General features: G+C 44.1%; 1 long non-coding RNA gene and 5 pseudogenes across 1 annotated transcript, besides 1 other annotated feature; 2 read left to right on the top strand and 4 right to left on the bottom strand.

The window, feature by feature from the left end:
- On the bottom strand, positions 1,107-1,300 carry BCYRN1P3 (brain cytoplasmic RNA 1, pseudogene 3; annotated as a pseudogene).
- Positions 13,334-13,534: a silencer, noted in NCBI's record as "peak2059 fragment used in MPRA reporter construct". NCBI's record gives its function as "represses an SCP1 promoter by STARR-seq MPRAs in K562 erythroleukemia cells {active_cell/tissue: K562}" and the evidence as "EXISTENCE:reporter gene assay evidence [ECO:0000049][PMID:32103011]".
- GXYLT1P1 (GXYLT1 pseudogene 1) lies at positions 14,918-16,286 on the bottom strand (annotated as a pseudogene).
- On the top strand, positions 18,054-18,839 carry CNN2P12 (calponin 2 pseudogene 12; annotated as a pseudogene).
- Positions 25,117-25,826, top strand: ZNF965P (zinc finger protein 965, pseudogene; annotated as a pseudogene).
- Positions 29,498-31,497, bottom strand: LINC00417 (long intergenic non-protein coding RNA 417). The gene is made up of 3 exons (NR_047508.1): positions 31,371-31,497; positions 30,391-30,501; positions 29,498-29,801 (listed from the first exon to the last, which is right to left on the bottom strand). It is a non-coding gene; the product is annotated as a long intergenic non-protein coding RNA 417 (long non-coding RNA).
- CYP4F34P (cytochrome P450 family 4 subfamily F member 34, pseudogene) lies at positions 33,310-34,099 on the bottom strand (annotated as a pseudogene).

The raw sequence follows: 50,507 nt of genomic DNA on the forward strand, positions 1-50,507 counted from the left end.
GAAGGTACATTTTGTCCTGAAAAGAGAGGGTAGAGTTGGTGTTAGAAGACTTTCATTCATTTACCAGATCCACCATTGAGTATTTTTGTGATCTTGATCTTTCTGACTTCAGTTTCCTCATCTGTGGAAGGGGAGAATATCACCCTTCTTCCAGAATCCTTGGGAGGATTCAAGAAGCCCCTGCTTGAGAAGGCTCTGGGCACAGTGCCTGGCATGTCATCTGCCGATGTTCTTGTGGGTTGTGTTTGAGTCTTAATCTATTTGAATTTCCCTGAGATATCTATGTAGGAGCAAGTAAAATCTGAAATCAGATCCTGATCTCTTTACATGTTCTTCCTTAGGCTTCATTAGTTAATAAAATGTTACATTTATCAGCATTCTTTTCACCCCTACGTCTGTATTACATGCATATCACAAAGTTTGTGGAAAAAAAAGTGTTTCCCTTCCTTATCCTTTGGGTCTTCTCCTTGAATTAACCTCTGTTTCAAAATACTGGGAGCTCAATGTGAATAAAAGACACAAAGTTTGCCAAACTAGAACTCAGGTCAGTGTTCAGGAACCAAAATCTTGCTTTATTGATACCTACAGAAAATTCCCGGGATATTCACAGCTATTCTCAGTGCTTGCTACATCACAGAAATGCCTGTGATCCTCTGACCTTTTGATCAATTGCTCGCCTATCGTCTAACATCTTCTGCTAAGTGAAGAGCAGGGTATCCCTAAGAGTAGGTGTTACTTATTATTATTATAATATTTTTTTTGAGACAGAGTCTGGCTCTGTCGCCCAGGCTGGAGTGCAGTGGTGCGATCTCGGCTCACTGCAAGCTCGGCCTCCCAGGTTCACGCCATTCTCCTGCCTCAGCCTCCCGAGTAGCTAGGACTACAGGCGCCTGCCACCATGCCCGGCTAATTTTTTGTATTTTTAGTAGAGACGGGGTTTCACCATGTTAGCCAGGATGGTCTCGACCTCCTGACCTTGTGATCCACCCGCCTTGGCCTCCCAAAGTGCTGGGATTACTGGCATGAGCCACCGCACCCGGCCAGGGTGTTAATTATTAATATGTATTAATACATTGCATTACCCTTTCATTGGAGTGTTTAAAAGTGGCGGGGGGGAGTTGTTGCTTTAAGGGGAGTTATGCTTATTTTTTTTTTTTTGTATTTTTTTTTTTCCTTTTTCTGGAGAACGAGGTCTCCCTATATTGCCCAGGCAGGTCTCGAACTCCTGGGCTCAAGCTATCCTCCCGCCTCTTGCCTCCCTGAGAGCTGGGATTACAGGCGTGAGCCACCGCGCCTGGCCAGGCTTTTGGATCTAGTCAAGTTTTATGAATTGTTGTCCATTTGAATAAGCATGGCATTTTTCAATAAATCATTGCAGCCTGGATGAGTTTGCCCCATGCACCCTCCAGTCAATTGTCCAGGAAAGAGAAATGCCTGAGTGGAGATATAATGTTTTTCTTCATTTCAAATATATTCCATTTAATTTTTCTAAAAACAGCACTCAAGTTTTGCTGGAAGTTCTGCCTGAGCTCAGCCCATCCATGTGGATTAAACAAGTTGATTCTTCCTCTGTCCTCAGTGGTGGGCATTTGACCCAGAACTAGCCAATTAGCATGCAGCATTCCACTGGTTCAGTGATGGGCATGTGACCCAATCAGAACCAATCAGAACTAATCCCAAGACCTCCCCCTGAGCTTGTTCCTCATCTGAGAGACAGAGAGAGAGATGGAGAGAGAGGGAGAGAGAGAGAGAGAGAGAGTGTGTGTGTGTGTGTGTGTGTGTGTGTGTGTGTGTGTGTGTGTGTGTGTTTGTGTGAAGGGATGTTGGCGGAGGGGGACACGTTTTATGTGGGCCCATGTTAGAAAGATTGGGAGGGAAGAAAATAATGAGCATGATCCTTTCCTTAAAATCATGAAGAATGGGTGTTTTAAAGAGACAAATATGCAGATCAAGGCCTGTGTTCTTTCTCCTCGCCAAACTGGCTTCAGACCTGTGTGGAATTTAGGCAATGGTGCCCTTCCAATGGCAACAACAGGAAATTTAGTGTTAGCAGGTGCACTTCCCTTCATTGATAAAAATCCTATGGAATTAGGTAATTCAAAATTACCTTGAGATGTAACTTTGAATTTAGAAAGATAGAATTGAAAGAAAAAGTGATGGATAATTTCTGGTGAAATGAATGGGCCTATGAAATATGTATTTCTCTTCCCATCTTGCATCAACTCATTTGGTATTTCAGTTTGTGTAATAGTTAAAACTCCTGGCAGAGCAGAGGCAGTAATTGCAAACAGCTGTAAAGTATTACTCATCTTGCTGATCAAAATGACTTCCCACTAAATAAACCATGAAAAAAGCTTTTCCAACCACAGAGAAGTGAAGTGTAAATGATATACAGACTACCATGAAGAGATCAACAGATTGCATTTTCCTATAACTATGGTTTTCTATAGCTACAGTTACTTTCAAAAATGGCTTATAAACTCAGCTAGTTCAGGAAAAAGAACTTGGATAATAACATTAAGATGGCAGTGGGGATCCTGGGAAGTGTTTGAAGTTACAAAGCTTTTGGAGAGCCATCTTGGTTCCCTTCTTAGGCTTTCCAATGGATGAAAACAACTTGCAATGTGGTCTTATTCTTGCTTATTTTGGATATCACTCCAGGTCTCTTGCCCTTCGTATCTGAGAACCATTAGCTGGACATCCATGTCTTGGTCTTTCTATCATGGTTTTGAAGGGTGATGGACCCATGGTGGTGGCAGCGTCAATATGTTGATGCTACTGCCATGGGCATCTGACTGTGAGCTTCAGGTCCTGATAAAAGAATAGTCCAGTGCTGGAGTCACAGAGCTGACCTCTGATGTCACTCCAGCTACTTGCCCACACTACATTGCCAGCTCCTTGTGATTCTTCTAAACTAGGAAATTCACTGGACAGTATTCACCAAAAACCAATAAAAATTTCTCTTCACACTCAGACATAAATCTCTCTCCTCTACCTATCTCCTTTCCCTAAATCAAGACTCATCTATAAATTGATACTAAGCCTATCATTTCAGTCTTACTGCTTTTTTCATTTTTAGTTGAAATGTAATTGTACATATTTATGGGATACAGAGTGACATTTCAATATATGTGTACAATATATGTATTTCTATATATGTAATGATCAAATCAGGGGAACTAACGTATCCATCACATCAAACACTTATCATTTCTTTGTGTTGTAAACATTCAAAATACTCTTTCTTAGCTTTTTCAAAATATCCAATAAATTACTGCTAACCATATTTACCCTACAGTGCTGTAGACACTAGAACTCATTCCTCCTATCTAGCTGTAAGTTCGTATTTGTTAACCAACCTCTCCCTGTCCTCTCCTCCCTGTTGCTTGCCCCAGCCTGTAATAACCAGAATTCTACTCTCCACTTCCATGAGCTCAGTTTGTTTTTTTTTAGCTCCCACATATGAGTGAGAACGTGCAAGATTTACAATTCTGTACCTAGCTTATTTCACTTAACATAGTCTTCCAGGCTCACCCATGTTTCAGCCAAGGACAGGATTTCATTATTTTTATGGCTAAATAGTACTCCACTGTGAATATATACTACATTTTAAATCTATTTATCTGTTTTTGGACATTTAGGGTGATTCTAATCTTGGCTACCATGAATAGTGCTGCTATAAACATGAGGGTGCTCGTATCTCCTAAATATGCTGATTTCCTTTCCTGTAGATAAATGCCCCATAGTGGGAGTGCTGGAAAAAAAAATTCTTTTTCTTTAAACCTGATCATGTCTGTCCTCATAAATGCATGTTAAACCCATCTCTCACCATCAATGCCACCCCACCCCGAGCAGTTGTTCACTCTTCTCTTCCCTCGTTCTCTGCACACCGTGTGCTTCCATACCCCAGCCTCAGGCCTTTCTATACCATTTCCTATTTGGGGCACACAGTTTTTATTCAACTTGCGTGCTGTCCTTTGAGAATCTACAATGTGGTTTGGATATGGCACTTTTTATCAGGATGTCACATCAGAGTTGATAAATTCAAAGTAATATCATTCTTTTTCCTGCCAAAGTCAGCTCCTCCTTTCCACTGCACTTTCCTGCCAGTGCCACCACTTTCTCCTGTTGTGTAGGGAGAACACAGGTCACCTCCCTAGCATGAAAAGGTGCTCAATAAAGATTTGTTGAATATATGAATGAATGTTCTTAGAAGACACCCTTGTACCTGGACTGGTCATTACATAGGTGTAAGCTTTATTCTCTAAAAGGGGTGAGAGTTTATGCTAAGATTGTAAGCAACCCTCAGGGCAGACTCTGGATGCATATTACAGAACTGCTGAACTTGTGGAATGTGCATATTTATACTGAAAATATTTAATGCCATATGTGTAAGACTTTTGCCAACTGGAATCTGAACATCAACAGCTTTGAAGGGCTTATTCTACCTTCTCAGCACAAAAATACTTTTTATGAATGCACATATTTATGTGCAAAAGTATAGAAAATGGACTTTAAAATATACAACAAATTCATTTTAGCAATTGGCCCTGGGGACCTAGAAGGAGAATGAGATTGGGGTGATAGGGGTGGAATATTAGCTAATAATGCTTTATGTTATTGAAAATAATTACTGAAAACCAATACAATAAAATATTAACATGTTAATTGAGTATAGTGCTTACATTATTCTTTACATGTTTTAATATCTTTACAATTCCTTTTTTTGCTTTTGTTAAGGAAGTCACAGTTTAATTGGCAGCATATCTATAACGGTACATGAAATAATGTCTGATTTCTAAACATTGACATCCTACATTAGATGAAATACATTAACCATTAAGCTTTGATATTACACTATAAAATTAATTGAAGAAAGCCACCCCTTTTTCTTTCTTTTTTTTATGGTTATTATGTGGCCCATATGATGTGCAGGAGTTTTTTTTCTAGGCTTTGATTGTTTTAAATAAAATCAGAATTTGTTAAAGTTCAGTTAACACTCAGCTGTGAACCCTAAGCTACTGGGGTCTTTTTCAATGGGGGATCTTTAAGCATTATTCCAAACTATTCTATGCTAATTGATCTATTGATAATTTATAATTTATTATTAAATACATTCAATTTCTTAAAAAGAAAAAGCAAAGAAACAAAGGGAAACATGTATTACAATTTAAATAAAGGAATTAGCAGTTGAAAACAAGAAAACCTATTCTGAGCATCCATACTTCTTGGCAACCAAAACAATCAATGAAATCAATGCATTGGGTTAAAGAGTTCCCAATTTTCCACTATGTTACCTGGAGGAAAAAAAACCTGTATCATAGGGTTAAACTTTGGGAAGGATTTTCCATAAGAATCTTAATATAAAGGTTCTTGAATGACATAATGTACAAGGTCTTTGATAGCAATGCGACCCACAGTGCAAAGATGTTTTACTAGTCCTGTTGGTGTCTCAAATTGGCTCTCAGTAAGTAATCTGGACATACTGTGAAATTATAATTCTGTGTAGACAATTCAACTTAAAGGGTTAGAGTGATGCAATCCAAATAGATGGCTTTCTTCTGATCTGGCTTAACAGAAATCTTGAAAAATCTGGGAGTAAATGTTTAATATATCCTCAGTTCTCGACCACTCTTCTTCCCTGATAGACAACATCACAGGCAGGACATCCTCCCAAGGGTACACACAATATTATGTACAGTTCCCACACAAGAAAGCACATCATAATCTTAGTGAGAATGATGTTCTCATAAGGTCAGTTATACTCAGTGTGCATAGTTGTCCAAGTGTGAGTATGAAACCAAGTTATTCGCAAGTACCACTACTCTGATTATTAGTAATAACAATCCACTTGTGACATAGCTTTTCTTTGCTGAAACAAAATATTGTTTTGACATCATGGTCAAAACATTGGTCTTAGGCCAATGCTCTCTATTATCTATTGTTGTTGCCAAGCCTTTGAGAAGTGTTTTATGTGGGGCAAAAGGTCCCTTCCTGTCTCTTTGGTCAAAGCAAAGGAGGAGTACAGATGACTGAGAGAGTGATCACGCTGCTGTGCCCACCTATGAGGTAGACCTTGTTCCTGGATTGGGAGATGTTTTATGCTGAGGGTGCAGTAGAAAGAGCACACAGCTAGCAGTAAAGAGAGGTGGCCCTGACTGCAGCTCTGCCTCTGACTTCCTGAGTAACCTCAGACTAGTCATGCAGTGCCTGCTCCCACATTTCTTTTTGTAAGCTGCAAGGATTGAATCAGACAATAGCCTCTAAGTTTCTTCTGAACTCTCATACTCAGGGATGCCAATGATGTTGGCAGGATGAGCTACATAGATTGTAGGGCCCAGTGAAAAATGAAAGTACAGGGCTCCTTGTTCAAAAATTAAGCATTTCAAGATGCAACAGCAGAGCATTGTAAACCATGTGCACAACGCTTCTGAGACCAGGGCTCTCTGCAACTGCCCAGTTATAGCCCTTGAAGATAGGATGGTGTCAGCTTCCCGTTACGAAGCTGATTTATCACTCAGGGCTCAGAAGTTGGATCTTCCAGGCTGAAAGTGGGAGGAGAACACATGTTGTGCTAGTCACAGCCAGAGATAACACAAAGACGGCCTAACAAGGGCCCAGGCACAACACACATTGTTATAAAGAAGAGAAGAGGGTCACCTAGTGACTCAACACAAAAATGATCCTCTGTCTACATCTCCTCTCCAGGTTTCAGTCATGGTAAGGACTGTCCCAGGTTTCAGAGCCTTCAAAGAAGATCTTAACTCTGAAACCGGTGCAAAGTCTGGGGATAGCAGGTTGTGTACCACCTCACTCTCCTGTCTCTTTCTCTCTGAATAAACATCTTTTATCAGGAAGCCCAGCAGAACACAGTCAAGAAGCTGATAGGTGACTGCTATTCCCCTCTCGCTGAAAACGCAGCCACTTGGAGTCAGCTTGATGGCAGTGGTGGCTCAGGCCTTGAACACGTGAGAATAGACTATGTTGTCAAGATGCTGATGAACCGCACTTCTGCCTGACTTGATGCATTGTCTCAGGTCTCAGCACTCAAAATGGATGCTCATAATCCTACACACAATCCCCAAATGTCAATGAGGATCATTGGCCAACCATACCTCAGTGCATGGGGGGTAGTAAGGTTATCCATTAAGGCCCCACCTTCCACCTCACAAATACTTCTGATCAGAGGGATGAGCTTGGGTAATTTTGGGATGCATGACAGGATGGTGTCAGCAGACTGGCCAAATCCACATTCAGTATTTCCCATCATGAGGTCTTTGGTGTCAGGTGACATTAAAGAATGAGAGTGGTGAAGAAACACCTCTGGTGAACCACTTTCCAAAAGGCTGAGAATGCAGCTTTCAAATCACTTCCATTACTTGGCATAAAGAAACTGGAAAGCTAAGTGAAAGAGAGAACACAGGGCTGAAGGTCAGAGGACCTGAGATCCTGCTCTCAATTCCTGCTTACAGACTGAATGACCAAAGGTAAGTCATTTGCCCTCCTGTATTTCTGCTTTCCTATTGCAAAATGGCAATAAACTACTTCCTTCATGGGGACCCTATGACCAGAAAATGAGGCAACCTATAAAACACACATTTAAATATAAAATCACTGCTGGGCATGGTGGCTCACGCCTGTAATCCCAGCACTTTAGGAGGCTGAGGCGAGTGGATCACCTGAGGTCAAGAATTTGAGACCTGCCTGGCCAACATGATGAAACCCCGTCTCTACTAATAACACAAAAAATTAGCTGGGCATGGTGGTGGATGCCTGTAATCCCAGGTACTCAGGAGGCTGAGGCAGGAGAATCACTTGAACCTGGGAGGCAGAGGTTGCAGTGAGCCAAGATCCTGCCACTCCACTCCAGCCTGGGTGACAGAGCAAGATTCCATCTCAAAATAAATAAATAAAAATAAAATCACTCTGCAACTAGTGGGTACAACTTGAGTTTCTTTTTTTTTTTTTTTTCTCTGTCTGTTGCCCAGGCCATCATGCACACTGGTGCAATCTCGGCTCACTGCAACCTCCACCTCCCAGGTTCAAGTGATTCTCCTGCCTCAGCCTCCTGAGTAGATAGGATTACAGGGGCCCACCACCACGCCTGGCTAATTTTTGTATTTGTTGTAGAGACAGGGTTTCACCATGTTGGCCAGGCTGATCTTGAATTCCTGACCTCAAGTGTTCCGCCCACCTCAGCTTCCCAAAGGGCTGGGATTACAGGCGTGAGCCACCATACCCGGCCCAACCTGAGTTTCTTAAAACCTCATAAGCTTCATGGATTCAACAAAATAAGTCATGATTATGATAATAATTTTTAGAGGTTCCCGTAAGGTAGAAACTGCTGTTATTTCAACTTCCCAAAATGCCTTGTGGGGCTCTAAGGCTATCTGTAGAATCTAGAAAGAGACATATATTCAAATTAGCTATGTCACATCAAAATTTGGAGAAGAAGTAAAAATAAAGAAATTTAAGAGATTTACTCCACCAATCTCTTGGTAATTTTTGTGTTCATTATCAATAAGCTGTGTGCATCCTTTTAGAGTGCTACTGTTTGAGAAAAGCAACATTGAAGTTGCTGCTGATCTTGGTCATGCATTTTCAGAGCGTGCTTATCAGCAGACTTGGATGCTGTTGGGGTTCTCTTTCTCATTTGCAATTTTTCCAAGACAGGCTTTCTGTTGCCCAGGCTGGAGTGTGTAGCTGCTGTTTCTCAATAGACAAGTCCTAGAAGTAGAAATAATTCAATTTTCATTCACTCTTAGCTCTTCTGCCACTGGTGTTCCTCTTTGACCCTGACAGGGCTGCACCTGTCTTCCAGGCCTGATGTAGCACTTGTATGGTTTGCCACTTGCCAGAAGATCCACAAGACATTCTAAAAGCCTTTTGCCCAGTAGAGACCACTCCAGTGAGCACAAATTGTCTAATGGGTTTTTTAGGTGGTCTTCCTCCTTAGCTCGTTTTTCTCCCAGAACAAAGATATCAAGGTGTTGATTTAGCGGCAGCTCCGGAAGGACAATCCAGCTTGGTTGAAATCTTTTCATTATAATAGAAAATATAATAGCAACAGTAGCATCCCCTGTTACACTGAAATTAAATGACTACTCTTTCACTGTTGGGGTGGCAAGTATAATTTCTATCACTTCTTTGGAAAGCAATACAACTTAACTAAAGATCACCAAAATGTTTATACTTTTTGGAACCAAAAACCTCACTGAAAATAATTATTCCAAGAGTATACTTCAACAGAAAAAAAAAACAAGTAATATACATGTGCATGTTTCTCCCTGTGAAAACAACAACACAGAATTTATTAAACAAGTTTTGAAACACTTGGCTATGTGGTAACATGGAACAATGTTCTCCTATAACATTAAAGGATAAAAGCTTAGAGAATAGAATATATTCTATGACTGCAACTATGAAATAAAACATAGATCTACATAGGGACAAAGGTGATAAACATGCAAAAACAGGTGTTTGGTTCATGGATTATGTGTATTTTTCCTGCATTCAAATTTATCTTTATTGTTGCTTTTTTATGTTCCCCCCTCCTCCCCCCAAAAAATCCTAAAGATCTTGAATATGCCCCTATCAGTATTTAACATTTCATCTGAAACTGGGTCTAGATGACTCAATCTGCTCCAGTTTTTTGAACAAGATAAATAGCAAGGTTATTCTTTCCATTGTTTTTTTTTCTTTCCTTAACAGCCAGACACAGGTCTTTAATTACACAGCTGGCTTCTTTGTTTGGGATACGTTACTTTCAATCATTTTCCTGATCCTCTGCATGATTTACAGAAGCTGAGTGGGAGGCTTTAGCATTTCCATGGTCCTCCTTCTCCACTACCATGAGATTCTTATGTGAATTTTTTTTAGAGCCATTATTCTCCATTTACAAAGGCAGAATGCAGTGGCAGGAGCTGGGACTCTGGGAAACCAACGGCCAAGAATTCAAACTACAGCATACTATGAAATACTCAGATAAGATGTCCCCATCATATTCTATCACTGGGCAAAGTAAAATGTAAACCACTTACTCAAAACAGAAAATATTGTGGGTGACAGTGACACTGGTATTCAGAAAGATGAAGAAATGCAATTAAGAAACCAGGCAAAGAAGTAAACATGCCATGTAGCTTACGAAAGACCAGCCACATTGTGTGTATTTTAATATTATTTAATGGTAACACCTAATAGAGCATCATGATTGTGTGAACTAAATTTTCAGTCATAATGAATGCTACAAACTTCACCTCCCAAGTTTAAATACGCTACAACGTCTTGGGAAAAATGCAAGAAGAATTATTTGATAAATGTTTTTCTTCCAGCCTATCTTGATCAACAGCCAGCAGCAACACATTGCAGATATAATCTCAAGACCTTGTGGCATGCATTTGTCACTACATGCGTAACTTACTATGGACAGAGGATCACAGAAATTTTGAATATAATTTCCCACAAGACAGGAGATTAAATAGACCACACTGGAAGAAGGCAAGAAGCAGCTAGGTCTCTGGAGTACCAAAAAGTAAACTTCAGCCAGTTCTGGAAGCAGAAAACTAGCAGGAAATATACTTTCAGATGGGCTACTTTCTCAATAGTTCTTGCTTGCAAGAGCTCTAGGGAAAGTATGAGTTACTGGGTAACAATGTAATAGAAAAGGGGCCAGCCTTGGGAAAAATTGCAGTGGAAGAATACCAGTGTCTCCTCATTTACATCTTTCTTTCTCCTCTTCCTTTGTAATGCTACCTTTCTTGGGGTATTCTTTCCCCTAGAATACCCTGCCTGTCACCCCACAAGAACCTGCTCTTGAGACTGCATTTCTAATACCTATAATGAGATGTTATGTCAATGCCTTATCTCTCAGTGTGTGTATAGACACATTAAGCTTTCTCTCTATGCTGTGTTTTCTCATGCAGGAATATCAGACATTAATGAACCAGTAAAGAGGATGCTGGGGTGCAGAAGAGCTTTCCCAGTGTCCCATGAGCCATTCTACACAGCATCCTACAGCATGACTATGGATCTGCTGTGCTTAGTTTCTTTACTTGTGAAAACAGAGTAATAGTAGCACCTACCTCACAGGATTGTTCTGAAGATTAGAGGGGCTTTTTCATGGAAAGCTCTAGAGCAGTGCTGGAGACATGGTAAGTGCTCAACATGTGTTCATTATTATTATCTTTATCAATATTTGATGCAAAAGCCTTTCTGAAAGAAATCACACAAGAACATGATCAGTTAAAAAATACATATGAATGAAAGTATGTTTGGTGCTGTCACAACACAGAGTGGCATAATGGTTAGGAACATAGAGTTTGGAAGTCAACCATCTGTGCTCAAAGCCTAGTGTCACCACATGGCCATTGTGGGACACTGGGCCTCAGATTTCTGTGGGGAAAAGAAAGAGAGATCAGATTGTTACTGTGTCTGTGTAGAAAGAAGTAGACATAGGAGAATCCATTTTGTTCTGTACTAAGAAAAACTCTTCTGCCTTGAGATGCTGTTAATCTGTAACCTTACCCCAACCCCATGCTCTCTGAAACATGTGCTGTCAACTCAGGGTTAAATGGATTAAGGGCGGTGCAAGATGTGCTTTGTTAAACAGATGCTTGAAGGCAGCATGCTCCTTAAGAGTCATCACCACTCCCTAATCTCAAGTACCCAGGGACACAAACACTGCGGAAGGCCACAGGGACCTCTGCCTAGGAAAGCCAGGTATTGTCCAAGGTTTCTCCCATGTGATAGTCTGAAATATGGCCTCGTGGGAAGGGAAAGACCCGACTGTCCCCCAGCCCGACACCCATAAAGGGTGCCTCTTTGCAGTTGAGACAAGAGGAAGGCATCTGTCTCCTGCCCGTCCCTGGGCAATGGAATATCTTGGTATAAAACCTGATTGTATGTTCCATCTACTGAGATAGGGGAAAACCGCCTTAGGGCTGGAGGTGGGACATGCGGGCAACAATACTGCTCTGTAAGGCATTGAGATGTTTATGTGTATGCATATCTAAAGCACAGCACTTAATTCTTTACCTTTTCTATGATGCAGAGACCTTTGTTCACGTGTTTATCTGCTGACCTTCTCTCCACTATTATCCTGTGACCCTGCCACAACCCCCTCTCTGAGAAACACCCAAGAATGATCAATAAATACTAAGAGAGCTCAGAGGCTGGCAGGATCCTCCCTATGCTGAACGCTGGTCCCCTGGGCCCCCTTATTTCTTTCTCTATACATTGTGTCTTTTTCTTTTCCAAGTCTCTCATTCCACCTAACAAGAAACACCCACAGGTGTGGAGGGGCAACCCACCCCTTCAGATTTCTAGCCTGAAAAATGGAGGAACAATGTCTGTCATATAAAGTTGCTGTAAAGATAAAACCAGCTAAGAAATGTAAAATACTCAACAGTGCCTGACACAAAATAAACACCCAATTAATGGTAGCAGCAAGAAAAGAGCTCTCTTCAACCAACATCTTACCTTCAGAAATTGGTTAAGAAGAAATGAGTGCTTGGGAACCTTCCTGTTAGAGCTGGGAACACAAATAACCCCAAGATATGACCCAACTGGGAAATGAAGCACCAGAGTCAGCAGGTCTCAGGACTCGAGAACATGTCATAGATCTGGGGCCAAAGGGACTTCCCAATACCCCAGTCCTGAATTAGCCAGATGTGCCTTTCAGTCCTTGGCTGAGCTGGACTGAGGCCTCCTCCAAAGGGAGAAATAAATGTGCATCCTGAAGAGAGCTGACTCTGAAAGACAGAGAAACCCACAGAGGCTGAGTTTCACCAGCACTACTTCCAAGCACATTTCTCAGGTAAGTCATTTCTCTTCCCAAGGGGAGGATTGAATGAGTTTATGGTGAGAGGCTGAAAGCTTTTCTCCTTTATTTTCCCTCATGGGAGAGGAGTGGAAGTGCTATGTTCTCTGTGGGAACCTGCAGACTATGGATGTTTCCTCCAACAGTTGGCATTGACTGATTTATCTGCATGTCTCTCTATCCACATCTTCCATATGAAGAATCTAAGTGGGAATAGCCTCCAAAGTAATCTGATAGTACCAAAGCACTATTTTAGTTTTGTATAATTTTTAAGTCTCTTCTTTAAATTTTTTTTGGCAGACTCCATCCCAGACACAGCATACCAGAGTCTCCAAAGGGCTAAGCTCAGGAATCTATTCTGAAGCTCCCAACAGGAGTCTTATATAGCCAGGCAGGCAATGATCATATTTGGGGACCATTAGAAATAACCTAATGCATATCCTCTGAACTTCAAATTTTTAGTATTCTCGTTTTCTGCTCAGTAAGCTCAATTTCAATGCAGTTCACAGTTTCTCATATCCACCATGGCATTCTGCCAAGGAACTACAACTTGTATTCTCTAAACCCATCTGTTCTAAGAATGCTGGGCTGCTTATCAACTTCTAATGTACCTTGCTTAAACTTTCCTCTCTCGATGTGTCCCTGACTGAACTTCAGAAGACAGAACAACTGTACTAACCATCTCTTTCTGAATATCCCATGTCTCCACAGAGGCCACGGTGTCTTCACAAAGCTAACTGCCATGATTTTCGCAGGTGATATTGTCCCTTCATGATTTTCCATTTTCTACTTGAGCATTAAAATATCAGGAAGAAAAAGAAGATAACCATATAGCAGTTGGTAAAATAAGATATCTGCCCCAGCACAGTCCATACTAAGTATTCAGAATTTACAGTTATATTAGATAACTTTAAATTAGATAACTATTAACATAGTTATATTAGATAAGTAATATTTTTCTCATCTTCAAGAACTAAAAAATTAACTGTTTTAAGTGATATTTGAAAAAGGAAGATACATCAACCCAATTAAAACCACATTTTCTATAGCTGGATGTAACAATCTTAATCCAAATCATTCACCAAAGTTGTTTAACTTTCTTTTTTTTTTATTATACTTTAACTTTTAGGGTACATGTGCACAATGTGCAGGTTTGTTACATATATATACATGTGCCATGCTGGTGTGCTGCACCCATTAACTCGTCATTTACATTAGGTATATCTCCTAATGCTAACCCTCCCCCCTCACCCCACCCCACAACAGTCCCCAGAGTCTGATGTTCCCCTTCCTGTGTCCATGTGTTCTCATTGTTCAATTCCCATCTATGAGTGAGAACATGCAGTGTTTGGTTTTTTGTCCTTGCGATAGTTTACTGAGAATGATGATTTCCAATTTCATCCATGTCCCTACAAAGGACATGAACTCATCATTTTTTATGGCTGCATAGTATTCCATGGTGTATTTGTGCCACATTTTCTTAATCCAGTCTATCATTGTTGGACATTTGGGTTGGTTCCAAGTCTTTGCTATTGTGAATAGTGCCGCAATAAACATACGTGTGCATGTGTCTTTATAGCAGCATGATTTATAGTCCTTTGGGTATATACCCAGTAATGGGATGGCTGTGTCAAATGGTATTTCTAGTTCTAGATCCCTGAGGAATCGCCACACTGACTTCCACAATGGTTGAACTAGTTTACAGTCCTACCAACAGTGTAAAAGTGTTCCTATTTCTCCACATCCTCTCCAGCACCTGTTGTTTCCTGACTTTTTAATGATTGCCATTCTAACTGGTGTGAGATGGTATCTCATTGTGGTTTTGATTTGCATTTCTCTGATGGCCAGTGATGGTGAGCATTTTTTCATGTGTTTTTTGGCTGCATAAATGTCTTCTTTTAAGACGTGTCTGTTCATATCCTTTGCCCACTTTTTGATGGGGTTGTTTGTTTTTTTCTTGTAAATTTGTTTGAGTTCATTAACTGTCTTAAAGTAAGGCTCTAGACATTTGCTTCTTTACAAGTATCTTGCAAAGCCATTATGAGGTAGAAGAAAAGTTTAAATGCACCACATTTTTCTACTCCATCGTAACTAAAATTACTACTCACAGGATGTGTATAGCTTCTGAATTTTGGTCCATCACATTTTCCACCATCAAATGAGTATACTCTTAAGGTTCTCACTTTATCATCAGCATAATATATTTTGCTTCCAGAATGCCCAGTAAAGCTGAAATTTTTCATTTAAAGTGATAAAAAAATTCCCCAAATATCTACTTAACAATCTTAGATCTGAGTTTTGGCAAGACAGTTTAATGCATACACAATGAAAACACTACATTTGTCACTCTCTCTCACACATGCACAGATTAAAACCCCAAAGTTTTCACTGTATTTCCTCTTTCTTATACAGCTCAATTTTTAACATGCAGCTTACTTATAATCTAAAAACAATTTTAAACATGATTGTGATAAAATATTTTAAAACAGAGATGAAATGTATAAAGGCAGACATAGATCATCCATGGTTACATCCGTTACATTTCTTTAGAAACAGAACTGTTTCTTCTCCTGTAAACAGACTTTTTTTTCACACATTTAAAGCGAGGTCAGTGCTGACTTTAAGAAAGTTAAAGTTTGCACTGTGCTTGAGATACATTTTCTTCATCTGCACAGCCCCAGCACTCTTACTTGAGAGTATGAGTCAGCAGAAGTTTGCGGGCTAAAACCATTCAATAATATTTTCACCAATACTGGAATGGTAGTAAGTAACATTACAAAACATCAGAGGCCAAAAATGTTTCTTTGTTGGAGCCCAAGATTTTAATTTATTCTTCATTACCTGAAAATACTGCTCATTTAACCTCTTTGGGAAAAAAATATTCTGGAGATGAATAATTCCTTCATTAATGCTTCACCCAAGATGATTCCTTCACACTTATCCTCCAATGCTTTGTTGTTTTCATCCATTTGATGTAGCAGGCACCAAGAATCACCTTTCCTTTGGTGATCCAGCATAATGATCTCTTATGCTTTTTGTTAGTTGTTTGACAAATATTTTGTAAATTTTTCCACGGTATGTATGCACTGCTTTTTGTAGTTCCAGTTCTAAAGGTTTTATTAGGGAATGAATGTTGTCATCTTAAAAGAACAATTTCTCAGTGCTTCATAAACAACTCTAAATGCTGGTTGCTTATCATCATGGTAAACACCTCTGTTCCCTGAAGAATCAAGATTCCTTCTTCTGCTTCTTGGCAACTGCTTCCATATAGACAATGATCTGGATGATAATTCCATTGACACGGAAAGGCAAAAAGACTTTCTGGATTATGAAAAAACATGATATCCAACAAATCTTGATTGCCCATGTAAATCTTGATTGTCCATGTAATGTTTAGTTTGTATTCTTTAAGCCATGTCATAAGTATATCTCCTCATTGTAGTCACACAGTTTGTCATATCATTCTTGAAATACTTCCTTCTCATTTGAGTCATATTCGTCAACATAACTCCAGGGTTTACTCCAGTTTTTCCACAGTATGGTTGCCTAGCAAAGCGACTATACCATCTTATTTGAGGTTCCTTGTGTTCTGAGGCCACTGGAGCAATTTATGTGGAATTAAATTTCTTTAGTAAAGAACAAATATGATCAACTGGTCGTAAAAAAGGCTATTAGTGTGGGAGTCAACTTCTTTCAGGAATAACGGCAAGAACAATCTCTGTGGACCACATGGTTTAAAGAGTTTTTCCATGCTGATGCATTCTCACTTGGAAAGGTTATGGGGTATATTGTATAATTAAATATTTGCAGAAATGACCCCTGTCACGTCTTCCTTTACAGCTATGATGTAGCTGATCTTCAGCAAAAACCTGGCATTGAAGAGCTTTGATCCTGAAAATGATAGCTGACTTCAACATGGTCATAGTTTCTTCCAGTCTTTCACCACAGGCAACTACAGCTAGATGCATTTTCTCAACAGGCTGTATTTTCAGACGACACCTGTCCCACCCACCAGGATGCACAGCGGGACCAGCGCTGCCCGCGCCTCTCACGGCACCGCATCCGCCTCCTGCCAGCCAGGAAGCCACTGAGGCCTGCTGCTTCCCGCCACCACCGCCTGCTGCTTCCTCCAGGGACATGGGGAGCTGGCTGAAGGCGTAAAGGAGCGAGCAGAAGCCGCAGGCCAGACACAGCGCCACCACGTGCGGGTAGCGCCGCATCGCCCCAGCCGTGTTCCTTGGTCTCCGTCTCCGCCGCGCCCGCCTGGTGAACTGGAGCACAGGGACCATAGTTCTGGAAATTTATCCTTTTTCTCTCCATGGATTCAGCAGCAGTGTCTAAAAGAAAAAAATTCATCAATCAATCATTTATGTATATTTTAATATAAAGATAAAACAACTGCGAACCAGTGGAACTGGATAGAAAGTAATTCAATTTTACAGAACACATCTGTTTTTCAGGCTCTTTTATTAAATATAAAAGAGCCATATATATTTCTGTGGAACTCCCCCTTTTACTTAAGAATTCATTATCAGCGAATTAGTTTAAGGAGGCTGTTTTGTTAGAGGCTGTGGTTGCATTCAAAAATTAGAATAGGAACAATGACTTGTAAAAATTCAACATTTTATTTTATTTTTGAGATGGAGTCTCGCTCTGTCGCCCAGGCTGTAGTGCAGTGGCGCGATCTCGGCTCACTGCAACCTCAGCCTCCCGGGTTTAAGGAATTCTCTGCTTCAGCCTCCTGAATAGCTGGGATTACAGGCGCATGCCACCAAGCCCAGCTAATTTTTTTGTAATTTTAGTAGAGACGAAGTTTCACCACCTTGGCCAGGCTGGTCTTGAGCTCCTGACCTCGTGATCAGCCCACCTCCGCCTTCAAAAGTGCTGGGATTATAGGCGTGAGCCGCCGCGCCCGGCCGGAAGTTCTTTCTTCTTAAAAGGATTATAAATGTAATTCCCACTGGCATGACACTTTTACTAATATAGGTTGACTTTTTGCTTCAAATAACCCATTCGTACATCTAAATTAATTTCGCTCAGTATGTGTGTGTGCATGTGTGTGTGTGGATGTGTGTGTGTGTGGATGTGTGGATGTAAATCACAGTAAAGGGTAAAGGGAAGGTGGAAAAAAGGGGGATGGTCTAACATTTTTCACACATTTTTTAAATACACAAAAGATATGTAGTAAAAACAATGGTGTGGTGAAAACAAAATCTTGCAAACTAGAAAAAAGACAGTCCCCGGTCCCGTGTGGTCCCGTCCCGCCGCGGGGCCAGCCAGCTGTAAGCTCCACGCAGTTCAACAAGGGCCCCTCCTACAGGCTCTTGGCGGACGTCCAGAACCGGCTCCTGTCCATATATGACTCGCAGAAGGAGGTAGAGCTCCGCAGCTGGATCTAGGGACTCACCGGCCTCTCCATCGGCCCAGTGAGTCCCGACTTCCAGAAGGGCCTGAAGGACGGGATTATCTTATGCACACTCATGAACAAACTGCAGCCGGGCTCAGTCCCCAAAATCAACCGCTTCAGCAGAACTGGTACCAGCTAGAAACCCTCTCCAACCTCCTCAAGTCCATGGTCAGCTACAGCATGAACCCCGTGGACCTATTTGAGACTAACGACCTGTTTTAGAGTGGGAACGTGAGGCAGGTGCAGGTGTCTCTTCTCGCCCTGGCAGGGAAGGCCAAGACTAAGGGGCTGCAGAGCGAGGTGGACATCCGTGAGGAGTACTCAGAGAAGCAGGAGGGGAACTTCGACGACGCCACCATGAAGGCTGGCCAGTGCGTCATCGGGCTGCAGATTACCAACAAACGCGCCAGCCAGTCAGGCACGACTGTGTACGGCAGAGCACGAGGAGGCATCTCTACGATCCCAAGAACAACATCCTGCCCCCCATGGACCACTCGACCATCAGCCTCCAGATGGGTACAAGCAAGTGCGCCAGCCAGGTGGGCATGGCGGCTCCCAGGACCCGGTGGCACATCTACGACACGAAGCTGGGAATCACAAGTATGACAACTCTTCAGATATATTCAGATATATTTTTTCTTGCCTTCTGGACTTTGGTCTTCTTATTCATATGCTTTTCCCACTACCATCCCAGATTTGTATAATTAGCTCTTACTTTTATTTTAGTTTGCTCTTCATCTTCCCCACCAAGGGAAGCCTTACCTGATATCCCTAAATATGAAAGGCTTTCATAGCAGTGCATAGCTTTTCTCTGTTACTTATAATATTGTTTTTAAATTTTTATATTTTTATTACTATTAATAATAAATCTGAGCATGCTCTTTGATAAGAAGTCTAATAAAGTTTTGATGCAATTTGTAATTCAGTACATAATTGTTTTCTATAAGCCATGATTCTAGAGATTGAGGGGAAAATGCAGCAGTAATCTCTCCCAAGTGGAAGGACAAATAGCCAAGCAATATTGACCTACCCATTCATCTCTCAAAAACAGGGTTAAGTAATATTGATTCTCCTGTTTTCAGGATGAAGAAGGGACAGGGAGTTTCTTGCTTGTTATTTTCTCAACTCACTCTTTTTATGGAAAAAGTAATTAATCTGATAAATGACACAGAAGATTTTGATGTTTATTAGCAAGGTGGTGATTCCAAGAAGTTGAATTAAAAAGGCTTCAGAGCCTGTCTCTCTCAATCACTATCTTTGGGCTCTTGAGGCTGCTTGTGCACAAAATAGGAAGCACTTGTGTAAGAGCTGCATAGGCAGGCTCAGTCCAGCTACTGGTTTCATAAATCCAACTTTTCCAAGCATGACAGAATGTCAGAATCCCATGAGCCAAAAGTTTTATGATGAGAGAGAAAGAATGATATTTTGCTCCCCAATCTAATTTTCAAATTAAATTTTAAACAAAGTTAATAAAGTTAAATAAATTTAACAAAGCTGAATATACACACACATGCATACACCCATGCACATGCACACAAGCTTCTTGCATTCATTTTTTTAATTGTTTAATCATTCATGAGAAACGGTTTGATTTTGTATTTTCTATCTACCAATACTTGCACAAGCTCTGGTTGCAAAACTTCTGTTGGTCAAACATTAGCATTTGGGGAACAGGTCCCTGCTGAGAGATAGATCTTGATACAGCCTTAACTACATCATCAGTAGACATGGGACTGTTTTTAACTAGAGGGAGGCAAATGGCTTTCAGATGGTTGTGTAGCTGGTTTTAACAGTAGCCTGCAGTGGCTTTTTGACAGACATGAACCTTACTAGTTATTATTAGGCTTCAGAGCATTAGTATGAGGTTTTAATTTGCTTATGTTAGGCATGAGAAGGTAGCACTATCCTAGATGCCCTAAAAATTGTTCCTTGTCACTTTTTTCCGACTGAATTCAGAGGTAATTTGGGGACTGTGTCTAAAATGGTCTTATATTCATGTGCCATAGGTTTCTGAAGCTTCCATTCTGAACATGGTCTCAAGTTGGCTCTTGAGGGCTAATTTCATTACACATGATCATAGGCATAAATTTAAATGTATGGGGGATTGTTTTGTACATCCCACAGAATCTGGATTTACTATGAAGAGACTGTAGAGTTTATCAAAAAGAAGATAAACAGGAATAAAAGTTCTTGCTGTCTAGGGAATATATCATCTTCTTTGGGTAATGCCTATTAATGCTCCTCAAAATAGCTAGAGCATTCAAGGTTTGTAACCAGTTCACAATGACAGAAGTAGCTTCTACTAGAAATTAAATATATTAGTTCTTTCATTGAGTAACTATTGCTACAAGAATATATTTGCTGAATGAACTAGCATGCTTATTGACATAATTGATTTGCATACCATGGCAACACTTCATGGACCAAACCCTAAGTCCCATGAAAAATTGAATAGAATTATTTGACAGTTAAGTATCATTGGAAAAGCCTGGCTCTAGCAATTGCTCCTGCCATACTGAGAAGACATCGGATGAACTTAAACATTTTTATTTTTGTTTAAAGCCATCAAAACACTATGGGCCTAAAGTTACAATGAACTAAATTTCAGAGAAAAATAAGCCTTTCCTAGGTGATCACAGATTAGCAGCAGAGCCCATCTCTGAGGACATTTGCTGGATGTGGGGCCTTGAGTAGGTAGAAGGACTAGCCTACAATGTAGAAACACCTGGAACATTGGGAATAAGCAAAATAATCTACAGGGAACTGCAATAAGGGCTGAAAACTAGAAAGATCATGTAGTCTCCTAGCTCTTACTTATTTTCACTTAAGAGACAGGGTCTCATTCTGTCACCCAGGCTATGGTGCAGTAGACTGATCATGGCTCACTGCAGCCTCAAACTCCTCCCTCAGGTGATCCTCCTGCCTCAGCCTCTCCAGTAGATAGAACTACAGGTGCACAGCATCATGCCTGGCTAATTTTTATTTTTTGTGTGTGGACACAAAAACCCACTACGTTGCCCAGGCTGGCCTAGAACTCTTGGCCTCAAGTGTTCTTCCTGCCTTGCCCCCCACCCTCAAGCACTGCTGTTACAGGTGTGAGTCACCACATCTGGCCTCCCCTAGCATTTAGATACTAAACTGTTGGAAAAATGAGTAAACAATAAATATAAGTAGCATTTTGAGTGAGTATTTTCTTCCCATACACCCATGGGATGGTTTCGTGTATCTTACTACTTCACATAGGAGACCATTCCTCCATCCAACTATGCAAACTAAGTCTTTAAAATTTGATTTTTGCCCTACAATAAGCTCTATGCTAAAGCTCATTACATGTGATTTTGACAATTTCTGTTTTTATACCACAATTGCAGAAAATTAATCATATTCTTTACTTCATGAGACATTATTATTATTGTTTCCTAAAAGTTTCTTTCTGGTTTTACTTATTCAATTTTTTTATTCTTTATCCCTTGTCACAGACAGGCATGCTAATGTGTTTGATATAAGTTATTTACTCTTAAAGAATTCTTACAAGATAAGAAGGTTGTTTTCTGAGTGTGTGTATGTGTATATACAAAAGTGTATACGTTTTTCTTAAAGAGTATCATGCTATAAATCTAATTTTATTTCTATTTTTTTCACAGAGCATCACATCCTCCATATATTCTCACACTGCTGTAGGTTATTTTTGGTTGTTTATTCCCCTGTAGCTGCTGCATAGTTTTGGACAAAATGAATCAACCGCATTTTCCCTATCCAGTCTTGCAGTAGAATTCACACTGATATCCTGCTACTGAAATATTCACTTCCTTGTGGTATTCTTATGAAAACACTTTTTGGTCACGTGTCACAATTTGTCAGGGTCTACATTAGTCTGTTACTATTGCTATGAAGACACACGCGATGCTGGGTAATTTATTTATTTATTTTTTAAAAAAGGAGGTTTATCTTGGTTCAGGGTTCTGCAGGCTGCACAGGAAGCAATGGCATCTGCTCTGGGTGAGGCCTCAAGAAGCTTACAATCATGGCAGAAGGTGAAGGGGAGCCAGTGTGTCACATGGTCAGAGAGGGAGTAAGAGAGAGAAGGGGGCAGTCCCAGGCTGTTTTTAACAATCAGATCTCTCATGACCTCACTGAGAAGAAGTCACTCACAAGGGGATGGTTCTAAACCAAGCTTGTCTAACCTGCAGCTTGCAGGCTGAATGCAGGTCAAACAGCTTCGAATGTGGCCCAAAACAAATTTGTCAACTTTGTTAAAACATAAGAGATTCCGTGTGTGTGTGTGTGTGTGTGTGTGTGTGTGTGTGTGTGCGCGTGTGTGTGTGTGTGTTTAGCTCAGCAGCTATTTTTAGTGTATTTTATGTGTGGCCCAAGAAAATTATTCTTCCAATGTGGTCCAGGGAAGCCAAAAGGTTGGACATTCCTGTGCTAAACTATTCATAAGGGATCCACCCCACGATCCAATACCTCTCACTGGGCCCCACCTCCAGAACATGGGGGATCACATTTCAGCATGAGATTTGGAGGGGACACACATACAAACTATATCAGGTATATGTGACCGTCATTGAGACAGGTTGTAGAGTATGCATACTTTCAAAGGGGTCCTGTCATGTTATTTTCTGAAATGTTTAAAACCATTGAATTTCCCATCCATTGCCCATAAAGGTTGTTATCCTCATATCCTCATCACACAACGTTATCTAGGATTCTTATATTTTCTAAGCGAGTGGTGAAAATACAGATCTCATTTTATTGTGCACATTTGCATCTGTCATGTTGTTAATAATGTATTGGAATTTTTTGGCCCATCTTTCTGTTGAGTTGACTATCTTCTTTGTTCATTTGAAAATCAATCATATTCACTGTGCCCTAAGCATTGTCAACACTTTCTACTACTCTGTCACATGTCTGATAACCTTGCATACCAGCCTTTATTGAAATGAATCTTTATGATTTTTATACTCCTTCCAGAGTTTATGTATTTAAGTAAATTTTTTGGTTTAGTAAATCCTTTATTAAATTGTAACAACAGGCCCAAATCTCTGTTTTATTGGGTTCATTCAGATTTAGAATTCAGAAAACTTTTTGGTGGATAAATTTTTTATCATAATAAAGAATGGCTATGATAATGCAATATGATTATTTCTGCTAATGCTTATTGTTTTATAGCCTACTTTGTTTATGTGGTCAGGAGGACAAGACCTGAATGGCCTTGACAAACTCAGCTTTCTGTACCTCCTGGTTCTCAGAATAATTTTAGAATGTTCCGAGAAGACAATATCCTGAGATAAGGAGAAATTGTCTGGGAATGTCTGGGCTCTGCCCTTGTTGTTCCTAGAACAGGATATTCCTGCAACTCTTAAACTCAGAGAGCCAAGTAGCACATGGGGTGTGAAACCTAGGGCGGAGCACTCAGGGGTTCCTCAGCTGCAGTACACAGTGGAGCATGTGCAGAGGAGACTCCATCAACCCTGGGCAACTTTTCTGACCTCAAGGGTCAGGCTTGCCATAGAACTTAGGCTTTTGCTGATTCTTCCTGCTCCTCTGTGAGTAATAAATTTGGTTTATCTGACTTACTGTGTGAGCATTCTTCTGTTTCTGGCAGCTTGGTTTATATAAAAAAACCTCTTGCTAGACCTATGAATCTATGCAATGTGGAAGTGTCATAGAGGTAAATAGGAAGCAACTTAACTGAGTTGAAAACTAACATACACAACATGGGGCCACTGCACCAAGGGGCAAAATGAGCCGGCCAAAAAGGCCACATGTGACAATGCCAGCCACACTGTGGAAGAAGAAGGATGCTGAAACTCAGAGAGATCTGAAGATCTTATCCAAGCCAACAGGAGGCAGGGAATTCCACTGTACTCTGATTCAAGAGTACAAGCTTCATCTCAGAGAAAAGCAATGCAATGGCCTCAGCGATCAGACCAGAGAGATCCTCTGCCACAGAGAAAGCAGAGATCCAGAGAACAGCATGAAGACAATAAGAGGCTTGAGACTCACTTTCACTTTGCCTTGAGGCCACAGAAAGCCCAAAGCATCTGAATATCTTCTTGGAGGCATTTTCCTAAAATAGAGCTATTGAAACTTGAAGAAAAATGTGAATCAAGAAGCTAAATTTAAAGATATGTTATTTTCTCCTGCCCTCCTCCACAAATTAACCACAGGATAAGTCTAGTGAGATAAAGCATATCATTTATACAAAATACAGAAGTTACTTATTCTTTATGTGAGCAGAAATATGTTCAAATTTACTCAATAAATGTATTTTGTTTTACTACTAGAAATAGTAATTTTCACTTGGTGATTACTTTATTTTATAATTATCTCTATTTAAATTTGTGTTGGCCCACTCCTGGGTATCTACCTAGAGGAAAATAAGTCATATGAAAAAGACATTTGTACACACATTTATAGCAGCACAATTTGCAGTTGCAAAAATGTGGAACCAGGTTAAATGTCTATCAGCCAATGAGTGGACAAAGAAAATGTGTTATAGATACACCATGGAATACTGCTCAGCCCTAAAAAGGAATGAAATAATGGCATTTGCAGCAATCTGGATGGAGTTAGAGATGATTATTCTAAGTGAAGTAACTCAGGAATAAAAAAACAAATATTGTATGCTCTCACTTATAAGTGGGAGATAAGCTATGAGGGTGTAAAGACATAAGAATGATATAAGGGACTCTGGGGACTCGGAGGGAAGGTTGGGGGATGAGGGATGAAAGACTACACGTTGGGTACAGTGTACACGACTCGAGTAGTGCATACACCAAAATCTCAGAAAATCACCACCAAATAACTTTTCCATGTAACCAGAAACCACTTGTTTCCCAAAAACTATTGAAATAAAGTGATATGTATGGAAACAATGAATATGATAGTCTTGAGGTGCAACACTCACTGGGTTTCATATGGGAGAAAAACAGCTAAAATCAAACACATGGATAGACAGTCAGAACAATGTCCATCATATACATAGTAAAATTAATACAACTGCAAACATGCATGAGTGGAGTCCATTTGGAATAGCCTGCAGTGAAGATGTATGCCTTAGGGCCCACATAACTCATGTTAGGGAGAAAATGTATAACTTTATTCGATATGAAAATGTCTTCAGAAATAACTCAGTCCATGCTGTGCAGATGCAGTCCTGTACTGTAGAGACAAAGAATAAGAATCATCAAAGTGGAAAAACCGCTGCCCCTCCTCCAAATTCTGGTTCACACAGCAGTAGTACTACTGGAGAGAAAAGCCATACATGTCCCAAATGTGGGAAAGCCTTTACTTATCAGTCATTTCTTGTAAGACATATGAAAATTCACACTAGAAAGAAATCTTATGAATATGTCAAAAGTGGCAAAGGCTTTAGATATTCCCTACACCTTAATAAACATTTAAGAAAGAACATTCTGGACAAGCCCTATGAATGTAAGGAATGTGGGAAAACCTTCAGCAAGCCTCAAAACATGCACATATAAGGAGTCATGCTGGAAAGAAACCCTATAAATGTGACAAATGTGGAAAAGACTTTGCAAAGACATCAGAATTAAAAGCCACCTTAAGAGATACAATAGTGAGAAGCCCTGTGAGTGAAAGGTGGAAAATCATCATTAATTTTTCACCATACTGAACATGTGAGGAGGACACACTGGAAGGGAGCTCAATGAGTTAACATGCATGAGAACATCTTTCCTGAACTCTCATATCTTACGGAAGTGTGAAAAGAAACCCTGTGAAGGTAAACTCTATGGAAAGCCTTTCATTCATCTTCATTCATCTTGAGTAGCTATTTGTTCTCACACTGGAGAGAAGCTATGAAAGTAAGGAACATGAAAAAAGCCTCAGTGTTGCCTCAGACTCATAGTTCATACAAGAACGCACACTGCAGAGACTGCTTATGGAAGTAAAAAATGTAGAAAAGACCTCTTTAAACACTTAACCCTCCTGTTACACATGATTCCGCACTCTGGAGGGAGACTACAATGGGAATAAATATAATAAAGCTTTCAGTTCCAGCTCTTCACTTATTGGGCATGAATGAGCACATAGCAGGACTGAAGCACTGTAAATGTTAACAGTTGTTGCAATTATCGTTGTCTTATCTCTCAATTAGAACCCAAATTCATAATTTTATAGTTTTTCTTTTCTTAAAAAATGGTATAAAATGACAGATATCTGTCTTAGCCCCCTTTCTGCTCTGCCACCTTAATGTTGCTATGTAGTAGCTTTGTTACAATTCACTTACATACCCATGGTTTTATTTTCAATGTGAAGCCCTCTTTGAGATCCATTCAATTTAGATTTAGAATTCGTATGCTCCAGGATACCCTTTTTTTGTCAGTTTGTTTTAATTGGTCACAATTTGCCTGCATTATGGTCACATTATGTGGCTTTACTGGTACCGATTTGGGGTGCCTATTATGACTTTCATTATGGTCTAATGTGGCCAATTCTGTCCATTTCCCTGCTATATCCATTATTCTCATCTTCTTCACTAAGGGAGCATAGATTTATCTTTTACAAGGAGCACAGTTTATATGTCTTTATTTATTTATCCTTATTTTATTATTTAATTTATAATTTGTTTTTGAAAAATGCTGTCTCCCAGGCTGGAGTGCAGTGGCATGAGCATAGCTCACTGCAGCCTCCTGGGTTCCTGTGACCTCCCAGCTCAGACTCCTGAGTAGGTAGAACTGCAGGCATAACAGGTGTGCACCACCACACCCAGATTTTGTTTTGTTTTGTTTTTGTAGAGACTGGGTTTCGTTATGCTGCCAGGACTGGTTTCAAGTTCCTGTGCTCAGGTGATTCTCCCACCTTGGCCTCCCAAATTGCCAGAATTACAGGCATGAGCCACCATGCCTGGCCCTGATTAATGTCTTTAAATGAGTTTCCCAGTTTTTCTCATAACTGCAGTGAGCAGAGCTTATAGTCTTGGTCAATGTGAAATGCAGAATTCACTGGTTTGGATTTCTGAAAATCTGTTTGGAAAGGGAAGAGTTATTGTTCCTCTTTTCCCTTAATCATGTTCCCTTTGCTCTCGCTGCTTGCTGCTCTCTGGAAATAGGATGAAATGCCCTGAGTCCAGTTTAGCACCTTGAAGACCATTGGAATGATGGTCCCAACAACACAATCTTCAATATACAAGATTTCTCACTCCCCAGTGGCATGCTGGGTATCCATGGCTGCCCTGGACTATTTCTGGACTTGTTTCATAAAACTAACCCTTAGCAGAACTAAGAAACAATTTTAGGAGAGATACTTATAATAAATTAAATGATAAACCTAAAAATGAATAAAACATATTATAAAAATAAAGAGAATAGACAAAATGGGCTTGCAGATGCTGACTGGCCACACATCCTTGGTGCTCACCCCCGTGGATGCCTCACCAACTGTGACACTTGGAGAGCTGGCAGCCATCACTCAAGAAATCAGAACACAGTGGCCTCTACTGCACCATCAGCGAACAAAAACTAAGCCTGTCGGCTCTCAAGAAACATACTTATGTGTATGTATATATATATGAAATAAATTTATTCAGTTACTTTGAGATATCTCATTGCTAAACAGATAAAATGAATTAAAACTAGTGCAAATTTCTGGCAACAGTACTTCATCTCCCCATTATGTATCCAGGGCATTGAAAATTGGCACACATCACAGATCCTTAAGTCATTCTCTGAATCAGGAGGAGAAAAGAGGAGAACAGAGAGAGCTTACCATATGTGCCAGTCACTGGGCTGAGTGCTGTGACTAAAGGACCCCACTTGATGCTTGAAATAACCCTACAAGATCAAACTAAAAACTCATACACACTCACACACACACACTCACACACACACACATGCTCAAGCACACGCTAGAAACTACAGAACAAAGAAAACATTGACAACTAATAGAAGTATAGTGCTGGCTAAGCACAGTGGCTCATGCTTGTAATCTCAGCACTTTAGGCCAGGAGTTCAAGACAAGCCTGGGCAACATAGCAAGACACCATCTCTACAAAACATTTTCTTAGATAAAAATCATTTTTAAAAAGTGGTATAATGCCTAAGGGCTCAGGGAAACAGTACCCCTATGGCTGTATGGTAAGCAGCAGGCAAGGCTACTTGTCAGACCAAAGTGGTAGTGATTCCAGGGTTCCTTTGCACACTTATCCAGGAGCCTGGCTAGCTCAGCACTGCCTGGGTTTACTTTATACCTTCTACAGCTCTAAAGCTCTGGCAGGTGGGACCTAACCATAAGAGAAATTGCTATTACGCAGGAATCTCTTAACTGCAAGTGACTGAAACCTACTCGATCCAGGAGAACATTGAATTACTTGACTCTAATTACTAAAAATATCCTTAAGTATATGGGCTTCTGGCTCAGTGAGATCAGGGGTGAACTAATATCAGCCAAGACTCATTCTGTCCCTTCATTTCCTGTGTCAGCTCTGCTTTTCATGCAAGCTATTTTGAGAGAACAGCAAAAATGGCCCCATAAATTCCACATCATTTACTTCCTTGCAAATAGCTATGCCAATAAAAAGAAAGCACCCCATTCCCAGCAGTTTCATCAAAAGTGCAGGGATGACTTCCATCAGCCCAGCTTGGATCACATGCCCATCCCTGAGTTAATTACCCTGCGGATTGCCCAGGGTGGCCAGCCTCTCCCCAATCACATGGACTAGTATTGAAAGAGTGGTCCTCACATGAAAAAAAAATGGAAGAATAGTGGCAGAGAAATATGGGAGGGAGGGCCTCATCTCTATATAAAAAGTATGAGCATATTTGTGTTCTTTTGTACACTCATTGATGTAGTCACTGGGAAAATAATTGAGAAAAACCCACACACGACTTTCTACATGCCTCTGTGCTCTGTATTCAACACTGAGCTGTGAGAACTGTAATTATTAAAACAAAACTTTGAAGAGAAGTAACAATTTGGGACAATGGGGACCCTTAGCTGACATGACACCAGTGAGCAGTTCTTCTTTTGTGTGCATGAAGATGCAATTCCCAGGAGCCCACCTGGGGTCTTCTAGGACAAGCATGTGGGCACCTACTGGCTGCAGTTCCACCTTTCCTTCCCTGGACTCTCAGGGAGAAATAAGTTCTGGATTCAGCTGAACTGAGTTCAAGTTCAGGCTCTGTGACTCACTGGGTAAGTCTCTTGCTCTCCTTGAGTCCCATATCCTCATTGGTAAAATGGAGAGGTAGAGTTATTGTTAGGTTTGGAAGGCAAGGCGAGGGTTAAAGAAAGACAGAAAGAGATAGTTGGTGGCTTCAACAGCAACATCTTTATTGCCAGCAAAACCCTGGGGAGGAGGAAACCAGCTTAGTGCCAGCACCAATTGCCGCTCACAGGCTGGGGTAATCATGGGACTGGGAGGGAGGGATCTGGGTGGTAGAGCTTGCTGCCCAGCAGGATATGGCAAGGATGTCCCTGCAGTCAGGCTGTTGGGCCTTTGCCCAGGAAGATGCGATAAGGATGTTTCTGCAGTCACGTGGTTAGGAAGGATGTTTCTCATGGCCCAAGTTCCCATGGAACGTTTCACTGTGATCAGAGTCTGCAAAATGGCTGGAGGTTTACAAAATGGTACAGGTTAGACTAACAGTAACATCTCCCAGGTAAACAGTTCTACAAAGTAAACTTCCCTTGAGCATCTACACTGTACCAGACATGGTGCTACGACCCAGGCCACAGGAGGAACAGGACAGATGAGGCCCCTGCCATCCTGGTGCTCACGTCTGACGAAGGAAGCTAACAGGTCATAAGACCAGGTCAGATGGTGGTGATAATCAAAGACATTACCAGAGTGAGATGAGCTAGAAAGAAACCGAAGGAGCTCTTACAAACACAGTGACAGGTGGAGACCCCTCCGAAAGGTGACTTTTGAGCAGAAACCTGAGAAATGTGGAGGGGGCTATGGAGAACGACCAGCCCCTGAAGCAACCCCAGGATTGGGAGGGCAAACCCAGCACCAGGAGGGCAATGGAATGGCCTGACCTGTGCGTCCTTCGTGCTTCCTTCTTCAGTGATGCACAAACAGAAACATGGGGCAATTTCGTGAAGGGTCCATGGATGAATCAAGAAGCAGCCGCACTGCAGAGCTGGAGTGCAGATAAAATCTGACCCAACAGTAAAGCTAGAAGCAGGTGCTGCTTACCACTGACCACAGTGCAGGTCATGAAGCATAACCAGACCATGAAGGCACGTCCAGGGCCAGACCAGCTGGCTGGGCTGCCAACATCTTAGTAGAGATCCCAGATCAGTTGAGCTGGTTAGGGGGAGAAAAAAAAAAACAGGAAAGCTTCAGAAAATTCCAGAGGACCCATGACACTTAACATCAACTCCCCCCAAGTGGGATCTGTTTGTCATTGCTGGTTCTAAAGAGTTGGTCCCACCACCCCCACCTGCCCATTGCCTAACCAGGGGAAAACTCAGGGTGGGGTCCACAGAAACAATCCCTGTGGAAGGGGAAAGGGTGTTTCTCATCCAAAACCAAGGGAAAACACCACTCATAAGGAGCAGAGGAGCCTGAAGGGAGAGACAGGATTCTGCTGCTCATTTGGATATCTGTTTCCCAGCAGGAAAGGGGACCACGCAGGATACAAGGGCTAAGTGGACCCTGTGCTGTGGGGCTAGGAGGGATGGTGCTGACTCATTGTTGGAGGTGAGTCACTATAGGAGGCTTAGAACCCCTCCCTGCAGCCTCTCCAGTCTAATAAGGGAATGGTAGTGTGGTCAGTGGGGGCATCCAGAGGCAGTCAAAGGGCACAGTGAGTGATGTCTCCTCTGGCCTCCTCTTTCAGCTGCAGATTCTCCGAGTTACTGGAACAGCTTCTTCATGGCCCCACCAGCCTGGAGGGTGGTGACAGCTCCCAGATGACGCTAACCCCAGGGCCCTGCGCCATCCCCCCTGGTTCCCCTTGGCCCTGCCCACACCTTTGTAAACAGCTTTTTCTTAATGACCCTTCAGCCACTTCGAGGTCCCTGCCAGTACCTGACTGCCACATTCCCCAAAGGGAACAGGTTCCTCAGCACAGGAGCTGAGGTTTCTACAGGCACAGAGAAAACACTGTCCCAACTGTTGGAATGGAGTAGGGAGTGGAAAAAAGAACGTTTTTTCTCAATGCTTAGACTCACCAATTGTTTCATTTTATCACATGAAGGCTGTGTGGCATTTTGAAGTAGAATTAATAATCTACATAATTACAAATTATATTCTTAAAAGAAGGTGCTCAGTGCCATGCCTGACACATGGTGGAACTCCACGATGAGAGGTGTGAGAAGCCAGGGTGCCATGGTTACAGACAAGGACTGCAGGTACAGACTGCTTGCTTCAAACCTGGACCAGCGGTGTGAATTTTGGCAACTCTCTGTATTGCTCTTTGCCACAGTTTTTTAATCTAACAACTAGAAGCAAAAACAAGGTTATTGTAAAAATTAAATGAATTAAAGTAAGCAGAGTGCCTACAACACCCCCAGGCACACGGTCAGCACTGAGCATGTTTTTCATTATACTCTTAATGAGGTAAGAGTGAGAACACAGGTTCCAGCCATGAGCCTGGGGTTTCTCTGGCAGAAGCATCAGACACTCTACTTTTAACATCCTCCATTCATTCATTTGACCCTGATAAGGGAGGAGTCTCATGAGATAGGAACAAGCATCCACCTTGGGGCCAGACTTCCCATGGTCAAAGTTGAACTCCACCACTGTTCAGCTGGGTGACTTTGGGCAAGTGACTTCCCCTCTCTGATCCTCATATTCCCTTTTGATAAAAACAGCACAATGGCAGGCCTACGGGGATTGAAGGAGCTGACAGAAAAATGTGTGCCTTAGTATAAATTTCCTGGAAGTAGATCCTGAGGCAAATATTCAAATACAAAAATTCTATTTGGAGATAACTCTAGGATAGTAATTCGACTGCCAGTTCTTCCTTAGGATGCAAATCCCAGGAAACACCAGTAGAGGAGTGGGGAACTGAGACAGGAAAGGAATGCAGCAGTTAAAGGGACCTTCATCAAGAAAGTTTCCCCTGTGTCAGCCAGGACTCAGCCCTGCCAGGTACATCTGCAGAGACAGCACAGAACATGTGCCTCAGAGTCATCCCACCCAAAGCAAGGGAGCTGGGGTATTTATCCACCAATACCCACCAGTCACTCCTCAGGGATCCTTCCAAGGGCATGATTCCTCCAGAATGTCCTGCCTGAGCTGCAAGGGTCAGACCCAGGGTTGAGGACAGGGCCCCTGACAGTGCCTCCAGCAATAAGCAGGAACACAGCCTGGTGTGGAGAGTTTCAGTCAGTGATTCCAACTCATACACATACCCACACACCACACTCCAACCCCAACAATGTGTGTATGTACACACATATACATGCATACATGACTGTTAGCCACTTTGATCCTGGTGACTCCATGGGATATACAGTAAGGCAGAAATCAGAGGGAAAAGCAGAATTAAGGGGAGTGAAAATCTTAAGAACAAAATGCAAATTTAGGCAGAAAATCAAGCGGGAAGAGGAGTGGTCTGGACACCAAATGCCGGCTGGGGGGCACCTGCTCTACACACACTGTCACTAATTATCCAAGAAGCCTAGTGGGGTAGAAGAAATTCCTCTCAATTTACAGACGACAGAAATGTAGTTCAGAAAACTGACTTTACTAATGTCTCAGCAAGCTAGTGGGTGGTAGATATGGACTCCCAGATCTTTCTGCCCACAGAGCCTATAAATTCTCCCTTGTTAGGCAGGCTGCATACCAGGCCCTGCTTCTGGGCTCTGTTCCTTTTGCTGCTAGGCAGTCATGGCAGAATTGACAGAAATGTTATCCCCCTTCACCACCTGGAGCAGAGCCAATGAGAGGAGCTGGGGAACAGGCCATGAGGCCCTGTACCCACCATTCAATGTCTTCAGGATTGCGGTCCCTCAGAACTCTTGCACCACATGATGGCATCACTCCTGGGTGTCTTCTGAGGTTGCATAGGATTCAGTAGAGGCCAGTGGCTGTGCTGTCATATCCTAAGAGGCAGCCACGCAGTCTTGGGTCTCTTGGCTGCTTCAGCACCAGAGGTTGGACAGCGCCCATGCACTGAGGCCCTCAGGAGAATGGGAGGAGGGAAAGGAAGGGCAGAATGGAGTGATGTAGTGTCCATCCACCATGTCCCTGGATGGAGAGACCCACACCGGGACCACCACTGGTACTCATGAAGATGTCAGCCTCCATTTATATGTCCTCATCTGACAACTCCTTCCCATTTTCATCCTGGAGACAAGACCTCTGAACACATTAGCTCTGAGGGCACCTGAGTGTAACCTGAGACAGTCCCTGAAGACTTTTCATCCAAGCAGAATCCCTCCCTTGCCATCTCCAGACCTGCCCCACAAGCTCCCTCCCGGGTCTCCTGGCTCTTGTTCACTCCTTCCAGGCAGCCTTCTACAGTCATCTCTAAAACATATCTGACTGTCCCTCCTTTATCCAGCACCTTCCATGGCTCCCCAGAGCCCTCCAGATCAAGTTCAAGTTCTTTGATCAGACATTTGATCTCAAGCTGCATTCTACCTCCCAAATTAAGATACCCGAGAAGCCACCTTGCCCAGCATAAGTGCATCACTGAAGTCTTAAGTCTTGAACGTGGCCTTGGCCTTGAGGAAGTCATGAACACCCTGGCTAGTGAGGGTGCAGTGCTGCTCCAGGATGATGGTGTCTAAAGTTGTGCACCAGGTCACAGGCCCTGCAGAAGCATCACCGTCAGGAATGGGTAGTACAGGAAGTCCATGCACAGGCAGATCTGCTGGTGCCATTACACTATGAGGGCACTGAGCTCAAATAGGGTGGCAATATATTCACTGGGATTCCTGCAAGGTGAGGCTGGGGAGAGGAAGCAGCTCCATAACACATATGAAACCCTGGAAACACTTTTTAGCCAAAATCTCAAGACCACATTACACCCAGAAATGGGTGCCCTCTGAGCACACTTGTCTCTCTGTCTCCCACTCTGAGCTCCCTCATGGCCCCACATGCCCCAGCCTGGCCCAGAGCTTGAAGCCCATTAAGAGTTCAGTCCATGGTGTTGACTGCTCCCTGGGAAAGGATAGAGCTTGGTGGCTCTGGGACTCCTCCTGTGGAACCCCTGCATCTGCCTTGGGACCTCCCAATTCCCATGGGAAGCCCCCATGGCTCTGGATTGCCCCACCTGCCTGGGATCCTCCAGCCCCATAGGCCTTACTTGATGCCTTAGCCCTCCCAGAACATGACATGTTTCTCAGAATGTGGCTGATGTCCAGGGCCATCTGTGGATGTTTGCTGGGGACTTCTTGCTGATTTCCTTTATGGTCTGTAGGGGAGGGCCAAGAGGAGAAACCAGCCCAACCTCAGAATGGACCAAAGGCTCACTGCCCCAGTGGCAACCACCAAACAGTCAGCAGTGCTTCTGAAAGGAAAGAAGGTTTCATTCTGCAGAAAGCTCCTTGTTTGGCTTCTTTCTGATGCCAGGGAGGGGTACCAATCCCTGCATACCTGTGGTGCCTACGTTACCATCTCTGCCTAGGATGTGCAATGGGCCCCTGCTCCCACTGCAGGGTTGACGTTCCCTCCAGCTGGAGACCTGGGCTCCTGACAACGCCTGGCCTCTTTGTCCTGCTCTGGATGAGGGTGGAAAGGGTGTACCTGGTATTTCCCTAGGTCCTTGCTTTCCACCTTCTAAACATCCAGCAGGAGTGACCATGCCCAGCACCACATCTGAAGTGGGACTCCCTTGTGGAGCAGCCAAGAAATCTACAGATGGAAGAATGCTCTGGTGAGATAGGCCACAGGGGTCCCTGGGGAGGATCTGGGGCCGGAGGATCTGGGGCCAGAGGATTCTGGAGGTTTCCGGCCTTGGGCTCTGTGGAACTATGATCTGGAGCTATTTTTTCATTTAGGTCACCAAGAGACAACCCCTAACCCCTGAGCAAGGCATGGTCCAAGCTCTGGCATGACATTCTCTTCCAGTAATGCAATGCTTGCAGAGACAGGTACAAAAGCTGGTGACCAGGCCTGCTGTCCCCCAGGTAAGGAGAGTGTGCTACCCACCCTCTGAGAGGTGGTGCCAGGCCACAGCACTGGGTGCCTGTACCCCTGGCTCTGCAGACACCGGTCATGGAGGTGCCATGGAGGTCCTCCCCTCTCCACATTACCTTCTTGCTGCTCCTAGATTTCTTCTAGTCATTAAGCATGTTGAGCCATTTTTCTGTGCATCCGATCTGACATTTTTGCTCCCAGATGAAACATGACAAAGTAAGCTGAGCCACCAGGATTCCTGGAGGGAACCTTGGATGCTTGGTCTTGGGCTCCAGGGCACTGATGGGAAGGAGCCGGGGAAGGACAAACACTGGGGCTGAGCCCCTGTGACCCAATGGCAACTTGTGGCCGTCCTTATGGCCCCAAGACACCCTGTCCTCAGGCCACAGACACCATGGGCTTTGGTCAGGTCCCAGCCTCCCAGTAGTGTCCCGGCACTGACCCCTGAGCCACAACCACAGTTCTGGGTTTGGGGTTTGGTAAAACCACCCCAGGGACAGAGTTCTGGGGCCGGGTTTGGGAGGAACCAAGGCGCCTCCCAGGGATGGTGTGTCACTCCTACTTGCCATGAAATGTGCACACAGGCTGTCCTCCTGCCCATCCTATCCTGCTGGACAGGATGGAGAAAGTGAGGGAACAGGCAGCGTGGACAGCTGGGGTGCAGGGAGAGGCAGGTGCATGCTGGGAGGTCAGGCCCTGTGAGGGCTGTGGGGGCATCAGGTGGAGTGGGCTCCAGGTGCACCCTCAGTGCAACGGGCAGATCTCAGGCCAGGCTTCCTGGACCCCGGCTGGGTGATGTGGTCACTCCCTGGGGGACTACTGTCAGACCCTGGCCACCCACCCTGGGCAGCACTGTCCCATCCCAGGGCTGGATTTTCTGAGTCCTCAGACAGGACAGCACTGCCCAGGCCTGACAGACTGGGAAGACCTCTTAAGTCCTCCATCCCTAGACCAGCCTCCCAACAGCAGGGACAGTCTCCTACCCTTACCTTCAGGGCACTGAGTGATCCATCTCACTCTAAGGCAACCAAGGCAGAGCTGAGGACCTGTGCCAGGCTGGAAGCCAGTCCCCTCCCTAAATAGGCCTTAGGGAAGCCTCATCCCTGTCCCAGTGCACTGCAAGTTTCAGCCCAGGAGACACATAGGGAAGGGATGATGGGGCCTCCCCACTGGCTGACCTTGGAAAAGCGGGACCTGGGAGAAGAGGGAGTGCAGGGCTGGCAGGGGATTCTCCAGGCCCATGGAGAGCTCAGGCTGCACCATGGGGCTGCCCCTCCTGGGCTGGAGGCTGTGCCCTCTGCAGGATCTGAGGAAGTGCAGTCCTGAGATGGGACGGTGCTACCCAGGTTGGGTGGCCAGTGCCTGACAATAGTCCCCCAGCAAATGACCACATCACCCAGCCAGGGTCCAGGGAGCCTGGGCCAAGACCTGCCCAGTGCACTGAGGGTGCACCTGGTGCCCAGTCCACCTGATGCCCCCACAGCCCTCACAGGGTCTGACCTCCCAGCATGCACATGCCTCTCCCTGAAACCCAGCTGCCCACCCTGCCTATTCCCTGGCCTCCTCCATCCTGTGCAGCCCATAGACTGTGACCATCTCTCTGGCCACTCTGGTACTTCCTTTACCTTTGTCCTGTCAGAATCTCTGAGCAAGATCTCCCAGGTCCATCCAAACACCTGCTTTGTCCACTTTTGACTGGGCCATTGAACACCACTGGGCCATCCCAGCTGTCCACAGGGCCCTCGATAACATGCATTTCTCCTGACATCTCCCTGTAGTGCTCAGCACCCCCACTGAACAGGTCCCTGCTGACCAGATCCAGCATATCAGATCCTCCCTGACCACACCCTCACTGACTAGACCCCCATCACGAGGCCTCACTGACTAGATTCCCGCTGACAGGCCCACAATGACCAGGACTCCACTGATGAGGACCTTACTGACAAGGCCTCACTGGTAAGGCCTCACTGGCCAGGTCATTACTGACAAGGCCTCACTGATCAGGTTCCACCGATCATGACCCCATTGCCTGGTCCCACAGATGAAGCCCCACTGACCAGGCCTCCAGGGAATAGGCTGCCAGTGACCAGGCCCCTGCTAACCAGGTCTGAGGTGACCAGATGCCCCTGACCGGGACTCTAATGAGTATGCCACACTGAACAGGCACGCACTGCTCAGATCCCCGCTGACCAGGTCACCCCGTAGACCAGTGCTACAAAAGCCACCACTGATCAAGTCCTCTCTGACCAGGCCCCCACTGATTAGGTTCCACTGAGCAGCCTGCCCTCACCAGGGCCCCACTGACAAGCGCCTCTGCTGACTAGGTCCCATGTGACCAGGCCTCCACTGAATAGCACCCCTTGACCTGGTCACCAGTAACCCAGCCCAATCAGACAAGGCCACAACTAAGCCCCAGCTGACAAGGTCTCCACTGACCAAGTCCCACAGCCCAGGTTGGCATTGACCAGACACCAAACATTTGTCTGCCACTAGGAACCCACTCACCAAGACCTGCACTACTAGATCCCTCTAATGAGACCCTCTCTAAGCAGACCCCTGCTGACCACCCCCCACTAAATAGGCCTCACTGACCAAGTCCCGACTGACTAGGTCCACTGAGCAGGCCCACACTGATCAGGCCCCTCCTGACCATATCAGAAGGCCAAGCGGCAATGAGATGTTTCACATGGCAGGAGTAGGAGCAAGACAGAGAGAGGAAAGAGGTGTGACATCCTGTTAGACAAGCAGATCACATAAGAACTCACTATCAGGACATCAGCATCAAGACTAACCAATGGTGAAGGATTCTCCACTCACACCACCGCCCACTGTTTTCAGGCAGAAGCCTCCTGCAGAAGCAGAACCTCTTAGGAAACTTCCACTATGGCAGTGCAGAAGGAAAATATAGGCTTTGAGCCCCGACACAGGAGGCCACCATCCTCCAGACTCCAGGTTCATAAGCCCACCAACAGCTCACACCCTCAGTACAGAAAAGCTACAGGCACTCGACACCAACCCAGCCCATGAGAGCAGCCATGGGGGCTACACCCTGCAAAGCCACAGGTGCACTGTCCTAGTAGAGGTTTCCCATGAGCCTCTGCCTCTGCAGCAGGTTACTCCCACCCTCCCACCACCCTACTGATGACCTACTCCTCCCTACACTACCCCTCCTTTTCCTTCCACTCCAACCCCCTCCCATCCAAGATTAAATCACCTCCCACCTGGCCCACCTCCAACATTAAGGATGACACGTGAGTTTTATAGGGACACACAGCCAACCCATATTATTCTGACCCTGATACCCCAGAACCTCATGTCCTTCTCACAGAGCAAAACACAATTATGCCTTTTCAAAAGTTTCCAAAAGTCTTAACTCATTCCAAATGTAAAAATTTCAAAGTCTCATATGAGACAAGGTTACAATCCCTTCTTCCAATGAGTCCCTGAATTTAGAAGGGATTTCTTTTCCTTCAAGGTACAATAGGCATTGGGTAAGTTTTCTCAATCCAAAGGGAAGGAATTCCCCAGAAAAATAACACAAATGCAAGTCCAAACCCCAGCAGGACAGTATTCATTCAATCTCAGAGCTCTGTAATTATCAAGAGAACTCACTATCATGCAGACAGCATTAAGGAGACAGTGTTTAACCATTTATGAAGAATCCAACCCCCACACTCATCTTTCACCCCCACCCACAAAACAATCTCCCCATTCTCCCCACAACCCTACCTCCAACACCCACTCTTCTCCATGATTAAATCACCTCCCACCAGGCCCCACCTTTAACATTCACCATCACAATTCCATGAGAGTATTGGTAGGGACAAAAAGTCAAATCATATTATTCTGACTTGGGTCCCCCCCAATCTCATATCCTTGTCACACTACAAAATACAGTGATGCCTTATGTACAGTCCCCCAAAGTCTTAACTCATTCCAGCATTTACTGAAATGTCCAAAGCCCAAAGTCTCATCTGAGACAAGGCTGCAGTCCCTTCTGCTCATGAACCTCTGAAATACAAAGCAAGTTAACCGTTTCCAAGGTGCAATGATTGTACAGGCATTGGGTAAGCATTCCCAGCCAAAAGGAAAAAATTTGCGAGAAAGAAGCACAAAACACAGATGGGACTTACAGACCCCATGCAAGTCAAAAACCCAGCAGGCCAGTCATTGAATTCTACAGCTCCCAAATCATCTTTTCTGAATCTGTATCCGACATCTGGAGTACAGGGGTGGATGGCTGGGATCCCAAGGCCTTGGACAGCTCAGCATCTGTAGCTGTGCAGGGTCTGTCCCCCACAGGTGCCCTCATGGGCTGGGCTGGTGTTGAGTGCCTGTGGCTTTTCCACACTGAGGGTGCCAGCAGTTGGTGGGACTATGAATCTAGGGTCTGGAAAATGGTGCATGCCGGTGTGGGGGCTCCAACCCTATATGTTCCTTCTGTACTGCCCTAGTAAAAGTTTCCCATGAGGCTCTGCCTCTTGGAAAAGCTTCTGCCTCAACACAAAGGTTTTGCCGTACATACTCTGGTGTCTAGACAAAGGCTCCCAAGCCTCTAGTTTTGTGCTCTGTGCACCTGCTGGCTTAGTACTATGTGGAAACCACCAAGGCTTGAAGCTTGCACCCCTGAAGCACTGATGCAAGCTGTACCTGTGCATCTTTCAGCCATGGCTGGAGCTGGAGCTGGAGCTGCAGGGATACAGGCAGCAGTGTCCTGAGGACGGACACAGCAGCACGACCATGGGAATCACCCAGGAAAGCATTCTTCGGTCCTAGAACTCGGGGCCTGTGACAGCAAGCTCTGCTGCAAAGGTCTCTGAAATGGCTTCAAGGCCTTTTAAACATTGTCTTACCTATTAGCACTGGGCTCCATTTCATGCAAATTTCTGAAGCCTTCTTGAATTTTCCCACTGAAAATCAGCTTTGCTTTTTGACCACTTGGCCAGGCTGCAAATTTTCCAAACTTTTAAGCCCTGCTTCTCATTTAAATATAAGTTTCAACTTGAGGTCATTTATTCAGTCACACAGAAGACCACAGGCTGTTCAAAACAGACAAGACACCTCTTGAGCTTTGCTGCCTACTTCATTTCACCAGATATACCCTAAATCATAGCCCTCAAGTTCAAAGTTTCAGAGGTCTCCAGGGCAGGGACACCATCCAGCAAAGTTCTTTGCTAAGGCAAAACAAAAGTAAACTTGACTCCTGTTCTCAGTAAGTTGTTCATTTTCATCTGAGACCTTCTAAGCCTGGCCTTCACTGTCCATCCTTCAGTCACTCCTTTAATTGTAGATATGTAACAAGTCTCTATGGTCACCCTTTTAATTTAACACGTCTCTAAAATAGTCCAAATTTTCCCTCATCTTTCTGTCTTCTTCCAAGCCCTCCAAACTGCAGCGTCTTGTTACCCACTTCTGAACCTGCTTCTACATTTTCAGCTACCGTTGTGGCAGCCTGGCAATGTGGTAAAAGAAGAAAAGTCCATTTTCAGGGAGAAAATTCAAGAAGCCTTCAGATATTTGCATATAAAATAAGCCAAATGCTAATAGTAAAAAAAAAAAAAGAGGAAAAAACCTTGAGGGCATTTCATGGCTCCATTCTACAGTACAAATTTTCTGTAATATTATTTTTAAAAGAGGTTTAATTGGCTCATGTTTCTGCAGGCTGTAAGGCAGCAAGTGGCTTCTGCTTCTGGGAGGACTCAGGAAGCCTCCCAATCATACCAGAAGGCCAAGTGACAATGAGATGTTCCATATGGCAGGAGTAGGAAGAAGACACAGAGAGGAAAGAGGTGCCACACTCGGTTATACAACCAGATCTCATGAGAACTCACTATCAGGAGATCAGCATCAGGAAGATTAACCAATGGGGAAGGATCGGCCCATACCGCCCCCCACTGTTTCAGGCAGAAGCCTCCTGCAGAGGCAGAACCTCTTGGAGAACCTCTACCAGTGCAGTGCAGAAGGAAAATATGGGCTTGGAGCCCCCACACAGGAGGCCACCATCCTGCAGACTGCAGATTCACAGACCCACCAACAGCTTGCACTCTCTGCGTGGAAAAGCTACAGGCACTCCACACCAGCCCAGCCCATGAGAGCAGCCATGGGGGCTACACCCTGCAAAGCTACAGGTGCACTGCCCTAGTACAGATTTTCCATGAGCCTCTGCCTCTGCAGCAGGCTACTCCCCCTTCCTGCTACCCACCACCCTCTCACCACCCTACTAACAACCTACTCCTCACCCTACCCACCCCTTTTCCTTCCACCCCCGGCCCCCTCCCATCCATGATTAAATCACCTCCAGCCAAGCCCCACTTCCAACATTAAGGATTACAATTCACATGAGTTTTGGTAAAGAAACACAACCAAATCATATTATTCTGACCCTGATCCCCACAGTCTCATGTCCTTCTCACAGAGCAAAATATATTCATGCCTTTTCAAAAGTTTCCAAAAGTCTTAACTCATTCCAACATTAACTCAAATGTAAAAAAAATCAACATCTCATCTGAGACAAGTCTACAGTACCTTTTGCATATAAGTCCCTGAATTTAAAAGGATGTTCTTTTCTTTCAAGGTACAATAATGGTACTGGCTTTGGGTAAGCTTTTTCAATCCAAAGGGAAGAAATTTCCCAGGAAGGAAACACAAATGGGACCACAGGCCCAATACAAGTCCAAAACCCAGAAGGCCAGTATCCATTCAATCTTACAGCTCCAAAGTCATGAAGAGAACTCACTATCACAAGGACAGCAATAAGGAGAGTGTTTACTCATTTGTGAAGGATCCGCCCCCCACCCCCAATTTTCACTCCTCACCTGCACCATAAATCCCCCATTCTCCCTATGCCCCATCTTCCAACACCCACTCTCCACCGTGATTAAATCACCTTCCACCAGGCCCCACCTTTAACATTCCGATTACAATTCCACATGAGTTTTGGTAGAGACACAGAGCTGAATTTTATTATTCTGTCCTTGGCTCCCCAAATCTCATGTCCTTCTCACATTGCAAAATACAATGATGCCTTCCCTACAGTCCCCCAAAATCTTATATCATTACAGCATTTATACAAATGTTCAAAGCTTAAAGTCTCATCTGACACAAGGCTACAGTTTCTTAGGCCCATGAGCCTCTGAAATATAAAGCAAGTTAACTACTTCCAAGGTACAATGCTTGTACAGGCATTGGGTAAGCATTCCCAGCCAAAAGGAAGAATGTTGCCGGAAAAAAACAAAACACAGATAGGACTTACCGGCCCCATGAAACTCTAAACCCAGAAGGCCAGTCATTCCATCCTACAGCTCCAAAATCAACCTTTTTGAAACCCTGTCCCACATCCAGGGCACAGGGGTGTGAGGGCTGTGCTCCCAAGGCCTTGGGCAGCTTGGCACCTGTGTCTTTGCAGGGTTTATGCCCCATGGCTGCCCTCATGGGCTTGGCTGGTGTTGAGTGCCTGTGACTATTCCCCACTAAGAACACAAGTTGCTGGGGGGTCTATGAATCTGGGGTCTGCATGATGGTGGCCTCCAGTGTGGGGGCTCCAACCCCATACTTTCCTTCTGCACTGCCCTAGTAGAAGTTTCATATAAGGCTCTGCCTTTTTGGGATGTTTTTGCCTGGACACCCAGGCATTTCCATACATCTTCCAAAATCTATAGAGAGGTTCCCAAGCCTCTAGTCTCATGCTCCGTCCACCAGTGGCTTAACACTATGAGGAACTTACCAAGGCTTCTAGCCGGCACCCTCTATAGCAGTGACCCAAGCTGTACCTGCGCATCTTTCAATCATGGCTGGAGATGGACCTGGAGCTGGAGCCACAGGGATGCAGGCAGCAGTGTCCTGAGGCTGCACACAGAGGGGGGTCATGGAACTGGCCCAGGAAACCATTCTTCTCTCCTAGGCCCCAGGGCCTGTAACAGCAAGGGCTGCTGCAAAGGTCTCTGAAATGCCTTCAAGGCTTTTTCCCTATTCTCTTGTATATTAGCACTGGGCTCCTTTTCATGCAAGTTTCTGAAGCCTTCTTCAATTTTCCCCCTGAAAATCAGCTTTTCTTTTTGACCACATGGCCAGGCTGCAAATTTTCCAAACTTTTGAGTTCTGTTTCTCATTTACTATAAGAGTTCGGACTCATTTAATGTAAGTCCCATCCAGAGGTCATTTCCTCCATCACACATAAGAGCACAGGCTGCTCGATGGAGACAGGACACCTCTTGAGCTTTGCTGCTCAGATCATTCCATCAGATACTCAGTAAATCATCACCCTCAAGTTCAAAGTTTCACAGATCTCCAGGGCAAGGTCACTGTTCAGACACGTTCTTTGCTAAGGAAACAAAAGTAACTTTGACTTCCGTTCCCAGTAAGTGCTTCATTTTCATCTGAGACCTTCTAAGTCGGGCTTTCACTGACCATTTTCCTGTGAGCCTTCTGATCACAAGTGTTTAACAATTCTTTACAAAGATCCAAACTTTCTTTCATCTTCTTGTCTTTGAAGCCCTCCAAACTCTTCTGACCTCTGTCCGCTACTCCCTTCTGAACCTGCATCTACATTATCACTATCTTTGCCACAGCCTGGCAATGTGGTAAAGGAAGACAAGTCCATTTTCAGGGGGAAAATTCATGAAGCCTTCACATACTTGAATGAAAAGAAGCTGAGTGATGATTGCCAAGACAATGACATTTAATAGTTCCACTTTGCACTACTAATTTTCTCTATGATCATAAAGAAAAGAGGTTTAATTGGCTCATGATTCTGCAGGCTGTAAGGAAACACAGTGGTTTCTGAATCTGGGAGGACTCAGGAAGCCTCCCAATCATACCAGAATGTCAAGGGGCAATGAGATGATTCATGTGGCAGGAGTAGGCACAAGACAGAGAGGAAAGAGAGCCACACCCTATTATACAACCAAATCTTATGTGAACTCACTATTACAAGGTCAGCATCATGAAGGTGGTGCTTAAACATTGATGAAGGAACAAACACCCACCCCCAACTCCCACTGTTTCCAAACAGAAGCCTGCTGTACAGGCAGAGCCTCTTGGAAAACCTCTACTAGGGCAGTGTGGAAGGAAAATATGGGCTTGGAGCCCCCACGGAGATGACCACCACCCTCCAGACCCCAGATTCACAGACCCACCAGCAGCTCACACCCTCTGTGCAAAAGCTACAGGCTTTTGCAAACCTCAACACCAACCCAGCCCATGAAAGCAGCTGCAGGGGCTCAACCCTGCAAAGCCACAGGTGCACTGCCCTAGTAGAGGTTTTCCATGAGGCTTTGCCTCTGCAGCAGGCTACTCCCCCTTCCTACTACCCCCAACTCTCCCACCATTCTACTGCCAGCCTTCTCCTCCTTCCTACTACCCCCAACTCTCCCACCATTCTACTGCCAGCCTACTCCTCCCCACCCTAACCAACCCTTTTGTGATACCCTACCTTGTTTTAACCTGATAGACTCTCCCTTAGCTGAGGGAGCCAGGCAGACTCCATCTTGGCTGTGTCACTTGCAGCCCCTTACACACAACCCTTCCTAAAGAACATAACTTGGGCAAGCTGACTCCCAGCACATCAAAGAATGCAATTACTGACAAGATACTGTGGCAAGCTATATCCACAGCTCCCAGGAATTCACCCCGTTGATGGTACCTAAAACCCCCGCATTTGTGTCCAGTTGATAGCACCCAGAGCCCCCACATCTATCACCTTTTGATGGATTTAAAGCCCCTGCACCTGGAACTGTTTGTTTTCCTGTAGCCATTTACCTTTTTAAATTTTTGCCTGTTTTGCTTCTGTAAGATTGCTTCAGCTAGGCTCCCCTTCCCCTTTCTAAACCAAAGTATAAAAGAAAATCTAGCCCCTTCTTAGGGGCCGAGAGAATTTTGAGCACTAGCGCTCTCTCGGTTGCCAGCAATAAAGGACTCCTGAATTCGTCTCATAGTGTGGGGTTTCTCTACAACTCGCTTGGTTACAATCCTTTTCCTTCCACCCCCAACCCACCTCCAATCCATGATTAATCATCTCCCCCATGCCCCACCTTCAACATTTGGAATTACAATTCCACGTGAATTTGTATAGGGACACACAGCCAAACCATATTATTCTGACCCTGATATCCCAGAATCTCATGTCCTTATCACAGAGCAAAATACAATCATGCCTTTTCAAAAGTTCCAACAGCCTTAACTCATTCCAAGTGTAAAAAGTTCAAAGTCTCATCTGTGACAAGGCTACTGCCCCTTCTGCCTATGAGTCCCTGAATTTAAAAGAGATTTCTTTTCTTTCAAGGTACAATGATGGTAGAGGTATTGTGTAAGCTTTCTCAATCCAAAGGGAAGAAATTTCCCAGAAAAATAACACAAATGGGCCCACAGGCCCAGTGCAAGTCCAAAACCCAGCAGGGCAGTATTCAATCTCACAGCTCCAAAATCATCAAGAGAACTCATTGTCATACGGACAGCATTAAGGAGACAGTGTTTACCCATTTGTGAAGAATCTGTTTCCCCACCCTCATCTTTCACTCCCACCCACAAAATAATCTCTCCCACTCTCCCCACACCACTACCTCCAACACCCACTGTTCTCCATGATTAAATCACCTCCCACCAGGTCTCACCTTTAACATTCCCTACTACAATTCCAAATGAGTATTGCTAGGGACACAGAATCAAATCATATTATTCTGGCTCTTGCTCCCCAAATATTGTATCCTTGTCACACTGCAAAATACATTGATGACTTCTTTACTGTCCCCCAATGACTTAACTCATTCCAGCATTTACTAAAATGTACGAGGACTTACAGACCCCATGCAAGTCAAAAACCCAGCAGGCCAGTCATTGAATCCTACAGCTCCAAATCATCTTTTCTGAATGGACATCTCACATCCAGAGCACAGGCGTGTCATGGCTGGGCTCCCAAGGCCTTGGGCAGCTCTGCACCTGTGACTGTGCAGGGTCTATCACCCACAGCTGCCCGCATGGGCTGGGCTGGTGTTGAGTGCCTGTAGCTTTTCCACACTAAGGGTGCCAGCTGTTGGTGGGTCTATGAATCTGGGGTCTGGAGAATGGTGCCTCCATATTTAGGGACTCCAGCCCTATATTATCCTTCTGTACTGCCCTAGTAAAGGTTTCCCATGAGGCTCTGCCTCTTGGAAAAGCTTCTGCCTGAACACAAAGGTTTTTCCGTACATACTCTGGAGTCTAGACTAAGGCTCCCAAGCCTCTAGTTTTGTGCTCTGTGCACCTGCTGGCTTAACACTATGTGGAAGCCACCAAGGCTTGAAGCTTGCACCCCTGAAGCGTGATGCAAGCTGTACCTGTGCATCTTTCAGCCATGGCTGGAACTAGAGCTGCAGGGATGCAGGCAGCAGTGTCCTGAGGCTGCACACAGAGGGGGATCATGGAACTGGCCCAGGAAACCATTCTTCTCTCCTAGGCCCCAGAGCCTATGATAGCAAGGGCTGCTGCAAAGGTTTCTGAAATGGCTTCAAGGCCTTTTCCCTATTTTATTGGCTGTTAGCACTGGGCTCCTTTTCATGCAAATTTCTGAAGGCTTCCTCAGTTTTCCCCTGAAAATCAGCTTTTCTTTTTGACCACTTGGCCAGGCTGCAAATTTTTGAGTTCTGTTTCTCATTTAATATAAGAGTTGAGACTCATTTAATGTAAGACCCATCCAGATGTCATTTCCTCAGTCACACATAAGGGCACAGGCTGTTTGATACAGACAGGACACCCCTTGAGCTTTGCTGCCCAGAAGTTCATTCCATCAGATACGCAGTAAGTCATCACCCTCAACTTCAAAGTTTCACAGATCTCCAGGGCAGGGTCACTGTGCATCCATGTTCTTTGCTACAGCAAAACAAAAGTCACCTTGGCTCCTGTTTGCAGTAAGTTCCTCATTTTCATCTGAGAGCTTCTCAATCTGATCCTTACTGTCTATTTTCCTATGAGTCTTCTGATCACAAGTATTTAACAATTCTTTACAAAGATCCAAACTTTCCCTCATCTCCCTGTCTTTGAAGTCCTCCAAACTCTCCCGAACTACATCTGCTACCCGCTTCTGAACCTGCTTCTACATTATCAGCTATCTTTGTCACAGTCTGGCAGTGTGGAAAAGGAAGACAAGCCCATTTTCAGGGGAAAAATTCAAGGAGGCTTCAGATACTTGAATGAAAAGAAGCTGAGTGCTGATTGCCAAGACATTAGGGAGAAGGCCTTGAAGACATTTAACAGTTCCACTTTGCAGTAATAATTTTATCCATGATCATAAAGAAAAGAGTTTAATAGGTTAATGATTCTGCAGGCTGTAAGGAAGCATAGTGGCTTCTGCACCTGACAGGACTCAGGAAGCATCCCAATCATACCAGAATGTCAAGGGGCAAGGAGATGTCTCATTTGGCAGGAGTAGGAGCAAGACAGAGAAAGGAAATAGGTGTCATGCCCCATTATACAAGCAGATCTCATGAGAACTCACTATCACAAGGTCAGCATCAAGAAGATGGTGCTTAAACATTGGTGAAGGATCTGCCCCCCAACCCCAACTCCCACTGTTTCCAGGCAGAAGCCTCCTTCAGATGCAGAGCCTCTTGGAAAACCTCTATTACGGAAGTGCAGAAAGAAAATGTGGGCTTGGAGCCCCCACACAGGTGGCCACCAACCTCCAGATCCCAGATTCATAGACCCACCAACATCTCACGCACTTAGTGTGGTAAAGCTACAGGCCCTCAATACCAGCCCAGCCCACGAGAACAGCTGAGGGGCTAAAAACTGCAAAGCCACAGGTGCACTTCCCTAGTGGAGGTTTTCCATGAGGCTTTACCTCTGCAGCAGGCTACTCCCCCTTCCTACTACACCCCACCCTCCCACCACCCTACTGCCAACCCACTCCTCCCAATCCTACCCATCCCTTTTACCTTCCACCACCACCAAACTCCTGTCCATAATTAAGTCACCTGCTTCAACATTAGGGATTACAATTCCACATGAGTTTCATAGGGACACACAGGCAAACCATATAATTCTGACCCTGATATTCCACAATCTCATGTCTTTATCACAGAGCAAAATACAATCATAACTCTTCAAAAGTTTGCAAAAGTCTTAACTCATTCCAAATGTAAAAACTTCAGTCTCATTTGAGATAAGGCCACAGTCCCTTCTGCCTATGAGTCCCTGAATTTAAAACGGAGTTCTTTTCTTTCAAGGTACAATGATGGTACAGGCATTGTGTAAGCTTTCTCAGTCCAAAGGGAAGAAACCTCCCAGAAAAATAACACAAATGGGCCCACAGGCCCAATGCAAATCCAAAACCCAGCAGGACAGTATTCACTCAATCTCTCAGCTCCAAAATCATCAAGAGAACTCACTATAATGTGAACAGCATTAAGGAGAGCATGTTTATCCATTTCTGAAAGATCTGGCCCCCACCCTCATCTTTCGATCCCAGCCACAAAATAATCTCCCCTATTCTCCCAAGTCCCCTATCTCCAACCCCATTCTTCTCCATGATTAAATCACCTCCCACCAGGCCCCACCTTTAACATTACCCATTACAATTCCACATGAGTTTGGTAGGGATTCAGAGCCAAATAATATTATTCTGACCCTGGCCCCCATATCTCATGTTGTTCTCACACTGCAAAATACAATGATGCCTTCTCTACAGTTTCCCAATGTCTTCACTCATTCCAGCATTTACTGAAATGTCCAAAGCCCAAAGTCTCTTCTGAGACAAGGCTGTGGTCTCTTCTGCCCCTGAGCCTCTGAAATACAAAGCAAGTTAACTACTTCCAAAGTACAATGATTGTACAGGCATTGGGTAAGTATTTCCACCCAAAAGGAAGAAATTTGCCAGAAAGAAGCACAAAACACAGATGGGACGTACAAACCCCATAGGAGTCAAAAATCCAACAGCCAGTCATTCAGTCCTACAGTTTCAAATCATTTTTTTTGAATCCAGATCCCACATTCAGAGCACAAGGGTATGAGGCCTGGGCTCCCAAGGCCTTGGGCAGCTCTGCACCTGTGACGTTGCAGGGTCTAACCTCCACAGTTGCCCTCATGGGCTGGGCTGCTGTTAAGTAGCTCATTTTCCACAATGAGGGTGCAAGCTGCTAGTGAGTCTATGAATCTGGCATTTGCAGAATGGTGCCTCCCTGTATGGGGGTTCCAACGCTATATGTTCCTTCTGTACTGCCCTAGTAAAGGAGGCTCTGTCTCTTGGAAAAGTTTCGACCTGGACACCCAGGTTTTTCCATACATACTCTGGAGTCCAGACAAAGGATCCCCAGCCTCCAGTTTTGTGCTCTGTGCAGCTGCTGGCTTAACACTCTGTGGAAGCCACCAAGGCTTGCAGCTTGCACCCTCTGAAGCAGTGACTCAAGCTGTACCTGTGCATCTTTCAACCATGGCTGGAGCTGGAGCTGGAGCTTCAGGAATCCAGCCAGCAGTGTCCTGAGGATGGACATAGCAGCGGGGCCATAGGGCTGGAGAAGGAAACCATTCTTTTCTCCCAGGCCTCAGGGCCTGTGATAGCAAGGGCTGCTGAACAAGTCTCTGAAATGCCTTCAAGGCCTTTTTAACATTGCATTGGCTAATAGCACTGAACTCCATTTTATGCACATTTCTGAAGCCTTCTTGAACTTTCCCACTGATAATAAGCTTTTCTTTTTGACCACTTGGCCAGGCTGCAAATTTTCCCAACTTTTAAGCTCTCCTTGTCATTTAAATATGTTTCACCTTGAGGTCATTTCTTTGGTCACATATTTTCATGTGAGACCTTCTAAGCCTGGTGGTCACTGTCCATCCTTATGTCACCTTTTTAAGTATAACTATTTAACAAGTCTCTACACTGATCCAAACTTTTCCTCATCTTCCTGTCTTCTTCCAAGAACTCCAAACTCTCCAACCTCTGGCCATTACACACTTCTTTACCTGCTTCTACATTTTCAGCTGCATGTGTCACAGCCTGGCAATGTGGTAAAAGAAGAAAAGTCCATTTCAGGAGAAAAATTAATGCAGGCTTCAGACATTTGCCTGAAAAGAAGCTGAGTGCTGATTGCCAAGACAATAAGGAAAAGGTCTTGAAGGCATTACATAGCTCCACTTTACAGCATTAATTTTCTGTATAATCAGAAAGAAAAGAGGTTGAACTGGCTCATGGTTCTGCAAGCTTTAAATAAATCATAGAGGCTTCTGCTTCTGGGAGGACTCAGGAAGCCTCCCAA

This window comes from Homo sapiens, chromosome 13, assembly GCF_000001405.40.
Source record: "Homo sapiens chromosome 13, GRCh38.p14 Primary Assembly".
In the NCBI taxonomy this organism is placed as follows: Eukaryota; Metazoa; Chordata; class Mammalia; order Primates; family Hominidae; genus Homo; species Homo sapiens.